This window comes from Protopterus annectens, chromosome 5.part1 (genome assembly GCF_019279795.1).
Source record: "Protopterus annectens isolate FY-2018-M chromosome 5.part1, PAN1.0, whole genome shotgun sequence".
Classification (NCBI taxonomy): Eukaryota; Metazoa; Chordata; order Ceratodontiformes; family Protopteridae; genus Protopterus; species Protopterus annectens.
The window spans coordinates 713,615,058-713,687,146 of record NC_056736.1 but is presented as its reverse complement, the minus strand read 5'-3'; positions in this window follow the sequence as shown (position 1 = coordinate 713,687,146).

The window sequence follows — 72,089 nt, the reverse complement described above, 5'->3', positions numbered from 1 at the left end:
GCAACTCAATTTGCTCATCTCACTCTACAGGTTAAAAAATGGTATACATTCTCTAAAGTTGTTTTAAATCTGGCAGTACTGATTAAATGCTGCAGAGATGTTCATAACTTAATAAGTACCCAAAAGATAATACATTAAAACTGCAAAAAAGACCCAGTCAATCTAGTCTTCACTGTGTAATACCTTAAACACCCTGCAGTAGAGGCCTATGTAATATACAAATTACCCTTTAAGGATGTAACAGTGTTTCAACTACATGACTTAGAAATGCCTATGACTTTTTACTTTATGCCTTTTAAGTCATTATGGGTGCATTCAGGCTAACACGTCCAAACCACACTAGCTGAGCTTCTAAAGTATAGCCAAAAACTCCACTTATTTTTTACTGATGAAGTAGAAAAAGGCCAAAACATGGCATGTTTACAGCTATGAAATTTGTAATATTTGACTGTCAGTTCAATTAACAGTTACAATTTTGCAAGTTAATTATTACAATACTTTTACAAATAAAGTTTTAAACAGTTTTAAAAATAACACCATAAGCAACCTTATGTATAATTTCACTAGTATGAACCTTATCTGAAGAAAACATCCTAAATTTCCTATTGCTGTATTACCATTAGAGGCATAATTTTCTATTACATTGTATACTAACAAACAGATTTTTTTTCTCTTGTTCTTGCAATTTTCCTTCAGGAACCATGTTGTTTTCAGTTGTACATATTATACAATGTTTTCAATAAACAATTGATTTGAAAAGTGTTCACTCACAGTAAACATCGAAGTACACCATTCTTCCTTGTCTCTTGTATAAATTCCCTACAACCTAGTCCAAGTTTTTTTGCCAGCAAAGATTAATACAGATGATATCCCAACATGCCATGTGAATGATCTTTGCATTTCACCTTTCTGCTTTCACATTAATTTTGTTTCAATATACTCCAGTACATTTCTGAAATCACTGTATCTCAAATCTATATTTTGTGAATTTGCTGAAATTACTATTCTGGTCTTTTATGTAACTCACATACAATTTTGTACACTTTCTTTACCTGATTGTGCATCTTTGAACACCTGTTAAAATAATCTAATCAATTTTAGGTTAATATATTACTTAACATCATTCAAGTTCAGCTATCATACTACATTCCTTTTGCCTGTAATTGCCATATGTAACAAATCATCCTGCAGTAACCTATCTTAAACCAATTTGATGCTATCCGCATTTTTATAATAGCCCCTTCTTCTGAGAAAATGTATGTCGCAGTTAAAGGCTGAAAAACAGTCTCAACCACTCATCTAATACTCACATTACTATATGCCTCACAGATTTCCAGAAACCTACCATTACTTCAAAAAGCAAAACTAGAGCAGTGCCCTAATAAAATCACAAAATTTGCCAGAGATACCTACCATTGTCAAGCTTTCAAAATATTAAAATGGGTCAATTTGCCCAACATCCTTCAACAATCCCAACTCTTAATCATGCATAACTTAATACATGACCCAAACAAATGTCCAGCCCTGAAATCTCTAATCTAGACATATAACTCAACCAGAAATATAAGATCTCTAGATAAATCTCTGTTCGCCATAAGTAAATCTCATAAGACAATTGTAGATGCACTCTACTTGAGCTATGTCTCCAAGCTCTAGAACCAAATGCCCCCCTCCCCTCAAGCAAATTAAAGAACTAGAGACTTTTAAAACAACATCAAAGAGAAACATGAATCTGCCAATGCCATCTCCAAAGTTAAGCTGAATTCAAACTTTCAACCTATGATCACAACTTACCTGTACTTACTTCCTACTTCATGTACTTGGAAAGAAACTCATGCAGATTTATGTATTTATATAGGAAATAATTAATTACCAGATATAACAATGGTAATACATGTTTAGCATTTATTCCATGAATGGTCCTACTGTATTTTTACTTATTTCTGCTATGGTAGTACATGCCTATAAATTGCATATTCCATATCCAAAGTCAAGAAAATGATGTCTATTTATATATGTGTATGTATTCATAATATAAGATATATACTCTAATTGTATAGTTATATAATTACATTTATTGTAATAGTATTGTCACGTGGAGCTTTTCTCACCATGCTTCTGCTGAAAAAGGGTTCTCATGCCCAAGCAGTTTATCCCAGTTTACAAATGTAAAATAAAATAAAGTTCCTGTTATCATGACACCACTTACTGCATTAGTGCATTGACAGCATATAGTGCACTGCATCACTCCATCTTCCCATATAACATATTACCATGCCTCAGTCTGGGTATAAGGCCTATCATGTCCAGTGTGCATTTCTTTACCTAGGTGAGCATAGCCCCTGATGTGCCCCCCCACATCTGGACATAACAGTGTCATACCATTATCCTGTGTTCCCACCTTCATATACATTGCCTCTTCTTTGTCCCTGCTGTTACCATCTTCATGGATGTTGAGCACAGTGCAGAGGTACATTATAAGGCACTTTGTTTTCTTTCAGTATGCCTTTCTCAAAATTCAAAGTCACATTCCGATTCCACAACTGCGTGTCTTAAAATTTTCTCATGTAAAATGGCAGTGATGCTTTATAATAATGTCCTCTTAGTGTTGTGACCAGTCAAAGAAGAACACATATTACACTTGTTTCACGAATTGTTTCATAATGTGTCATAGTTTCTATACTGTTAGTTGTCTCTAGGCTGGGGAGACGTGTGTACTATGCTTATACATGGAGCCTGTTGTGCTCATATCACCCATGGTTCTGTGAAATAAAGATTTTGCAGCTCTCCATTGCAACAATATGATGCACATCACATTATGTATGAACAAGCATCCATGCACATGGGACAACTGTTTTGCTCCTTGAGTGAACATGGCTTCCTCAGGTTCTGGAAATAGCAGTACTCCTATTTGGTGTCTAAGGGAGAGCATAATTTTAATGTTATTCCTCCACAAGGACTTTCAGGACCACCTACTGAGTCATATGATGGGATCTTGTAGAAGGCCAGTGCCTGACACATAATTGTTGGCATGAGTGATGACACTGATGCAGGCATCAAAACAGTGACCTGTTGCAGTACCACCCTGGCTAGCTTTGAGAGTGATAGGAAAAAGTCAGGAATAGAGAGTCAAAGTTTTAATGCAAACCTTATTTTTTTCCTATTCTGTTAGCAAGCCTACTAGTGTGCAAAGGTCTTTCTACTTTGTTTTCAGCAGCCAGACAGTGCCATGTCAACATGGAAGGATGCTGCAATAGAGAACAACACCTCTTCTTGCAATAGGCTGCATATTCCATGTGTAATTCTGTACTGTGCAGCTGTGTTTTTGTGTGTAATGTGCATATTAATGAATTCTTTTTTTCTTGTCCTTCTGCAGGTCCAGTTGTGGTTGCATAAGAGAAGTAACAGTGTTAACCCATGCCTATCAGTGATCAACAGGTCTGATTCTCAGCAGGGAAACTGATGCCTCCTTTCTGAAGGAGAACTGGAACCTTCACTGTTGGCCTAAGTGGCCACTTCTCAGGAAGGGAAGGGGTCAGAAGCTCCTCTTCTGATAGAGACAAGAGTGGTCTCCTATGAACTTCCAGTGGCACCTATGGGGATCAGTGCCCTCCAAGGTGCACTGTTGGCTAGATGTTTGTGTCAGAAACAGAGTGCCTTTTGATGTGGGTATTTGAGTTATGACCTGCATGTTTCCAAACATCAGGCTACCACAGAGAGACAGATTCTGCTTCAGCCAAGGAGGTGACATCCGGGTGAGTTGGCCTCTGGACTGGACTGGCATCTGCAATATACCCCTCAAGATCTCCCACATCATACCACACATCAACTTGGATACTTAGCAGGCATTCCATAGCACTGATAATCTGAGAAAAGAACATCACAGTAAAGTGGTCAAACCACATTAACAGGAGATATAGCACTAGGCAGGTAGAGTGGAGGAGTTATGCTAGTAAAGGGTGCATTACTAGAATCTTGGCTATCATAGGAAATGCAGGCAAGCATGCCCAAGGCAAAAGTGCTTCATTGTGGCCACATACACAGTGACAGATAACCAAGGGAGGTCTGAGCATCACAGTGTCAACCTAGTTCCTCATATAAATGGGGAGGAAAAAGAGACAGACAGGAGATTTAGGAAAGGTGAGCAGCAAATAGAGGAAAACATACAAGGGTAACCATAAGGAATAACTGACTGGGTGATGGGCATATTTTTTGTGGAAAAGGCTCACATTTTTCATATAAGAAGAGAAGAGAAGAGTAGCTGGAAAAAGTAGTGAGAAATAGTTGCAGGAGTTGTAGATCAGTGTGTGTGATATAGCTTTAAGAAGCTTTCCAGTGAGTTAGAACATGCATAAAATTACTAAGCACGTGCAAGTTAGAGTGCCATTTTCAGTGAGCAGCCAGAGTGAGCATGCAAGTATGTAGTCAGTCAGTTTGTTAGATAGTTTAAGTTTAATGTTCCTGCTATCCATCCTGATGTATTTGTATAGAATAAACTATTTAAATGAACACCCAAGCCTCAACGTCTTCTAAATGCAGATAAGAAGAGCGACATGGTGTCAGAATGGGATCCAGAGTTACAGCCATTAGGCAACCAGTAAAAGTTGGAGGATTTTACAGGAGTGGATCATCCCCACTGCTCAAATGACTCGCAAAACAGGTCAGAAACAAAATTCCAGGTACTAAAACTCACTTAAATGATTTCTGTTGCTACAAATATAAAATGAAGCAATCAGAACACTCAGAACAAATTTCTTATTAAATGAAATGTCCAGAACTGCGATATTTTGATAAAAATATTCAAAATAATTATGAAAATGGTTGAAACAATATCCGAATCACATAAAATGTGCAGAAAAGGGAAAACGATCAATGGTCACTATATTGATATCTGCACTGCTTAACAGAATGCATGAAGGTCAAAGCATTACACAATGCCCTGACAAAATCATGTCAGGCATCAACGTTATACAAAGGGCCATCATACTGGCACAGAAGGTGCTCTAGGCCCCATTGAGGAAAAGCAAGAAAATTCTTTATGCACCATGCAGGAGCTCTGCTGTCCCTAAAGCAGCCAAAGTTACTCAGAGAGATCTGTTTGAGGAGAAAAATGGTTGCACCACATGAACAAATGCATATTTGGATATCAAATGACATTTGTTAGAATGCAGCAATGAGGGATGACAGAAAGGTTCTGTAGCATATGCCCTACAGTGGTACTGACTTTACCAATGCTCTGCACAGGCAGTGCTATACAATGATTATATCTTGCTGTATTAAGGGAGTAATTCAGAGATACATGCAATCACTTCTCTTATTAGCATAATCACTGCCCCATGACGGTGAATCAGTGCAATAGAAAGTGATACTACCATTTTGCAATAGCAATGTATGTTGTTTGGAAGGGGACAGGAATGCACTGCATACTACAGAGTGTCAATATGCTGATGCAGGATGGGATGTCATGATAATATGCCATTAGCTGCAGTTTGTCTAGAAAAGGAAGGAAGTGTCACAGCACAGCAAGGGACAAGTAAGTGGGTAACTTTTGGGTTTGAAGACAACATATCTAAGTATGGGTCATTCACACCCAGTCATGTACACACACTGACTTACATATAGCACGCATGTGTACATGACTTGTCATGTGCCCATGACAGAGCCAAATGGGAAAAAAAATCCACACCAAGGAGACTGATGTATTTGCTGCATGTCCTGTGCACATGTGGCATATGCATCATGGACAAAGTATCATGGACAAAGTATCATGGACAAAGTATCATGGACAAAGTTTATCAGGAATAGGTGTGGTAGAAAATGGTTTAGGACATCAAGTGCTGTAGGTGAACATAACAGGAGTCTATCTTAGGTTTGGATGGGGTACCCAATATGATAATGCATGCCAAAAACAAGGTGTGAAATATTGCCAAGTAGCTGTCCACCACAAGAGATGAATCATCAACAAAGAAGAAACTCACACAGGAGGAGCAGTTGCTGGTGTCTCAGTCTGTGGATGCATAGTGGTCTTAATGGTGGCCTAGATGTAGGAGCTGGCTGGTTATGACTGATCGAGTGCCTGTAGGAGAAGCACTAGGTTAATATTAGTAACTATGCTGACATATTTTATAGTGCACTGTGTGTAAGGTAGGGGATATTCAGCAATATGATTCTGTGTATTTGTCCCCAGGTAACTCTGGTCTACAGTAATAATGTTCTTCACAACAAGGTATGTAGGGCTTCATATGTTATTCACAGATACTGTCATATAACAGTATACCTGCCAGGGAAGGGTTTATCATTTATTACAGTGATACCACAGATATCATGTTTTTATACTTTCACAGAATTTAGTGTTGGAAAGTCCAGAAAAAAATGGAACAGCCCACCTGTGGTTGATAGTAATGTTTCACATAACACTGCCTGATGACACAGTGACATAGCAACACTAACACTGGAGGGCTCACACGTATCCACTCACAAATAAGAAGCCAGTGTATGGAGAGGTTGGAACCCAGCCTCAACAATGTGAGTCCCTATCCAATCTATGCAGACGTCCATCCCAGACAGCATTTGTGAACCTCACTACCTCTGACATGCATCTACATCCCATACAAGAGAGCTGTGGTGAGCTGCAGTGTTGGCACAACTCCAGAATTGTCCCTGATATGACTGCAGCACTATGTATGAATTAGTCAGTGATCCAGGCACAGATAACTGCTAATCTCACCATTCTGGAGATGATGAGTATGTTACATGGTCTGTGAGACGGAATCCGGTGCCTACACATTGGTATGGAGTATAGGCAAAGCAAGCATCAAAATGTACTGTTAAAGCCATTGGTAGGTAACATTGTATCTGTCTGTACATCCATGAAGTAAGTGATAACCATTTTCTGGTCTGCCTCTGAAAGTCATTCTATCTCTGTGACCATGGAAGGGTCTGGGTGTAAGGTGACCAGTCACAGTCCACATACCCAGTTGACTTAAACCATTCCTGAGACAGCATCACTGTAGGATCAAGTCAGAGAGGCCATCACAACTAGCTGTAGCTGGTTTCATTTATATGGTCACTGTTGCTCCTCAGTATCAACCCTTGGGACATCTCACAGTCGTGCTCCCTCACCATCTATATCTCCTGTGGGCACATGGAACATCATGCCTACTAGTGGCCACCCTACTAGTTATGGATGACATTCATCTACTGGTTCATGATATGGGACCCTCTCATCTCTTCCACAAACTGCATCAAGCCCATAGACCCACCATGTTATACTTTGCCATTGTTCATGACTCCACTAATGTAAGATGTGATCTCTCACTTCACAGAACCTGCTAATAGATTGTATGGCTACCACATCCACCTCTCATGGTCCTTGTCCATATGATAGCATTGCTGTCACCTATTCTTTTCTTCCCACGTGTGTAAATGATGATGACTAAGCCCTGTCCACCCCCTAAACAATGTGGTTAAGAATGTCTGAGCACAGCATAGCCAGTTCATGCACTGCATTGCATAACCCGGGTTTGATAATGCATCTGTCATTTTATTCTGTCTTGCCTGTATCATAACTCCCAGGTGAGAAAGTGGGAGATTTTCACGATGGCTGCAACTTGCTGTTTTACCAACTAAACAAAGAGATGAAAACCTTAAGAACTAATATATGGCATTTGAAATTATTCAAGGCATATAAGAGTAAAGGTATTACTCCACGTGGTTTAAGGGTTAAATTTCAGCCATTGGTTGGTAAGCCAGATGACCTATTGATAGAGGATTGGCATAAGGCACAACAAAAAGCCAGTATGACTTTTGTAGATATATTAATGTCCTTTTACCAAAGGACTATTGAACAAAATATCAAGGATGTGACGGAGACATGTGAGAATATATAAAATATGAGGGCATGCCATCTTTTGTTCAGGACCTGGAAAAGTTATCCAGAGATCTTCTCAATTTTGAGAATGGGTTGAAAGAAAAGAAGTTACATAAATTTCATAGAGATGTGGAAGACTATGAGAAAGGCAAGCACTTTGAGTCCCTGAGGGGAGTTAGATTTATTGATAATAACAAGGGTAGATCCAATATCAGAAAGAAAAGACCAAGATCTATATTAAAAAAATCCACACAGGGCCTCAGTACCTCAGGGGAAGAATTATCTATGACTGATACGGAGGGAATTTATATTAGTGGCTCTCTTGACTCGAAAAACTACGCAAACAGGAGGGCTCTTTTGGAGACAAACCCGCAGGGGTGGACATAAGCACAAAGGTGGGCAGCCTTGGAAAATCCATTACAGTCAATGGTGAGGTAGGGTCCCAATTGTATAATGTACATAACATTTCCACTTATGTTTTATCAAAGGATGAAAAAGGCCTACTTAATAAAGGTCTAGGATTTGTTCCTAGTTTTTTGGTAGATGAACATATTTTTGTTTCAGATCTTTTTGCCTTTTGTAGAGTTTTGAACCTAAAATTGTTTTTTGGTACATCTAATAATTCTAAAAGATTATCTGAATTTTGTTTTCACAAATCTACATTTATGCCACCAATGAATAAATATATGGGTATTTTTCAGGAAGCCGTTTTAAGGGATTTACACTTTACTTTAAGTTCCGCTATGGGCTTTAGACATAATCTTTTAAAAGGGGAACAACAGGCTTTGAAAAAAGTACAGTTTTGTACCTACCATAAATGTAGATGTTCGAGGATTCCATTGCTGCAGTCCTTACTATTGGGTATAGTCCGCATCCAGTCGGCCCGAATACCAGAGTATAAGGCTGACGTCGGTCAGGGCGCATTAGACTGACGTCAGTACGTCAGGGTACTAATGCGCATGACCGGCGTCATATCCTCAGTCTTTTCTTGCCCCAGATGTCAGAAGACCCTAAAAAAACAAGGCCCAAAATACCTGTACCAAAACATGAACAATATATACAAAAATAGAAGCAGGTAAACTCACCTACACAACCACCCCTAAACACAGAGGGAAGGAGGGAGGGTAAATTGGACTGCAGCAATGGAATCCTCGAACATCTACATTTATGGTAGGTACAAAACTGTACTATGTTCTTCGTTTTCCATTGCTGCAGTCCTTACTATTGGGTAGAATCCCAAAGCAGAGGTAAGGGAGGCTGGCAAATCATAAAGAAGCAGGAGCTGACAACATGCCTTGCAAAACAGCTGTGGCAAAACCAGCCCTAGACTTAGAGTAGATAGGAAGGTGATAATGCTTAGAGAAAGTATGCACTGAACTCCAAGTAGCTGCTTCCAAAATATCCTTAGTTGCCACCCCGTAGAAATGCTGTTGAAGTGGCAGTAGCCCTAGTGGAATGAGGCCTAATCCCAGCTGGAACCTCCTTGCCATGATGGGAATAACAAAATGCAATGCAAAAGCCAATCCACCTAGAAATAGTTTGTTTTGACACAGGCTTGCCCTGCGAACTCAAAGCAAAAGAAACAAACAACTGCTGAGACTGCCTAAAATCCTTAGTCCTGCTTAAGTAATAACGCAATTGCCTGTGTACATCTAAAGTATGCAAAATCTTTTCCCCTTTATTTTGGGGGTCTGCATAAAAAGTAGGCAAATGAATAGTTTGGTTTAAAGCCACACTAGAAACCACCTTAGGCATAAAGGAAGGATTAGTACGTAATGATACCCTATCCTTATGGAAAACCAAAAGGGCCTCGACTGCCATAGGGCCCTGCACCTCAGACACCTTTCTTGCAGAAGTAATAGCCAACAAAAAAGCAGTCTTCCATGACAAATATTTCAATTCAGCAGTAGCCGCAGGCTCAAAAGGTTGTAGAGTAAGTTTTTCCAACACAAAATTGAGATCCCAAGCAGGAGTAGGAGCTCTACGTGGGGTCTTATATTTTTGCCCCTCTAAGAAACTGCTTGAACAAAGGATGCGAAAACAATGGTGGGTCACAATCATAGTGAGCTGAGATTGCTGCAGCATGAATCTTAATGGAAGAGAAGGACAGACCCTTGTCCAGTAACTCAGTAAGATATTGAAGAGCCATACTCAAATTAGGCTCAGAAATCTCCAAATTCTTTGCTTTACTCCAAAATAAAAATCTCTTCCATTTTGCTGCGTACACTTTCCTTGTACTAGGTCTTCTAGCTTCCCTAATCACATTTAAAACTTGTTGAGGAAGTTGAGACCTGCTGTGTTTCAACACAGAATATGCCAGGCTGTCAGATGAAGAGAGTGAAGCTTGACATTGAGCAGATGACCGTCCTGCTGGGAAAACAGATGTGGAATCAAAGGTTAAGGCCATGGAGGCTTCTTTACCAGACTCCGTAGTAGAGGGTACCAGTGTTGCCAAGGCCAATCTGGAGCTATCAAAATCATCCTTGGCCTGTCCTGTCTGACCTTTAACAGTACCTGTGGAAGAAGAGGCAGAGGTGGAAAGGCATACACATGAAGGTTTGTCCAACTGAAAGACAGAGCATCCACTTTCCAAGCTGTGTGATGAAACCCCTTTGTGCAAAACTGTGGCAGCTGGTGGTTTAGTGGAGAAGCGAACAGATCTATGTCTGGAGTTCCCCATGACACTGTCAATGTCTGAAATACATGAAGATCCAGTTTCCACTTGTGGGGATCCATGATTTGTCTGCTTAACACATCTGCTAAGGAGTTCTGTGCTCCTGGCAGAAACCTTGCCTGAAGAGTTAGGTGCAAGCGTAGCGCAGTCTCCCATAAAATCATCGCTTGCCTGCATAGAGGATAAGAATGTGTTCCCCCTTGTTTGTTGAAGTACCACATGACAGTTGTGTTGTCTGTTAGAATCAACACCTGCCCTGGAAGAAGTAACTCCTTGAAAGCCAGCAATGCGAACTGGACTGCTAACATCTCCTTCATGTTGATATGTAGATGCTGTAGTCCGGCAGGCCACTTGTCTTGTATCCACTTTCCATTTAGATGAGCTCCCCAAGCAATGTCTGAGGCATCTGTCGGTAAAATCTGACTCGCCTCTGGCCGGGTCACAGAGAGTCCCTTGTTTAGGTGACATTCCTGAGCCCACCACAAAAATTCTCTTTGAAGGCAAGGTATTATTTGAATGACAGTGTCTAAGTCCTGGCAGTGCTGTGTCCATACATCTTTGAGATACCATTGTAACTTCCTCATATGCAGTTTGGCATTGGGAAGCACCAGAATACAAGATGCCATGAACCCTAATGCTTGAAGGACTGTCTCTGCAGTCAGCACGGACTGATGAGATAGTTGATGGAAGTAAAGTGATAGACTCTTTTATTTGTCCGGGGTTAAAAAGGCCATCTGGGCTGCTGTATTCAGTCTCACACCCAGAAAGCACATGTCTTGAGAGGGTACTAGACTGGACTTTATTTCGTTCACAGAATACCCTAGGCATCTTAGCACTGCTATAAGATATTCCAGATGCTGTAGAAGGTCTTCCTTTTCTTGAGCCAGAATCAGGCAGTCGTCTAAATAAGGATAGATTTGAAGTCCTTGTAGCCTGAAGTAAGCTATCACTGGAGCCAGAACCTTTGTGAATACTCTGGGCGCAGTAGATAAGCCAAAGGGCAATGCAGAGAACTGATAAAGAGAATTTCCAGCTCGAAACCGCAGATACTTCCTGTAACTTAGCCTGATAGGCACATGAAGGTAAGCTTCCTTGAGAACTAAAGTTACCATCCAGTGATCTTTGCCCAGCAGGTAAAAGCTGTTGTAACGTCAACATCTTGAACTTGGGAATGTCCAGATAAGTGTTGAGGAGAGATAAATCCAAAAGCAGTCTCCACGTGTTCCCCTTTTTTGGTACTAGGAACATGCGAGAATAAAATCCTAGGCCCCTTTCTGATACAGGGACTGGCTGAATGATGTCCAACACCCATCTGTCTTGAATAATTAAATCCCAATGTTCTTTGAAAAGAGACAGTCGTCCTTCCAAAGGAGCTGCCAGACGAGAATCTACTGGCAGCTGAAAAGGCAGGTCATTGGGTCTGTTTACGAAAGGACTGACCCCTGCCCTCACCAGAAGTCTGAGCAGGTGAACTCCCTGTTCTAGGCCTAAAAGAACCTTGAGCCCTGCCCCTACCACGTCTAGACCTACACCTAGACTGGGAATCATAAGCAGGATATGTCCACCCCTTAGCAGGCCAATTTCTACTAAACTTCGGTGGCTGTACCTGCAAAAAATCTTTAACAGTTTGCATAGACTTAGCTTTGTCCTCCATTTTCTTTAAAACTGCTTCCACAGGTGAACCAAACAACACATCAGACTGTAAAGGAGCATCCAAAATCCGTGTCTTAACATGCTCAGCCAAATTTTGATCCCTCAACCAGGCATGCCTGCGAAGAACAGAACTAGTGGCAGCCACCCTCGAGGAGGCCTGCACAGCATCAAAACCACATTGCAAAGAATGCTTGCCCACTTGTTCAGACACATAAACTAAATCCAGCAAGTCTTTACAATCAATACCTTCCGCCAAAGCATCCACCTTAGATTTCAATTGTGAAAGGAGATAATTTTGATATTTCAGCATGTGAAACTGACAATTCAACGCCCTCATGGCTAGAGTGGAAGAAGTATACACTTTCTTACCCCACCTATCTAACGCCCTTGCCTCTTTGTCAGTGGGAACAGGATTTTTAACCACAGAGGCCTTAACACCTTTAGGCCCCTGAGAAACAGTTTCTGGGTCCGCCCTAGGACTCTTAAACAAATACTTATGAGCTTCGGGCACCCTATAGTACCTATCAGGTTTAACAGGAGCAGGAGGCAAAGAATCAGGGTTCAGGGAAGCCTCTGCAAAACATCTTCCACCACATTCAACACAGGAGGTATAGCTAAGGGCCTATGCTGGGGTAAAAACAAGAATTCCCTAAGTCTCTTCCTGGAATCAGAGTAATCCTGGCCTTCCCATTTAAAGTGCTCCCTCATGGAATGCAGAGTCTCTGAAAAAGAAAAATCCTCAGGAGGAGAAGCCGAAGGAGTGGCATCATCCACATCAGAATCAGAATAATGAGGATACTCCAGCAAATCTTCCGCAGAAGACTCAGAAGCCCCTGAACCCTGTTCAAAACTGTCAAACTCTGGTTCCACTCTAGGCCTCTTATCAGGAGGGCCCATAGAACCTCTAATCATAGTAATCAAATCTTCTGCCATTTTAAGCATATGTTTCTTAGGTACAGAACCCGAAAGGCTAGGAGAAGCCCCTACTGAAGCTGAAGTTGGCCTACCTCTAAAAGAAGTTTTGGCAACAGAAGGAGAGGCTCTAACTACTTTGGGAAGAGAGGGAAGAATAGTTACCTGAGAAGCCCCTCAGCCTGGCCTGCCTCCTGAGAGGGTACATCCTGTAAAAGTAAAGTTTCTGCCTGAGACTCCATAGAAACTCCTGGCAAAACCTCTGGCTCCACTGAGCCATCTAAAGAACCGACGTCCGGGACTGCCGGTTCATCAACCCTAGGCTTTGCTGTTTTGTCCTTGCGCTTCTTGGACGAAGCGGGCCGGAGCATCCGACGGCATTTTATAATTGCAACGCTTCCCAAACACTAATCTGGCACAGTCTAACCTCCTCTTAATAGTGCGTTTGTTAAACCTAGCACAAGAGCGGCAACCAACAACGTCGTGCTCAGGCCCTAAACAAGGTATACACAATGTATGGTAATCCCTATGAGGTATTTGTTTCCCACAAGAAATACAGTTATTCACTTTTCTGACATCCGGTTAAATACTGAGGCAAGAAAAACAAAATGTTCCAACGGGTACTTAGCCAACTCTGATTCGGTCTGAAACTCCGGTTTCGGAAATATTTCAGAACGCCAACCTGCACTCGCAAAACTGCTTCTGCATCGGACCACGCGGCAAAAAAGACTGAGGATATGACGCCGGTCATGCGCATTAGTACCCTGACGTACTGACGTCAGTCTAATGCGCCCTGACCGACGTCAGCCTTATACTCTGGTATTCGGGCCGACTGGATGCGGACTATACCCAATAGTAAGGACTGCAGCAATGGAAAACGAAGAACATCCTATATTCTAATTCTGACATAATTATTCTTCTGGCAGATAAAGGTAGGGCTGTGGTCATAATGGATGCCAGTTATTACTGGAATGAGGGAAATGAAAAATTGTCCAACCCCCAGAATTATATTAGAATGTCCACAGATCCCACACCTAAATTCAAGGCTGAGATTGATTCATTTTTGAATCAGGCAGTGAAAGAAGGAATTATTGATGTCAAGACAAAAGAACAACTCATGGTTCAGGATCCAACCCGACAGTACCTTTATCTCTTGCCCAAAATTCATAAAAATTTGAGTAGACCCCCAGGAAGACCAATTGTTTCAGGACAGGGGTCTTTAACTGAACTTATTTCTGCCTTTTTGACACACTATTTAAAACCATTATTGTCAGGTATCAGGGCAAGGATAAAGGATACTACAGAGTTTTTACAAATCATTTAGGACTCTCAATTGGAACCCAACTGGTTCATGTGTACACTTGATGTTAAATCCTTATATACCAGTATCCCCCATTGGGCAGGATTACTTGCCTTAGAGTATTGGCTAAATAAAGCCAATTTATATGCAGCAGGATTTAACACACTTCTCACATGTTTGGCAGAACATGCATTGACAAAAAACATTTTCTGTTTCAGGGGGGAATGTTACTGGCAACAGCAAGGAACAGCTATGGGGGCCTCGTTTGCCCTAATTTATGCTGACCTCTTTATGGGGTATGTGGAAGATCAGATTATTTATGATGTCATGCATAACCTTTACCTTTCAGAGATGGATATATGAAGACGGTTTTTAGATGATTGTTGGTTGGTTTGGTGTGGGGGTATGGACTATTTGTTAGAATTTCTGGAATACCTTAATGGTAATTGGTGGGGGATTGAATTTACTGTTAATTATCACAGTAATGAGATCAATTTCCTAGATGTTAATATTTTGAGACAGGGGGATGGTACACTTAAAACGTCAGTATATAGGAAATACACACAATATAATAATTTATTATATGCAACCAGTTTACACCCCACACACACCATCAACAACATTTCTAAATCGCAGTTCATGAGAATTAGGAGAATATGTTCTGCAGACATGGAATTTCAGAATACTAGGCATGACCTTGAGGGTAGATTTATTAACAGGGGATATAAGAGATCAGTAGTACAAAGGGTCAGTGATTGGGCGGCCAATAGTGAGAGATCCAGTTTATTGGAGTATAAAGTTAAAACTCAAAAGGCTGGATCTGGGACCATGAGGTTAGTTACAACATTTGGTAGTAATACACATTTATTACAGGATGTAGTCAATAAACATTGGAATATTCTTCGGGCTAATATAGATCTGGATCAATGCCTGCCCAACAGATGTCAATTCTCTTTTAGAAGGGGAAGAACACTTACGTCTTACTTTGCTCATTATAAGAAAACCTTTTTAGATTATGTGAACCAACATCAGCTTACACTATTGGGAGATAGGCTTGTTGGCTCACATCCTTGTGGACATTGCAGTTTGTATAAACATATGTTCAAAACTTCATCTTTTAGTAGTAAAAATACTGGCCAGATTTTAGACATTTCATTTTTTTGGAATTGCAACTTTGACTCGGTAGTCTATTTGGCTACTTGCCAATGTTCTGCCTTTTATGTAGGGCAGACCTCCAGGCAATTAAGGAGTCACATTTCAGAACATCTGAGTGATTTACATCTTAAAAAAATGACCAATGCATTGTATAGACATTGTCAGTTACACAAAACTGCCACTTTTGGATTTGTTATTATTGACCAAGTAAAGGGAAATAGATAAACAAAACAAGGTTGGCATACTATATTAACCCAAAAGGAAAGAAAATGGATTATTAAGTTGGGTGCGCTATTTCATCCAGGACTTAATGATAAGTTATGAGGTTCTTTTTGTTAAGGACTCTTATTGGCAACTTTATATGTAATAATAGGATATTAATGGAAGTTTGGCTAAAACATCTGATATTACAACTATAATGTTTATTTTGTTTAATGCTTTATATGTATTTGGAGGCTTAAATAGATAAATGGGGGAAGTGATGTCATAATTGGGGATATACAATATGTATAAAAACTGTTCCTGAATTATGAATGTTTTATCACTGAAGAAGGTTTGATACTGAAAGCAATCTGAAAGAAGGAAAGGAATGAACATGGTCTGCCTCTGAGTGCTGGCTTTTTCTTTTTTGTTTACTTGCCTGTATCATAAGCCATATTTGCTGACTAGACATCATCTCTTTACCGGTACCATAATACAATGCATCTTCTTCTGCTTTGCATCCCACTGCTATCTTGTTACTCTTCTTATCTGCTGCCCTGCTCCTTGCCCATTGCTCCAACAGTTATGGTGGGCCTGATTTTTTTTGCCCCACCTGCTGGTTGTCCATATGATTACATTATGCAGCATGGTTTAAACTACAGATATCTTGCTCAGGGAAATACTGCACAGGAGCATAGGAATATAGCATTAATACTATGCAAGAAATCATAAGGGCCATAGTATACCCAGCCATACACATTTTTAAGTAGAAAAATTTACAAGTTCTTTCCACCATTGTCAAGCACATAATGATAATTATGATAATAATTGAACAGGGCTTTACATGATAAGCCTGGTGTAAATCTGTATTTACCTATCCATTCATCAAGACTGGCTTTAATGGTAATCAAAGTAATAGTTTGACTTGAAATTATACTATTATTAGTACATAACATGTTATAATCAGTTATTGAAATAAATGCTTGCAATACTGAGTGTTTCTTCTAGCATGTGAGAGGACATGTTCCTGTAACTGTCGAATTCATAGTCATCCCCTGCTTCAGTCTACTCCCAGCTTTGCTGGGTGTGGTTGGCAAAGATTTATTAGGCCTGAAATCAGTGTTAGTGGATCATCAAGAATGACTTATACATTTGATGCTAGAGGATCACAAAACTGTTTTTTTTTCACATGAAATACCTAATATTAATTTTCTAGTAATGACACTGAAGTGCAACATGCCATAGTGCTGCAATCCTAAGGTGCACTGCAATTCTTTCAGATGAGGTGTTAAACTGAGGTCTCTGCATGTGAGAGTAGTAGCTAAGGTGGATGTAAAACATCCCATACCCCCCCAAAATAAACAGTATGAGAATTTCCCTATAGTCCTAGACATGTTTTGTTAATTTGAATACCATCTCAGGGTTCCTGCAGCAGGAATAACTTCATCACAAAAATGTGTTAACTGATCTAATCACAACCTGGTTATGATCAAAACTTTATTAATTTTTGAACAAAAACTGTAAACTTTGTTGTAGGGTAGCTAGGCTGTTTTCCTTTGCAAAAACAAGATCAAGTTTAAACAAAATATTACTTTCAAAACTCTTCTGGCTGCGAAGTTCATGGATCCATTCACAGTTACCAAGCAACACATACCACGTAATTAACGCTTCCAGCATTTTTTATCAGTAAGTAACCCTTTGGGTTAATCCAATGTAATTCTAGATGAGACCCCTCTTCCAGGTTCCTACAATGGTTCAGACAAACAAAACTCAACCAGTTTACAATCTGGTACAAGTGATGCCTTTTGTAAGTACACAGCAGAAAATGATGTAAGAAGGCAATGCCAAATGCAGATGTCCTGTGCTAATTTTTTTTTTCTCACAATAGGTATGACTTTTTATTAGCTATGCATGCTTTGATATTGGAGTTTTATTTTTTTTTTACTCAGATGATTTTTATTTTAAATTTGCAATAAACAATAAACGAAAACTTATCATGGTTTACAATCAAGTTAGATAATTATTAACTATATACAAATTTACATTTAGCCTGACATTTTAAAACTTGCGTGATAACAAATTACAAAGATATAGTTTAATTAAAGTTAAATAGTACTTGCTTCATGAGGAGGTTAGATCCATTTGCAAAGTATCAATCAAAGTTAGAACTTTTTTCCAAGGGTTTTTAGTTAATGGTCTAGGAAACAGTCTTAATTCTTTGTTTTTTCTTTCTATTAAGGCAGTCCTCTTCAATAGACATATGAAACCTTCCTTGCTAGGAGCTGTGATAGAATTCCATCTCTTTGTTATGCATTTCCTAACTATAGCTAGTATAGTCCAAAGTAAATGAAGGTCAATCTTATTTGAAGAATAAGCATTATCAGTTATATTCAGTAATAACAAAGCATTGGTCATGATAAAATTATCTGTATAAATCGCCTGCAAGAAATTGTTAATACTTTCCCAAAAGGGTTTAATTTTTATACAATCGTAGAAAATGTGAGACCAATCAGCTTTATTATACTGTTGACATCTCCAGCATAACCCATCATTAGAAGGATTGATTTTTGAAACTTTATCAGGGGTTAACAAGGATCTATGAAGGAATTTCCAGGTAAATATTCTCCAATAATGAGAACAAGAAGTTAATTTTACTGAGAGAAGTAAATTAGATTTATTTTCTGAGGTTAACTGAATCATATAGCTTTTAGTAATATATTGCCAATATGCTGGTTTAGGTTGTGTTTTGTAATTTTGTATTAGATTATATAAATATGAAGTACCATTTTCCAATTTCTTATTATTATATAAAATTTCATACAGTCTTGGATATAAAATTTGGTGTATTTGAAAAAGAAGAATTATTTATTATCCTACATAGATCCTTGGAGTACGTCAACTGTGTTAAATTTTGATGTCACCACATGCATGTGTTAAAGGATAGTGATGTTTTCCCCTCATACTTCTAATTAGTGTATTATGTGCCAGTGATAATTCACTTTAAGATTGTACCACTTTGACTTACAAAGCATTCAAATATGTTCTTTTTTTAATATTGTTTACATTTCTCTTCTACGCTCTGAAGATCCTAATTTCCATCAATACAGCATAGACAGAGCACATGTAGCTACCCATTGGGGACAGTACAGTACTAAACTGATTGCAACATATGTTTTTATTTCATTTGCCTACACTCTGCTTATAACTTGAATTGTTGCTTGTCTTACTTTCATTATAACTATTTATTAATGAGATTGTTGTGCTGGATGGATTTTTATAGCTGTCCTTTCAACTAGTTTTACTAGGAAGAGATGGTAATATGTAACTTTAGATTATTTCTCTCAGAGGTGCTATGTAATTACAGATCAAATAATGCCTGCTGTGAGATAGATGTCTCAGTAGTACTGTTTTTCATTTCTACTTTGGTAGTCAACAAAATAGAAAGTTCTCCCCTTGGACTTAAACAATGTCATTATTTTGTTAGTTTCAAATGTTAATATATGGAAATAATTATTTTGCTGTTTCAAAAGACATGTTGGATTAATTATTTAAATTACTAGTTGAATAGTTTATGATTCAATGTTATTTTGATTTTTATAATTATAATGCATGCTATAAGTGCATTAAGAACATCCATATTTATTGCTCTCTGATCATGTACAATGATTTTTTTTTTTCATTTTATTTATGTTGAATAGTTACGTGGCTGGGAACATAAGGTCCCCTTTCAGCCAAAACTTACTTATGCAATCAAGACAAATAAGAACAGTGAGCACATTACAACATTACAATAAAATGAATACCGCATCTTTGAAGACAGGGGGTTATGCCATTAAAGCTGGTGGCAGTAAAACCAAGGTGAACAACTAAAAAGAAGGTGCAAACCAAAGAAAGCATATCAGCAAATGAGGAGAAAGATAATTTAAACAAACAGAAGATAAATATGTAAATGAAAAGAGAGAAAAATGTGAATGCAGTGAGATGGAAGATAAACTAGCTAGACAGTCAAGTGAACCAGCAGTAGTAACAGGAGAAGAAAGAGCAAAATAAGTAACAAACTTGGTACACAGAATGGAGAAACAAAATAATTAATTCATAGAAACAGGAAGAGAAGAATTAATGGTGAGGTTCAGGTTATCCTATAAGGTTGTTTGCAGTTGGGAAGTAGAGAAAGGAATGTTCTGAGAGAGGACTGAAAGTATTTGAATGTGTGGAGTGAACTTGTATTCTGTGTTAGAGCATTTCAGACATTTTGGTTAAAGAGGAAGGAGAGGATAAAAGAGATGAAAAAGAATGAGGATGAGGAGGAGGAGGCGATTATCGCCCCAAGTGAGGGATATTGGACCAGTTGGGGACTAATTATGTGTCATGCCTATATAGTTCAGTAGTTTTATGGTGGGGTGTGATCATTTCTGTTTCTTATATCAAAATACATCTCATTTGTGCAAGCTTTTTTATTGTTAGAATGACTTCATCTTTGTGCTATCATTGGTAGACTATTGGTCATACTACATTTTTATCATTTATTTATAAAAATATTTAAATGCTTCTTGTTTAAGTACTGTGGTGAGTAAAATATATAAAACATAACTCTCAAAAACAACATGCATAACAGACATATAAAAGCAATGATGTTAGAAAAGCTGGCAGACTTAACCACTACATACTGAGGAGGCTTAAAGTAAACTCATCTAAACAAACTATACTTAACAGATCTCTTAAAGGACATCTCTGAATCACAATTCCTGCTCAAAGAAGGTAATTGATTCCAGAGGACCAGTGTAAAATTCCCAAAAAAGATAACCATTCTAAGCATTCAAACTGGGTAGTCTGAGCTAAAAGCTACACCCTTGATGATCTAATGGAAGTCCCAGGGACATAGGAATCCAGCGGCTCTTTAAAATAATGGATCCTGCAGGGGTGGTTATTGTACAGATCTTGCAGTAGAGGAATAGTTTGCCAAGAATGGGAACTGACATTAAGCACCTCTGGACAGAATTTTGCACACACCCAACTCATGCCAGATCACCATTTGAAAGCTCAAGGTACATGAAATTACAATAATCAATTTAAGATGATTCTAGAGCATGGATCACAGACATAAGCCTGACTACAGATTGCATACGGCCTTTCAGTATCAACATGTCATCAAGAGAAGTGACAAGATCAAGGTCATGGATTTATGAAACCATTTCCAGTCTGTTCCAGTCTGCTCCCAGTCTGTTCCCCCATAAATAAAAACAGTTGAAAGAAGATGCAGATCAGATGGACATTCAGTGGCATATATCAGTATCCCTTCAGTTTTAGCAAGTCTGTGTTTTATGTAATTCTCTAATACACTCCTGATAATGGAATCCAAATATTGTCCTAAAGGAGAAAACTCAGACACTGATTCCTGAGTGAAGGATAGCTGCGGGTGAATATCACTCACAATAGACTGGTAGAAAATATTTTGCTCTCTCCCTAAGGGAAAGCATATACACAGTGAACAACAATGGGACAAAGACAGGTCCCTCTAAATATATTAGATGTATACACTAATATAAAAGACTGATTTTTAAGTATTAACTTGCAAAACCACTTTACAAGCTCTTCATAGCCCACATATGTTGTAGTTGTTTAGTCACTTCAGCTGAGTTTGACTCTTCATAACCTGTAGAACCTTAGCACACCTGGCCTGTCTATTTGATAACCATTACTTCAAGTTCTTGCAGATTTACATTTCTTCCTTCTCTAGTGCTAATCTCCATATTATCTGTTAACCTTAGTCTCTGCTGGACCTTCATTTGCTGTCTCAGCAACAGTGTCTTCTCCAGTGGATACTAGCTTTGTATTTTGTTAATTTGCTTAATTACTGACCGGTTTGATCTTTTTTCAGACCACAGAGTTTTTAAAAGTTTTCTCTAATAACACAGTTTAAAAACACAAATTTTCCATTGTACAGCCTTACGTAAAGACCAGGTCTCACAACCATATGTAATCACTAGAAAATATAGTTTTTTACTATATAAACATTTGCCAATAATGTGACAGCTTTACTCTTTTAAGATTTTATCCAGATTTGTTACTGCTTTCCTCCCAGGAAGCAAGCATATTTTAATTCCATGGGTACTGTCTCACTCTACAGAGATCTTTGAACCCAGGAAAATTAAAATTAAAACAAAAATAATATATATATATATATATATATATATATATATATATATATATATATATATATATATATATATATATATATATGTGTGTGTATATATAAATAAAATCTGCAACTGCCTCTATTTCTAAGTATATTTCCAAACAAAATTAATAGCATTAGATGACATAATATTTTTATACTGTTCCGCTATCCAGATTGTGTGGCATTCTGTTTTTTTATGAATTTGTTAACCACACAGCACACTGGAGATGTGTCCATTTTCTGAAACAACCTGGGAGCACCATCTAAGTGACTTGCTCAGAGTCAGAAAGTTGGCAAATGAAGGTGGAAGGAATTAAACTTTGTACTCTAGATTACAGGAAGCAACTTGTTTACTGCTTAGGGCCTTACTCCTCTGTACTAACCACAAGATTATTTCACTGATTTCACTATTATCAACTATCTCTCCAACTATTCCTCACTTTCTACCATAACACTGGTAGTATCAGAATACCTGAGGTTGTTAATATTTCTCCCAGCAATTTTGATTCTGCTATCTGATTCATCTAATTTAACTTTTCTCATAATGTATTCAGAGCATAAATTAAACAGCAGAGCATAAACAAGTAAGTAGGATGACAACCTGCAGCCTTATTAAACTCTTCTCCAAGAAACTAGTCATTATTCCATATGCTGTTCTGTTGTTTTGCATACAGATTTCCAAGTGACCAATGTGGTCACCTGGTGTCCACATTTTTGTAAGACCTTGCCATAGCTCATTATGGTCCACAGAGTCAAAGGTTAAAAAATATTTTTTTCCTGGAAATCCCTTTCTGTCTCTAGTATTCAGCAGATATTGGGAATTTAATCCCAGGTACATTTACCCCTTCTAAAAAGTTTATAATTCTGGTATTTATCCATCCATATGTTGCTGAACTCTAGTGCAGGGTCTTAAGCATTATCTTGTTAACGTGAAACAAGTATAAATTGCTTGACAAGTTGAGCACTGTTTTTAATTTGGGACCGGCAGATAAACTGACTTTTTTCAATCTAATGGCCATTGTTTTGTTTTCCAAATGTGTTTGAAAATAGTGAACAACACTGTAAGAACATCATTTTGTAAGAGTTTAACAATTCAGTGGGAATCCCAGCACTTCCTGTAGTTTTGGTATTACCATTAATGATCCTTGTTAGGCAGCTATTCTGCATATTCCTGCCACCTCTTCTTAATACCTTCTGCTAGGATCCTCCTATCCTTCTCTTTTATCCTGCCCATTTTACCATGAAGCTTTACTTAATATTGCCAATCCTCTTGAACAGATATCTCATTTTTCTTATTCTGTTTGCACTGTTCATTTAAAAATGCCTCTTATCTTTCCTCATTGGAACTCTGCTATCAGTTTGACATATGCTCCCTGTCTTCAATGCCATTTGTTCTCCTTCTTTCCCTGATCACTTCTAAAACACCCACAGATATCCATTATACCTGCTTAATCCTTCTGTGTGGAATATTTTAATTCTACCTCCTGAAGAATATCATAAACATCTGTCCATAGGTACTTTATCCACCAGGACTAATCTATTAAACAGGTTCTTTATTTCCACTACATATTTGTTAGGGAATATTTTCCTTGCTCTCCCCACTTGACCCCCCCCCCCCATTACCTTTATTTTTTTCCCACATTTCTTTGTTCGCTCAGTCCTCCATCCCCAATAAGCTGTGACCTTTCTCTGGGTAGGTCTCTTGACTCTTCAGTAAGTCATCCTTGTGGTAAGTCAATGATTACCCCCAAGAGAGTGTGGAATCATATGGGTACTTGACAGACTAAATTATGTATCCATTATACTTGTGATGGCTGGTCATGTTGCCTAGCCGTAGGAGTGGCTAGTGCAATAATGTGAAGTTGTTGTCACCATCCCTATTTATCCTAAAATGACATATGAGTCTTTTAGTCACCATTAGAGGTTGTGATTGGAGAGATGGCTGTCTGTCACTTTATCCTATCTCCTCTAACCAGCCCTATCAGCAGTTAATGCCCTGTTATCTTTAATACTCCACCTGGGTCATAATCTCTAGCACTATTCTTACTTGTCCTTTGCTTTTCCTTAGTAATATACTGTGTGCCTTTAGATATGGGGATCTTATTTTACAGTGTTATTTGAACATGTCTATGGTTGCTGTTGTCCACAGGACTTCTGGAGATGCAACAGTGTACTAGATTGCCATTAATTTGTCCTGTGTGCTATATATAATCTGAGCTCTCTGCCATGATCTACCCATCTTGGGTGACCCTACATGATATATCTCAGAGATTCACTTGACCCTTGACTATGACAAAGAAACAGTTCAGAAAATGTCATAACTAACATAGCTGAGATACTCATTAACTTGTTTCCTGACGAATCCTGGCCAAATGTAAAAAAAAAACACTGGCACAAAAAGACCCACAATCACAGAAATTTTAACTGTTAGGCTAATTCACTTAAAAAGTTAATAGAACAATAGCTCTTGCTTCAATGCACATTTTCTGAACAATACAAGTATGAAACTCTACTATCTGACACTAATGACTGGCTGTACTCCTTACTGGTTTACCAGAAAATCAGAAAGTCAAAAAAATTATTAGAGACAGAGCAAAAATAAGAATCAAAATCTTGGATGTTCTGCAAATCAGGGACAGTTGAGAGGTGTGATAACTGACACAACATGGCTGACCTCAAGTATATCAAGCACTGCTCCACCGATGCTTATACTGGTCACACTGTGCAATTTCCTCACACTATGAGAGAAAAATCTGTCTGAGTCTTAAGAGAAAATCCACTGCACTGCCTGTTCACAACCCAAAAGAGCATAGCTAGATCATTAGCAGTAGTAGAAATTTTATTGAAAAAATATATGCATTCTTATGGGATATTTCTGTCAAGTATTCAGCATAAAAGACATACAGACTAAATTTGCCTTTAGGAAGGTGCAAACGACAATCTAACCCTTATGTAATCCTCTCATGCTCTAAAATTATGGCTAAATAGTGGCTCATGGTAAACAGTGGATCATAGATTTAAATGAGCTGGAGCTAGGATTTCTAGTGGATCAGGGGGCAGCATTGTTATACACAGTCCCCACTAGAGAATCTGAACAACCTCCACTATCAACATTAAGGTGCTGGTTAAGTTTGGGCAAAAAGAAATCAACGCTGATGTTTCTGAGATCACTAACTGATCAGCTCCATTTTGGGTGAAATTACCAGTTGAAATCCAGTTCAAAATGCCCTAGTTAGTAAACTCTCAGGAAAGGTGTTACATCACCAGATGCCTGATTTCCAGCCTGATTTAAAGACTAAGTCATATAAGTACATGAATTTTTTGGATAGCAGTGGAAACCACCAAAGTGAATTCAAGATTATCAGATCAATTCAGAAGTTCAAAGGCAAGTTCACAAATCACATCATCAGCTCAGACATTAAAGTCCATCTCAAACAAGCAGTCTGGGGAAATCATTAATTAGGCCAGTGAGGAGGTAATTGAGCTCCTGTAGAAAAGCTCACTAGTAATTGGGTGGATGGTAAATGAGGACACATTTACAACAAACCCCTTCCCCAATGACACACTTAAAAGTCTTAGTCACACCAACATCCAATTGGTACAGAACTAAACTGGTTAAAAACAATTGCAACTCTATCAATGATGCTATTGGGTCTGCATTTGGAATTATATGGAGACCCAGAAGAATGGCCTTAGTAAGATGTGGCCTCCTACTGTTATCCAGAAAGACCTCTGTCATAAATGCTAAATCAACCATATGAAATAAGTTTGAAATAATGCCAAGCTTATTCTTAACTGAGTTGGTATTAACCAAGACAGCCTGAATCAAGTACTGCTGGGACATGTCATGCCTAATGGGCAGATCTGAACAATTGATGCATAAGGTCCTGGCAATAAACAGGATGGTGAACAGTTTAGATTGCTGTACACTGTTTCCTGTATCTAAATCAGTACTGCATCTTCATATGTACATATGGAGTTATGTAGTCACCTTTCAGCTGATGATACTCATATATCCCCTGCATAAGAGCACCTGTTCTCATTTTGTTCTGAAATGCTCCATTTAACCAAAGGGTAAAGTTTGCCACTGTGTTGCCCTGTTTTTGTGATATAGCAATCATCAACTACATTCAATCATGTTCCGGCAGTGTAGATGATGCAGCGGTTAGCGTTGTTACTTCACAGCACAAGTTCTATGGTTCGGTTCTCGGCTGGGGTGCCCTCTGTACAGAGTCTGCATGTCTTCCCTGCATTCATGTGGATTTCCTCCAGGTGTTCCAGTTTAGAGCATTTCTCCCTGGGCCTCTGCTGAAAATGGGCTCTGTCCCAGTTGGACTTTTCAAGTAGACAAATGTTAAATAAATAATGTTGATTGTAATTTAGTGTTTCTTCTGTGTTTGTTTGTTTGTCATTCAATTAAAGAAATACCTTCCCAGATCCTTTCTAGCAAAGTTCCAGCCGACAGAGACAGGAATATCTATCTATCCATCTCTCTCTCTCTATATATATATATATATATATATATATATATATATATATATATATATATATATATATATATATATATTTATTTATGTGTATATACATAAATATGTGTGCGCGCATGTGTGTGTGTGTGTGTGTGTGTGTGTGTGTGTGTGTGTGTGTGTGTGTGTGTGTGTGTGTGTGTGTGTGTGTGTGTCTGTGTAAATACACCCATCCAGACATATACACACAGACATTAAGTAAATTATGGGGTGGGACAAACAAATCTTATTCAGACAGTAACTGAAAAGATAAGAAGGGCAAGTATAATTTTGTCTGAGCTATGTTATCTAATCATCTTTATTCCAAACAGCGTACTCGGTGTGTTTAATATCCTCTCTATGAAATGCAATGTGTGAATTCTTTAACTATTAACCATGCTCTTTTCTCATCTTGTTACATCTGTCCAAATATTTGCACTGTTTATGTATAAGTTTACACTAAATGAACTAAAGTTGTAATTTTTTTTTAACTTCATTAATATGTTGTTCTCCAGTATTAGATTTTGTAATAACTTTATTTAACTATAGCCATATTATGTCAATGTGGATGTTTTCTCCCCAGGCCTCAACTGAAAATAGAATAATATTCCAGTCAAACTTTTCTGGTAAACAAATTTCAAATAAATAAATAAACAAATAAAGTGGGGCTGAAACATGTAGCCATGAGACAGAGATTTGAAACACTGAGCCATCATGCTATATGCAAATAATCACTTCCAAATGTGAATTTAAAAAAGAGTTTGAGTTAGACTGCGGCTGACTCATTTTTTTAACTGCTTAAGCTAGCCCATTTACACCCACACCAGCATCATCATACCACCTTCATCTATGAAGCTATTCTGCTGATTATTATTCTTAACTTTCTGACCTTTGTCCATATGACTCTTGCTTGTATTATTGGCTAGCGCCTGAGTGGGTGCTTTCAGGGCTTCATAGAAATACTCTGAATGCAGCAGTAAGTTATTGTATTTATAGTGTTATTCAGTCTGCACATTAATGTTCTCTATCATGTTCCTCTTTGTACTACCTTTGAGATGTTTTCCTTATAAGCACAACTATGATGGCACCCATCATTCCTTCCACCTTAGATGCCTGAATTATATTGTCCTTCACTTATAATTTTGTATCATGTACTTCCTGTCTTCCTCTGTCTGCACTGTTTTTTATCATGTTGTTTGGTTTTGTCACCTTAGTTGGTTCTATTTTTCTGCAACACTTTCTCAAAGGCTAGTGAGATGATGTGAGCGAAGAGTATCTGTACAGTCCCAGTCTGTTGCACGGTCATTAAGAGACCTACTACCCCTTGTTTGTAAAGGATGCTCTAGGTGGGGTATTCACTGAATAGTGCATGTATATTTGAGTGTATGTGTTTGTATGTATGTAGGTGTGTGTGTGTGTGTGTGTGTGTGTGTGTGTGTGTGTGTGTGTGTGTGTGTGTGTGTGTGTGTGTGTGTGTGTGTGTATATATACTTATATATATATATATAGATAAAGCTCTTTAAACTACCCCTCCCCCTCGCTATTCCCTTACCTGACTGCTCTCTCACATACTTCTCCTCCTTATATCTCCAAACTCCCCACACAGTCTCTACCCCCTCTTTTAATATCTATCCTACCCTACTCATCCATGTCTCTTCCACATTATCTCACCTCATTTACATGTCTTTTCCTTCTAACTACTCTCTATAATGTAACTTCCTATTCCTCTACCACACTACCCTCCTCTTTCCCACTCCCCTCATCCTCCACCATCTCCTTTCCCCACCCTTCAACACTCCATTTTTATTTAATATTCCCCTCCCTACTTCAACCAAATCCATTTCATTATTTCAGACTAAAACTCCATACAGTTTATTTAAAATCTCCTGCTATCAAAATTAAATTACATCTCCCTCTTACTTTATGTCTCAATTCAAAGTTTCACCTCCTCTCTCCCTTCTCTTGGCTTGCTCTTGCAGGAGATATCCACCCCGACCCTGGGCCAACACCTGCTAACAATCTCTCTCCCACTACCTCCACTAATAGATACAGCCATAAATACCTTAAATTCATTACCATTAATACCCAGAGTATTAATAACAAAATAACACATTTCTATGCTTGGCTAAATCTCACTGCACCTGACATAGTAGCAGTAACTGAAACCTGGCTAAAACCACAAACTACTAACTCTGAGATTTTACCACCTGGCTTCCAAGCACTTAGGTCCGATCGCCAAAACAAAAAATGAGGTGGTGTAGCCTTAGTCTACAACTACCTGCTAAATCTCAGCCCATACCAAAATCCCATTCCTAAATTTAATAATGCTGAACTAATCATAGGAATCCTCAAAATAAACAACTTTAAAAGTATCTGTATTATAACCATCTATATACCCCTTGGAGACAACTCCTCCACCCTTGAGAATATTCTCTGTTGGGATACAAACAATATCAAGCATGAGACTTACATTCTAGGCAATGTCAATATTGACTGGAATACAATTAATAATAATACTCCCACTCTGTCTATCAATCTTTATAATTTTACTCAACTAATAAACAACATTACTAGACCTAACAAAAATAACCCTCCAGGGTCCATCCTGGACTAGATTCTAGTCAGCCACCCTAACAATATCTCCAACTCTGGTATCTTACCAGACTCAATAAGTGATCATCTCCCAGCCTTTATTAACCGAACTACCCAACAGCTCCCTCACCAACATCAATATGCCCACAATCGTAACCTAACTAATTTTAACCCTTCTGTATTTTCTGAAACCCTTAAACTAACAAACTGGGATTCACTAAAAACTCTTCCCCTAGATGAAGCCCTAGAAGTCTTCAATACTACCTTCCTTAAAATCCTAAACTCCCAAGCCCCACCTCGAACAAAACGAATAAAGTACAACTCTGTCCCTTGGCTAACTAAGGACACTAAAACTCTAATGCTACAAAGGGACAAAACTTGGAAACTATACAATAAAAATAAAAACCCAGCTTCATTCCTTCAATTTAAGCAACTCCGCAATCTTACTAAAAAACGTATCATAAAAGATAAAAAAATCATACTACAACAAACTACAGTCTACCCTCGCAAACAATCCCAAAAAATTCTGGAATTCCATCAATTCCCTCTTACACCCAGGTACTAAATCCAATCCCTGTCCAGACAACAATAAGACTGACACAGAAATTTCAACCCTCTTCAACTCCTTTTTTACCAGCTCCATAGCTGAACTGACTAAATCCTTCTCCACTTCCACCCCCATCCCAAACCCAAAGCCTTCTTCACCATCCTCCCCTCACTCCTGCTCCCATAAACCCCCTCCCACTTTTATTCTGCAACCCGTGTCTACCACCGGTATCAAAAAACTTCTTTCCAAACTCAAACCATGCTCCAATGCCCCCGATAATATCCCATCACTCTTTCTCAAGCTCGCAGCAGATGGCATCGCCATACCTATCAGCATTCTCATCAACAGATCCATCCAAGAATCTTATGTTTCCAAACTTTGGCGAGCTGCCCACATTCTGCCCCTTCATAAAGGAGGCAAAAATAATAGCATTTCTAACTTCCGCCCAATAGCCATTCTTTCCCCAATTTCAAAAGTCCTTGAAAAATGTATCCACCGGCAACTCATGCCCCACCTCCTCAATAACCATCTCCACACTCCTACTCAACACGGGTTTCGTCCTGGCCACAGTACTATAACTGCTCTCCTCTCTTTCCTAGACATTGTCAACCATGCCCGTGACTCTGGAGATATTGTCTCCAATGTTCTTCTTGACCTTTCCAAGGCATTCGACACAATATCCCACACACTCCTTCTCAACCACCTTTCTAACCTCAATCTCTCCCACAATTCCCTTTCTTGGTTCAAAAGTTATCTCTCATATAGCTCCCAAGCTGTGAAATGGAATACACGTACCTCAAACTTCTTACCTACCTCTCAGGGTTCTATTCTCGGACCTCTGCTCTTTAATGTCTTTATCAATGATCTCCACTCTGCAATTCCTCATTCTCAAATTGTACAATATGCAGACGACTCCACTGTTATCTGCTCAGCCCCTAGCCTTCCCGAGCTCCAAGCCAAAACCCAATTGGTCTTCACAACCACAGAAAATTGGATGCTTCAAAACCATCTTTCCCTTAATGCCAATAAATCCCATATCAATCTCTTCTCCCCCCTCAAAAGCTCTGCCTCTTGATAAGCCATCCTTCAAAATCTCCAGCCTCTCCCAGTCCCCAATAGAAGTTGTTAGTTGTGCAAAATTACTCGGAGTTACCATTGATGAACACCTGAAATTTAATCCTCATATTCAACTAAACATAAAAAAAAACCATCAGAAGCTCGGTATGCTTTACAGAAATGCTAACTTTCTATCTTTAGCTACAAGACAAACACTCGCCACTACCTACCTTCTCCCTTCTCTATTGTATGGTACTCCTCTTCTAACCAACCTCACCGCTTCTATCTCCTCAAAACTTGAAAGATGCTACTACAAAATCGCCAAATTCGCTACTAACTCCACTCATTCTACACACCATTGCATCTGCCTCCGTAGTCTCCAATGGCTAGAACTCCCTAATCATCTCAATTACCTCCAACTTACTACTGCACACAAACTAATCTTTAAACCCACTGCTTGCCCTGCATTATCTAACATCTTGCCCTTCTACACTCCTCTCAGGCCACTAAGATCTGGCCACCAAAATCTTATTTCAGTATACAAACCCAAACAACCTCCTGGCCACCTCCTACTTTTTTATACTACAGCAAAAAAATGGAACTTGCTTCCTCCCCTTCTAAGAGTCACTACAAGCTATGAACAATTCAAATCTCTTCTCCATTCTCACCTCTTCCAAAACTGGAAATGTAATTGTATACTTCCTACCTAGATCTTAATATATCTCAGTTCCAATTTTCCCCCTCTGGTCCCTCTTCTTCAAACTCTCTCCTCAGCTCCCCTCCCTCTACTTCTTTATCTCCTCTCTCTCCCCTGCTTAAACTCTCTCCCCTGCTTAAACTCTCTATTTATTCCTTTTAAATCATCTTCTCCCCACTGCCTACATGCATGCCTAGTCTCACAAATGTATCTTTTACCTTTTTCATAAGATGTACTTTTAGACTCAAACATAAAATGAATCTTAGTCTAACTGTTCTTTTTTATCTTCCTCCTGGCATCTCTTCTCCTTTAAATTCTTTGCATCTCCTTCACTTCTCCTCTGTTTTACTTCTCTTGCATTCAAGATCTTTGTATAATTTCTTTTTATCTCTCTCTTCTATGCTAACAATACAGTTGTATAAAAGTATTAATTTCTTATGTAAACTGCTAAATGTGCTATGTTTTTGGAAATTGTTAAAGGTGTTATGCCATTAGAACACAGAGTGTTATGTGTGTAATGTATTATTATTATTATGGAGCTTTTCTCCCCGGGCCTCCACTGAAAATGGGCTTTCGGGCCCAGTGGACTTCCCCGGTTATCAAACTGGAAATAAATAAAATAATAAATATATATATATATATATATATATATATATATATATAGAGAGAGAGAGAGACATCTGAAGTAATGTGAGTTTCCTCAAAAACTTGAATAACTTATAGATTCATAGGTAGGTACTAGGCTATCAGCCCAAGGGCCTATGTAATCCTAGCCAATAAGGTTCCCTGGCTTACGCCACCCAAGAAAGTTATTTTCCTGTGCCACTGTCGAGCAGAGACACAGAAGTGATCCCCGGGGTGTATTTCCTATTTCCCATCTACTCATCAAGATTTTTCTTGAAGAGTGCTAATGAAGAACTTTGCTTAACATAGACGGGTAGCCTGTTGCAGAGTATGGGAAATCTCTGGGACAGGAATCTATCCCTCCAGCATGTCCTGTTTATTGTGGTGACAAGGTTTAGGTCCCTAGAGCATGTAGCTCGGAGGGATTGGGATTTCTTTAGGTGTAACATGTCCAACAGCTCTGGGTTTGACATAGCTTTATATGTTAGGCAGAGATCACCTCAGAGTAGGCGATATGCTATGGAGTAAAGCTGGAGTTTTTGAGGCAGTCAGTGTAGGGCATTTGTTTGAGGCCAGTAATCCTTTTTGTAAGGTACTTCTGTGACGTTTCCAGCTGCTGCAGATGTCTTGTGAGGTACATTCCAAAAGGGGCATTGTACTCTATAATGGGTCTAATGAGTGTCGAGTAGAGGGGAACAATGACCTCTTTTTTCCTGGATGAGAACCCTTTTATGATGAGGTGTGCCACATAGGACTTCCTGACTACTGTGGTGATGCGACTATCAAAGGAGAGACTACTGTCCACCTGGGTCCCAAGGTCTTTTATCACACATTCGGTGTTAAATAGATTGCTGCCTATGTGGTAGTTCATGGGTACAGAGTTTTTACCAAAGAGGATGACACTGCACTTTTTGGCATTGGGCTTGAGGCCATGGCTCTGACACCAGGCATCTGTCTCAATGAGGCCCTCCTGTAGGATGTCCATATTATTTGGGGACTTGACTATGGCTCCTAGTTTGCAGTCATCTGCGAACTTCATTAGCCAGAGGCCTTCTGTGTTAGCCTGTACTTCAGAGAAGTAGATACCAAACAGGAGAGGTCCCAGGACGGAACCCTGCGGTACTCAACTTGTCACTGCTTTGAAGTCAGATTTGGAGTCTGCAACTTTTACAGTGTGGGTTCTCGCATTGTATATTGTTTGAGGAGTTCATTTCCTTGGCCTGTTGTGTAAAACAGTAGCATTATTATCTGTAGGATTGCTCAATCACTAAAATAAGCAACCAGAAACTATACAGATAACTCTATGCTTTAAAATAAAATGGCAGTCATATTTTGCCATAATGCCTCATTATACATGTACATAGGCTTTATTTCATCACTGAACAACCAGTATATCAGTAAATACTACTAGTGCATGTTGTCCTGCATTGGTCCCTGCTAAACTTTAATTCCATACAAAATAGTTATGCTTTCGTAAACTATATATATTTCAGTTTTCCTTCATCTCACTTAGAAAACATCAATATATTCAGTATTTATTAAATAAGAACCCCAGGGTTGTGGCAGCATAGTGAAACAATGTAGCATTGTTGCTTCCTACTAATTGGTGCCCCAGTTCAGTTAGAGGAACCTTCTATGTGGATGCTCAGTTTTATTTCCAGAGTTGTTCTCTAGGTGAATTAGCAATCATACAAATGGCATGAGTGTGCGAATATCATATGAGTTTGTATCCAGTACTGAGTTAATTCTGTGTATGTCCCTTTGATATTTAGGATAGGTTCTACCTAGGTTATTTGATAATAACTAAATACATGACAGTAACATCAGTTCATTTAATACCACACAACTGTACTTCTGATTTTTCAAGTTATACTGTAAATACATTAATAAGTTCTGATGTTTTATTGTTTAGTCAGAATGGCAAGACACGGTTCCCACTAGAAGGGAATTGTAAAACATTTAAACTGATAAACTAAGTTAGGAAGACTTTTGGAAGGTATCCATATTAAAGGAATTTGCAGCATTGCAATTGAAGCAAGTTGTGACAGGATGCATCCATATTAATGAATTTTTCCTGGCATTTCTAATTTCACTGTTAAGTCACTTTTATATATTGCTGAGTTGAAGCAATAGTTACAGTCTGTTCTGGACACAGACTTTAATCAGATGAGTAATTAAAAGCTTTAAACATGACGCACAAAACTCCCCTAAGATGTCAGTGTTCCAGAGAGAATACATTTAATTGTTCAAGTCATTCTTGGTGACTTTTTTGTAGCTCTTTTCTGCTCCTACTCCGGCAGACTTATCTCATTAATAGGTTTAGGACTAGTGAGTGACCATCAGGATTGCCTAAGAGAGAACAAACTTGTACCCGTTTTTTATTAAGTCTACTAAGCATTGTCTCCTGTTACTGTTTTGACAGAAAGCACATTTATTACTCGCATTCATGCATACAAGTAAATAATGACACACACTGCCCCTTAGCTCCTGGAGTAACAGTAATGATTTAAAGAAATAAGTATATAAATGTCAGTAGTTTGCCTGTCTGTTGGACTGTTGTTACCGCTGATACTATTTTTAAAAAGTAATAATCTAACACTCTTAGGGTGCTTTAATTTCTTCTGCAAAGTTGGCTTTGAATTGCACAAAGAAAAAGTAAGTAAACTGGTATGACAACGCAAATGCTGACAATTACATGAATACATGTGAACAGGATTATGAAAGGGAAGAAGTGGGATTGTCAGAGTGATGAAGAAAGTAGACAGGAGTATAAGGAGATGAGGTGCATGGTAAAGAGAGAGGTGGCAAAGGCTAAGGATAAGGCGTATAGAGATTTGTATGAAAGGTTGGACACTAAGGAGGGAGAAAAGGACCTGTACCAATTGGCTAGACAGAGGGACCAAGCTAGTAAAGATGTGCAGCAGGTAAGGGTGATAAAGGACAATGAGGGAAATGTACTCACTAGTGAGGAGAATGTGATGAATGAAGAGAATGAGACAGAGAAGGCTGGATGATGTGGGGATAGTGCATCAGGAAGTGCAATGGATTAGCAAGGCGGAAGTAAGGATAGCTATGAAGAGGATGAAGAATGGAAAGGCTGTTGGTCCAGATGGCATACCTGTGGAAGCTTGGAGGTGTTTAGGAGAAATGGCAGTGGAATTTTTAACCAGATTGTTTAATGAAATCTTGGAAAGTGAGAGGATGCCTGAGGAGTGGAGAGAAAGTGTTTTGGTACTGATTTTGTAAGAATAAGGGTGATGTGCAGAGCTGTAGTAACTACAGAGGGATAAAACTGATCAGTCACAGCATGAAATTATGGGAAAGGGTAGTGGAAGCTAGGTTAAGAAGGGAGGTGATAATTAGTGATCAGCAGTATGGTTTCATGCCAGGAAAGAGCACTACAGATGCAATGTTTGCTCTGAGAGTGCTGATGGAGAAGTACAGAGAAGGTCAAAAGGAGGTGCATTGTGTCTTTGTGGATTTAGAGAAAGCATATGACAGGGTGCCTAGAGAGGAGTTGTGGTATTGTATGAGGAAGTCGGGAGTGGCAGAGAAGTATGTAAGAGTGGTACAGGATATGTACAAGGGTAGTGTGACAGCAGTGAGATCTGCAGTGGGAGTGACAGATGCATTTAAGGTGGAGGTGGGATTACATCAAGGATCAGCTCTGAACTCTTTCTTATTTGCACTGGTGATGGACAGGTTGACAGAAGAGATCAGACAGGAGTCCCTGTGGATTATGATGTTTGCAGATAACATTGTGATATGTAGTGAGAGTAGGGAACAAGTTGAGAATACCCCTGAGAGGTAGAGATATGCTCTAGAGAGGAGGGGAATGAAGGTCAGCCGGACTAAGATGGAATATATGTATGTGAATCAAACGGAGGATAGAGGAATGGTGAGGATGCAGAGAGTAGAGTTAGCGAAGGTGGATGAGTTTAAATACTTGGGATCAACAATTCATAGTAATGGTAAGTGTAGAAGAGAGGTGAAGTAGAGAGTACAGGCAAGGTGGAGTGGGTGGAGAAGAGTGTCAGGAGTGATTTGTGACAGATGAGTACCAGTAAGAGTGAAAGGGAAGGTCTACAAAAGGGTAGTGAGACCAGCTATGTTATATGGGTTGGAGACAGTGGCACTGACAAAAAGGCAGGAGTCAGAGCTGGATGTGGCAGAGTTAAAGATGTTAAGATTTGCACTGGGTGTGATGAGGGTAGACAGGATTAGGAATAAGTATAATAGAGGGTCAGCCCAGGTTGGACAGTTTGGAGACAAAGCCAGAGAGGCGAGATTGCATTGGTTTGGACATGTGCTGAGAAGGGATGCTGGGTATATTGGGAAAAGGATGCTAAGGATGAAGCTGCCAGGTAAAAGGAAAAGTGGAAGGCCTAAGATAAGGTTTATGGATGTGGGGAGAGAGGACATGCAGGTGGTTGGTGTGACAGAGCAAGATGCAGAGGACAGAACGAAATGGAAACAGATGATCTGCTGTAATGACCTCTAATCAGGAAAAGCTGAAAGAAGAAGAAGAAGAAGAAGAAGAATGGATTCAAAAAGACTACTTGCAGAAGAATGTAAGGTTGGAGAAAACTAGTGGGAGACAGTTTATTAAGAAATGTCTGGAAACACTGAGTGAAGGATGCATTCTTACATCAATTTAGGATTTATAGTTTAAAGACAAACAATGCATATACTGGACCACCAGATTTAGACCGAGATTAGAATTCCTTCTGAAACATCAACAGCCTGAGTTCATAAATAGACATGAACCATCTTAATATAGGTTGTTAGCATTTATCAATTCTGTTAAAAGTTTTTTTTTTGATTGTTGGTATAAAAATTATCTGTAGCAAAGGATGGGGATGCAACTGGCCTACTATGTGAAAGGGACATTATAGCAGAAATGCTGCACTCACAGGGAAGGCAAAATTATAGAAAGTAAGTGGTGTTTATGTGTGTGTTGGGGGTTACCTAATCCAAAACTGTCAAGCTAGAAATGCCTGGTGCTTGACTGTACTTAAAAATAGCATTTTCTTTGTATAGATACCTATACTACATACAATGTATTTACTTATGGCCAGCAAGGAAAAATATCCTGAATGTAGGAAGATCTTTCTGACACCACTGGAAACCTAGTGATTACTAGGTACATATCCCTAAATGACAGATGATGCACATACCAGTGGCCATCAAAGTTATGTTTCCTGAAAGGGTGATGTTCTTTACTCAGAAGTCATTATAAGGAATGCCTAATGGAGTGCAGGTTGTATTTGGGTAACAAACTGTCCATCTGTGTGTCTGGTAGAGGTACTGGGTTAATGAAATGTATGAATAAAGCACAGCAATTAATAGGGGAAGACAACATAATGTTGCACATTTATTTACAGTCATTTCATATAGCACATTCCTTGTTGGTAAATCAGCATTGCTCTTAAGTACCTGTCACTTATAAAATTCTGATCATGACCCAGATATTTTTCAGCATATATTGAAATAGCTTACAGTATGGTACTGAACCTTATTGAAGAAAGTTGTATGGGTCACATGTATTTTTGTTGCCTCTCCCCGTCCGCCATATATCAGGTTTCTGTCATGCCAAAGTGTCCATCCTGAACAAGGTAGAAAGAATATAATGCAGTCTTGGTACAACATCATCTTGATAGCATGCCTACCTTTAGCCTACCCTTATCTCCCACTTTTACTCACTGCATTCTTGACTAATAACATGTTTCATGTGGTTTTATTGCCAGAAGTACACCTCTAGAGTAGGTGAGCCAACTATACATTTCCCTGTTTTATCTCACCTCTGCCAGAACCATTGTACTTTGCCAAGCCACAACCAGGCAGGAAACACCTCACTGCATTTTAAGACTGAAAGCCAGAGGAGTGACCTACTGGTAGACAAAGATTCAATGCTCAAGCTTCAATTGCCCAAGGTTCAACCTGTTGATGAACAGAAATCCTCCATAGGGAATCACTGTTGGTGAGTTGTGCTGGAAGGGATTCCCTTCTTTGAGTCAGTGTGACCATGGAGTTGGAATATATATATATTATGCATTATAAGACTGAAAGCCAGAGGAGTGACCTACTGGTAGACAAAGATTCAATGCTCAAGCTTCAATTGCCCAAGGTTCAACCTGTTGATAAACAGAGATCCTCCATAGGGAATCACTGTTGGTGAGTTGTGCTGGAAGGGATTCCCTTCTTTGAGTCAGTGTGACCATGGAGTTGGAATATATATATATTATGCATTATAAGACTGAAAGCCAGAGGAGTGACCTACTGGTAGACAAAGATTCAATGCTCAAGCTTCAATTGCCCAAGGTTCAACCTGTTGATGAACAGAGATCCTCCATAGGGAATCACTGTTGGTAAGTTGTGCTGGAAGGGATTCCCTTCTTTGAGTCAGTGTGACCATGGAGTTGGAATATATATATATATATATACATATATATATATATATATATATATATATATATATATATATATATATATATATATATGTTTGTGCAGTGCAAGGGGCTTGGCCCCCACATTGGGGGTTGCAGCAGGGCTTCCCCCTGCAAAAACACTTAAAAAAGTGTTTTTCAGCAAATGCAGATGGGGATTCTGATCCCTGGTGCATTGGCTGTCATCTACTCACACCAGGTGTGGGTGAGACTGATGATTTATAGCATGTGCATCAGTGGATCAGGCTACTTTGTCTTCTTTTTTAATAAATCCATTAGCTTATTTTAACCCATTAAATGTAAATGCAGGATTTATTCTTTCATCAATAAAGCAGTTATTTTATTTCATGACATTTACTTATTTAAATATTTAGCCTTGTTAAAATGGTAGACAACACTGAGACTAAATATTAATTTTCATAGTTCATTCAGAAATGTTTACTCTGTTACAGGTTGGTTGTACATGTACTCTATATGCATCATGGTTACCAGCACTGAAGAAGTGTGCTTTTTAGTTTTGTAGTCTTTGAATTATAAATATGTAAATTTAACACAGAATATATAAACAACCTATTTACAAAGTGTATGTTTGCCAAAAATACATTGGTGCACCATTATGAATTTGATAGCATGGCACAAGCAATGAAAACTTTCATTAATATTTTTAGCTATTAAGACTTATTACCACCACAAGGAGCTAAAGCAAGAAATATGATGTTTTGTCAGATTCTGGTAAATTAGCTCCTTATTAGAGTATATAACCATAAATCTCACCTCACTCCATAAGCAAGCATGTTGAAATGTTGTTTTGCTCTGCAAGTGACAGAGGCTGTCTCAAATGTGTAGAGACACAGCTCTCAATTGTCTGAATATGCTGCCAGAAAGGTAAAAATACAGGCACACAGATTCAAAGAAAGATCCCATCTTGACTCCACATGATTCAATAAAAGTGAGAATCATACTGCATTTATATTTATTTTGCTTAGGATTTGGGAGGATGATTTCAATAAAAGAATGCAGCAGCCACAGTGATGTGAAGCTTAAATGATTCATTACTCCTATTTAATGCATTACAATGTTATAAAAAGTATTCATTCATGCAACTCCGTCTGGAACTGCATAAACATATATAAACATTGTATCACTGAGATCTGGCAATTCAGTATCTTAAACATGAAAAGAGCTAAAGAACTGTTGAATCTTTCATGTGATTTAAAGCTACTGTTGATAATGCATGAGTCATTCCTCTTGACCTCTTAATACCAGAAATCTGGACAAAGCCTAAAATAATGGGGGAGGACAAAGGCCCCAAAATAGGGACATAGCCTAAATATTTATCTAATAAATGTTGAAAGCATCTAGAATAACATGGTTTTTGTTGCATATATTTTTGAAGGATATGAAGTCTGAAACTCAAATGTATGTCATTTAGTGACTTCAATCCTCAGTGACATGGCAGAAAACAATGCATTCTGTGAGAAACAGATCAAAAACAAAAATCTGGACATTCAGGAAAAATCTGGACAGTTGAGAGGTACAGCATGAATAAAAATGCATCTACTAATAATACAGAAGATTATGACCATTCTTAACTTGCTTATTATGTGTTCAAGACTTGGATGCTAAGAAATTCACCTTGAGAGTGAAGCTCAAGAAGTGAATCTTGACATCTATTTTGAGAACACAATTTTAAGTTACAAGCAGAAATCCAATCATAATTCTTTGTAGTGTATGGAGATTTGATTGTTCCATGTACTACTAGTTGCAGAAAATTTAAAAACAAAACAAAAGTGTTGTGCTGGCTTTGAAGGGTGGTAAAGCAGTTCAGAATATCTTATGTCTTTATGTATTCCCTGTGTAAGGGAAGCAGCTGGTTCCCAAACAGATTTTTAGTGAGTGTAATGTAGACAGCAGAAACAGAGTTGAAATCAACCCATTACACACTATTCTGCTATTTATGCTCAAATATCAGTTAAATAATCCCCTGGTTTAGTGCTGCTTTATAGGGTCATAGGTAAGTACTAGGCTAGCTGCCCTTGCAGGCCATTTTAAGTTTAGACAGTTTCCCTTTTTGTGCTCAAAATAACCTAACCCATTTGGTTATACATTAGCCAACCCATCCCATGGTCGATAATTATATATTACCCCTAATGAGAATAACTGGGATCATACCATAAATAATTTGAAGGGACACATGCATGGTATAAAGCATTTAAGAGCTGCATCTGCCCATTAGTGGTACCGGGGGCAATCCTGAGGGATATTTTCTGTTTCTCACTCAGATCTAAGTTGTGTGTGAAAATGGACTGGAATGAACTTTGTTTTGAGTGGATGGGGAGTCCGCTCCATAGCAGCAGTATCCTCTGCAAAATTTACCTGTTCCTCCAAACCATTCTATTGATGTTCATAAGAGGTTTAGATCCATAAACTTAATATACTTTAGCACCAGAAGCAATCTTAACAGGATAGGAGGAGCCTAGCAACTGTTAAATACCCTTCTAAGTGTTGTTAAGGTCAGATCTCATGCTATAGTAGTGCTGAACCAGGATGTCATTTGATTGATATTTGAGCATTTATTTGTTTATTTTATTATTTAGTTAACATTTGTTAACCATGAAAGTCTGACTTGGAACAAAACCAATTTTCAGCAGAGGCCCAAGGAGAAACACTCCAGATGCATGCTTTTGTAATGTGGTAGGAAACCAGAACCTACTCACACAAATGCAGACTCCACACAGAAGGTACTCCAGCTGAGAATCAAACCAGAGAACCTCTTGGTGTGAAGGGACAATGCTACCACTGTGCCATCAAAGGCACACCCCAAGCCATGCATTATAAATGTAGCTTTCAGCTGCATCTTTACACATTCTTGTTATATCTACTGTGGACATCGCAAGAATGTGTAAAGATACATAGTTACCATAAAGACTGAGAAGCATGACTCACAAAGAGGTATGTGCCAATACTGACTGATAAATACAGACAAAGCAAAACTGACCTACTTTAGGAAAAAAAAAGAACAGAAAGCAATTGTTAGACTGGGAGCTCCAAGTCTAGCAAGATCACGTCTGCACATTTGGGAACATGTCTAAGTTCATGCATATTGTACACTACAGATACCTTGTACATTGCCAAAGTTCATGCATATTGTACACTACAGATACCCTATACATTGTCAACACACATTTTGTCAGCTTTTCTGCTACCTGGTGCTTGGAAGTAAAAGCTTGGTAGGGGAGATGCAAGATGCTTTAGAAATGTGGACCTTGTCAAAAGTAAACAATAAGTCATAGTGCCACTTGCGTTCCAGAAATTGGTCTTATATTTTTATTTCAGACTTTATTGCTCTATAAACTGCACACAGTTTTATACAGTCTATAAGATGGTTACCTATGTTTCCATTTGGTTTGCCACACCAGCTAGGAAGAGAGTGTCGACGTCATCAGCTGCCTGCAGTGCTGTGACAATTACCATAAATTTTAGTCCCATTTTAACCAAACCATTATTTGTTTTGAATGCTTCATTGTACAGAATCAATGTTGAATATTACAAGTCCATGATTTTATACATCATTTAGAACAGTCAGCATTATCTTTATGTCTGGAAAACCTATATCCTGCTTGAGACTCATTGGCTATAGCTTAGCACCTACATCCTTGAAGTTCTACTCACTCTAATGTGTCCGGTTTCTTGTTTTATTCTTTTAACTTCCTTTGACATGGAACATCTTCTTTACCAGTTACTTTCTAACTTTGATCACAGCAGCCACTCCTAGCCTAAGTTTCTCCAGTTTCTTTTAGTTCTTATTTTGGCTATCATTACTGATCGGTCTTCATAATTCACATTTTTGCCATATTCAACACTGCATTTATTAGTCTGCTAGAATGATCTTATATATGATAAACAAGAGTTTTATACAGAATTACACAATCGAAATAAAAAACAAGATAATTTAGATAAAAAAACAATGTTATAGCTATCTACAGCTTCAACATGAAAATAATCCCAAAAAATTCTGGACATCAATACGTGACCTGTTAGATTTTTGCACAAACATGGAATCCAACCCTTCTCCTAAAATCTCTCTACTAGAAATTGCAACCTTATTCAATAACTACTTCATAAAAACCATTACCTCCTTAACTAAAATGTTTACTCCCGCTGAGTACTTCTACCACCCCCTCAATGCCCTAGTAATTCAGCAAACAACATGTTAGACCAAAGCCAGCATTCTCTATATACCATACACTACCACTTCCTTTAATACTCTCCCAGAATCCCCACCTGAACCTAATTTACCTTCTATAACCTAATTTACCTTCTATATCCATTGCTAGCAACTTTCACTTATGATCTGTCTCCAGACCAGTGATAAAAAATTCTACTTAAACTCAAACCTTGCTCCACTGCAGCTGATAACCTCCCATCTGAATACATAAAGATAGCCAATGATTCCATAGCATGCCCAGTCTCTGTCTTTGTCAATAGATGAATATCTGAATTCTGTGTACCTTCACTATGGAAAAAAAGCCTATATTATCCCTCATTATAAAGGTGGCATCTCTTCTGATGTCTCTAACTTTCACCCTACTGCAATATTATCACCTCTCTCAAAAATTCTTAAAGATGTATTCATAAGCAACTCCTCCACTATCTTCTACAAGACTGGCTCTTAACATCCACCTAGCATGGCTTTACCCCAACACAGAATACAACGACTGCCCATTTATTATTCACTGACGTAATAAACAAATAGAAGGACTAGGGCAAACTTGTTTCCTCCTTATTCCTTGACTCGTCAAAAAGCTTTTGATACAGCTTTTCACCCTAAACTCTTGTATAAACTGTCTGAACTTGGACTATCCCTTTCAATTTTGGTTCAATAGCTATTTAACTGACAAGCTCTAGTCTGTAAAACTGCAGAATACTCTCCATCCAAAACTGCAGTTCTCCACTGGTATAACCCAAGGCAATATTCTTGGTGCATACCTCTTTAAAATCTTTGTCAATAACCTCTATACTTCTGTAGGTCCAGCCTGTCTTATACAATATGTTGATAATTCTACACTTATATGTGCATCTAATAACTTGCCTCATCTCCTCCATATCACTCAAGAAGCTTTTTCCTCAGTTAAGAAATTGTTCCATAATGTCCAGCTACTACTCAACCCTAAAAAAAGCACTAAACAAAACTGAAATTGAAGTAGTCTCCCATACAAAACATCTTGGAGTGATTATAGATGCTAACTTTAAATTTGACCTGCATGTTCAAAATATCATAAGAAAAACTCACCAAAATTTAGGAAAGCTCTACAGACATAAAAAAACTTCCTTAGCACTACCATCAAAGCCACTCTTGCCACTACCTACCTTCTCCAATCTCTTTTATATGGTGCACCCATCCTAACCGACCTTAAGGCTATAGTTAAAAATCAGCTGGAGGCATGGTATAATAAGGCTGCAAAATTTGCCACCAACAAACAGCATCACAGCCACCACTGTATAAAGGCTTTGGCACAAACTGTCTCACGACTTAGATAACATACAGCTTATCTCTTCACAAAACATTATTCACAAAGCAGATGGCTGCCCTGCTTTTACTCCTATTCTCCATTCCTATCACCCTAATAGACTGCTTCAATCTAATGAAAAACATCATCTCAGCATATATAAATCCCATAAATCCTCTGGCCAAAGTCTAAAAAAAATGGCTGTGGTAAACGTATCCCTCTGCAAATTAGATCTACCTCTAACCTCTTCAGTTTCAAACAAATACTAAATTACTACCTAAATAAAACTAGCTCTGCTCCTGCACTATCCCAGGCTGAACTGCTCCCTCCAAACTTCCACAACAGCATACTTTGATTATGTCCAGAAAGAAGGAATTAGTAAAATTTATTTCTTAGACAAAGATCAAATATATTTTTACCTATACTATATTATCTAGTCATCTCTGCTGTAAAGAATATACTTGTGTGTTTAATATCATCTCTATAAACTACAACTTGCGAATGCTTTATCTATCGATAATGTTCTTTTTCAACTTTTTATAACTGTCCGAATATTTGCACTATGTATCCATAGCTTCACACTGTATAAACTGAAGCTGGATTTTTACTTAATTAATATGTTATTTTTCTGTGTTAGGCTTATAATAACTTTATTTAACTGTAACTATATTATGTCAGTGTGGAGCTTCTTTCCCTGTACCTCCATTAAGAATGGGATATTATACAATGACCCCCCATTAATATTCCAAAACGTGCATGCTGATTGGTCAGCGTGCACGTTGTAAATTAGAGTTATAGTAATGGAAAAAGGTCCGTTCGCCTGGACTTTTTCCATTAGTATAACTCTTTTTTTTACAGCAATGGAGAACACAAGATCTCAGTTGCTGTTTAGACACTGTCTCGCTATGTTAAAGGAGTTTAACATAGCGAGACAGCTTTAAAAAAGTAACGGAGATCCTATCTCCATTGCTTTTTTTAAAGGTGTCTAGCTATGTTAAATGGGTTTAACATAGCGAGACAGCTTTAAAAAAAGCAACCGAGATTCTCCGTTGCTTTTTTAAAGCTGTCTCGCTATGTTAAACTCCTTTAACATAGCGAGACACTTTGTAAAAAGCAACAGAGATCTTGCTTTCTCCATTGCTTTTTTCAAAACTGTCTCGCTATATTAAATGGGTTTAACATAGCGAGACCGCTTTAAAAAAGCAACAGAGATTCTCCGTTGCTTTTTTTAAAGCTCTCTCGCTATGTTAAACTCCTTTAACACAGTGAGACAGTTTGTAAAAAGCAATGGAGATCTTGCTTTCTCCATTGCTTTTGCCCACAGCTCTGATGTACTGCGTAAGCATACGCATGCGCAGTACATCAGAACTGCCGCAGAATACCAGACAGCTGCAGAATGGCAGCAAGGAGGCATTATACAATGCCATTATTTAAGAAAAGTAATTATTTTTTTCTTAAATAATATCATTGTATAATAGCAATAACCCACTTCTGGGTGTGGGTAATGCTGGATTGCTTCGCCCTCGTGACCAAACCACACCAACCGTGGGTAAATCCAGCATTACCCACACCCAGGCGTGGGTTATTGCTATACTATCTCAGTCAGATACTCCTGGTAACAAATGTCAAATGAAATAAACTTTGTGTCACTGAAGATGGCATAGAATCAAAGTAAAAATACAGCAGTGCAAATTAAACTGGCAAGTTGCTGATTTAACAAATACTGCTTGTATGAAGTATTTTACTTGCAAAATTAATTGCAATGAAAAGGTAGGGGCCTGAGTCAGTAAAACTGTTTATTTTGTTACTATTAATATATAATATTTTTCATAAGAAACTGTTGTAAAATGTATTGACCATATGGCTTTAGTGTTCTGGACTTGAGAGAAATCTAGACAGCAATTTTGGGGTAGCTGAAGTATTTTGAATATGTTCATGGTAAGGTACAGATATGTGCATGCTTTTCTACCTTTCCCCTTCCAGTAATGCTAGCATGGTGCACTCATTGACAGTATTATTTATGCCTCTATCAAAAATAGTATGTGTGTATGTTTGGAGGGGCACAGTCCTGTTTACCAAGAGAGGGGATAACAGAATATAGCATGTTAACAGAGACAGCACTAGTCTGGGTATTAAGGTAAGAATGAAGATGAAATGAGAGAAGAAAAGTAGAGAAACTGAGCTATATGGAGGGGTACTGTGGTCCATTAAGTTGGACAGGTTCCAGAGCTGGCTGAGCTGTAGATAGAAACCATCAGGATTAAGATGTGTGAGAGGAAAGAGTGACACAGGTGGGTAGAGAATATACAATGAATAATCATCTCCTAGTAGGTATGAATGCAAACATTGGGTAATAGTAAGGTAACAGTGTTACTAGGGTCAGCAATAAAATTATTGAATTATGACATTGACAGGCTACCAGCAGTGGGAAAAAAACAGATATATAAAGATAAGGAAGCAGTCAATCAGTAAACAACAGAGATGAGTGACCTGAGTGTATGCCTGGGGTGTCAGACAGGATGATATGAATTTTAGAAAGATACCCAAGGTGTGTTTATGAGAGACTGAACAGAATACCCTGAGAAGGTCAAGCTGAATAAAATATTCCACAAATGCAGGAAGGTTGGGGCCTGTGTGCAGGAAGAGTACAAGAGTTATTAATGACATTATTGTGTAAGGCAGCTGGAGGGTAGAAAAAATAAACCGCAGTGTGGAAATAATGGTCAAGCAAAGTATAAACTACGGAGATTGCATGTTACAAGAAGAACTAGATGGAGTGGGAAATGATGGACAAAGTATGATGATACAGTGCTGAGGATGGATATAGTCAAGGAGACAAGACTGTGATAATTACAAGCAGTACATTGACCAAAAGGCCATCTATGTATGTGGTCTGAAATGACATGAAAAAGGAATTGGTGAAGGCAATGACATGGGCAGTTTCGCTGACAGAATTATAGAAATGTGAAAAGCTTTTTGGTCTTCCTTTAAGCAAGGGAAATGCCCTGTAAAACTACTGTTAGGAAAGGTGCAGTGAGGAATATCAGTGAAAGATAAAAGGAAAGTGAAATAAGAATCTGGACTAATAATGAGATGGGAAAACACCTGGGATAATCAGAGATTATGCCCAAGTATCTTCTTTCACTGAATTGTAAGAGCTACACTAATTTAGAGAGTTGGTCGAAAGCAATATAATTAGGCTGTCACCCATTAAACTAAACTGTGGGAGGGAAAATGAGAAGAAGAAAATATATCACTAGTTGGGTAGGGGGCACATTCAGGATGGTCAATGAAAAGGTCAAGAAACATCAAAACAATGAGACTGAGGGAGATGTTGTGCAAAACCAAAATGCTTGTTATTGTAAAATGACTCTACTGTATGTTATAAACCTGGGCATGAACACTGCAATTATTGAAAGCACATGCAGTACAGTGTATGATTTAGCATCCACTTCCCATGAATGTGCGGTACACTGTTGGAGAGAGGGAGCCCTCTTCTATCCTCGCTACGACCCAGTGATAAGCGGCATTCCTCACCAATCTTGCACCCGGCTATCCCTGGCCAACAAGAGATCTGTGGTACTATGGTATCATTACATTTAGGTGGGATTCTGACTTAGAGGCATTCAGTCATAATCCCACAGATGGCAGCTTTGCATCATTGCCTCATCAGGCAAGCACATAGATCAAATGTTTGAACCTGTGTTTCCTTTCATACTGAGCAGGATTACTATCACAACAACACATCATCAGTAGGGTAAAACAAACCTGTCTCATGAGAGTCTAACACCAAAATGCCTGTTACTGTAAAACGAAACTTGGGTATGAATATTGCAATTATTGAAAGCACATGCACTACAGTGTATAAACATTGAAATGTGTTGTTAATGAGAGTCAGGATGTATAGGATGGGTAAGTACAGTAAGAAAGTGGGGGAAAGTTAAGACTGCATTAAAATAACGGTATAACTACAACTTACTGGATCTTGCAGCAAAATTTGCAGGATGTATCCCACAAACCATTTCTCCCCTTTAGCCTATTCTAAAAGTTACAAATAAGACAATGAAGAGCAATTAGTAATTAATTACACATTTTTAGCAAGAAGTTTCACTTTTTAATTGATAATAAGCTCTGAGCCGCATCAAGCTTGAATTATAGAGAGAGGGAGGTTGATCATATTTCAGAATCCCAAGGCCAGTCATAGTTTTGAAAAAACTTGTTTGGTATTTCTGTTTAGACTTCTAGTTCCTATCTACACAAAAGTAAATTCTTATCTGCCTCAGGCTTCCCTAGTCTTGTTTTTATATTCTATCCAACAAATCAGTAAAGAAATCTGCTCTTATTAATACAGATAGGCAATTATCTAGTCATAGAGCTATAGGTCTAGCTAAATAAAACTCTTATTGCAAATAAAAATTATCACTGTCTTTGCAAAGGATTCTTTACATCACTGTTATAAACACTATTTACCCATATAGATATTTGCAAATATTGGTGAGAACCACCATTCTATACTACTGGAAGGACTAAGTCATTTCTAGGTCTGTAATTGCTTACAGACCCTTGAATTGTGCTGTCTTGTGACTGGCCAGTGGGCTTGTTTGAAATTTTTTATTTCTGTCTTATTACAAGTTATCTGCATTTTTTGCAGTGCTGCTCATTGCACATCTACATTTAATTATGCACCATACAGATACAGGAACTTAGAACCATAACTTCCTCTGTATAATCAGCTCTAGAATGTCTTAATATACCTAATAATCAGTAGCTGTGTGTAGAGTTCCATGTCTGTGTGAAATGCCTCATTCCTCTTTGTGCATAGATTTGTGTTGTTCACTTTAGACAGATACACTCTAGTTAACCAACTCCTTATCTCTTAGCCACTCCTCCCCTTCCAGCTCACACCAGTAAGCAACTTGAACCATGGCTATGCACTTTCCAACTGTATGTGTAGCCAGCTTGGTTTTAAGTGGCATCCTGAGATAATATAGCAATTGCCTTGTGGTTACTGACAACACCAGCTACTTAAGCAATGCCAACATGTGTCTGAAATGCAGTTATATAATGTTATTGGAGGCAAAGCTCTCACAGAAAGACACTTTAAATAACAAGCAGGCTGTCAGAATTTGCCACATTACACAAGCACTTATTCCCCTGCACCATAAGTATACATATTACACAGTCATTGTACATGTGGATGTAAATTACTTGAGACATACCCCCTGGACTATATGAACATAGATATTATGGAGCTGTCAGAATATGTGTCTGAGGCTGGTATGAACCTAGTCTTGAACAGTATTCTACCATCACTAAGAATGATGCCACAAAATGAACAAAAGATAATCCACTTCAGCAGTTTGCTTAGCTTCTGGTGTCATTCTAAAGGGGTGCAATATATATCAGCCTGGGAAGAGGTGGTAGACAGTCCAAGCTGCTTTGCCAGAGATACCATGCATCTCTTCCCCCAAGGTCTCCATATATTGGCTAAAACCCTGTTTACCCCCATAGTGCACGTTTTAGGCAAAGTCAGTTTTCTAAGGCTTCTAACACAGCTAAACAGAATCAGGTCAGCATTAAGTTATTGCTGATCAGTGCTGAAAGCCTTAACAAAAATAAATATGCACCCTAAAAGCACTATTTATCCAGGAAAATGTAGTTATATGCATTGTCACAGAGATGTGGTTCAAGACCAGTGAAAGCACTCCATCACTGGAGGGCTTTTATGCCCATCACTCATACAGGCCCACCACATTAGAAGTAGGCCCTAATGGTGGAAGTGTCTCCAGATTCTTAACAAAAAATTTACATCCAGACTCGTTAGAAAAGATAATGAATTGAAACTTCTCCACATCCAACATGCTTTAACAAAACCCCTTATTACATCATAACTAACCACAGGACCCTGTCTATGTTTCTCTAATCCCATACCTCCTACATAACCAGAATGGAGTCTATGTGTATTAAATTTAAACATCATTCTCCTAGGAGACTTCAACTATCCCTACATCTACTGGGAGATTTGTACATCCTGAAATGTGTATTTTATTTATTTATTTTTTTCATTTGCCTTTGTTTACCAGAAAGACTGACTGAGTAACACCCATTTTCAGCAGAGGCCTACGAAGAAAAGCTCCATTTACTTATATTGCATTATAGTAAGTTCCAGTCAAACATAGAGTAGTTACATTTCTATTTCCATTTATACACAAAAAGTAGTTTACATTTACACATATACATTCTAAGATTTTATAGAGATGGAAGTTACTAAAGAGGAAGAACATGTGCAACTTCATATACCCAGTGTTTTCTGTACTTCATAAATATAAATCTCCTGGACCAGTTAATCTGCACCCCAACCAGGGGAGATAAAATCCTGGACTTGGTCTACACCAATATGGAACAGCTCTGCTCCCTGCCTATAGTAATCCTCTCCCTGAATAAATTAGACGACAACTTAGTCACATTTGCATTAAGACTAAAGCTAGAATCATCCTCCAATACCTCCCTTCCCCTTCAATAATCTCAGAGCTTATGCAGAATTCTTTATTGACAAGTTCTTTGCACATGTAAAGAGACGTATCGATGAATCTGTTCCTCTCTCAGAAATACATATAATACCAAATTCAGAAATAAACCCTGGTGTTCAAAGCCTTATATAAATAGCCACTATAACAAAAGAAAAAACTATTATAAAGAAAAAATAAATCTAGCTTTCAAGAAACCAAAAATGTTCTTGCTAAACTAAAAGGGAGTTATAATTCTTATCAAATCAACCAAAGCCAGATATGGGTAAAACAGCCACCCCGGTGAAAGATAACCACAAAGCCTTCTTTAACTATGCTAGAAATTACAGAAAAAATGCTCATCACTGTGCAGAGCTAATAGTAAGTGATATCACTATCTCAGACCCAGAGCACAGAGGCAATCTACTATTCAGCTCCAACTTCATTCCCTCTCCCCTCCAATATTCTCAGATCAAATATCTACATCTATCCCCCTTTTTTGAATCTCCAAAGAGTAAGTTCTTATGACACTAGTGAAGGCCAAGAATGCTACATCTAACATAACAGTCTGCCTATTGGCTAACCTGGAACATGAATAGTCCATCCCCTACAGAGGTTATTGAACATTAGTCTCAAAACGGTATTTGTACCAGATGAATAGACAACAGCAACAGTCATTCCTTTGCAGAAAGGTGGGGGCTATAACAGACTCAGGTGATTACAAACCCATAAGCCTAATGAGCCTCATTGCTAAGACTACAGAAAGGATCATTATAGATCTAATAAATGGAGATATAGGTGATCTACTGACTGTCAACACAACCCAGTTCAAATTCGTCGAGGGCAGGCCCTGCCTACTTAACCTGTTTAATGTCTTTGAAAAAAATCACTGAGACAGTGGATAAGGGCAAATTAGTGTACAATGTCTAACTTTACCTTGCAAAGCTGTTTAACCCCATCTCACATTCAGGCATTAATATTTAACACTCCCAAATAAAAATTAACCCTAGTGTAACTCATTGGATAGCAAATTAGTTCACAACTAGAACACGGTAAATAAGGATGGGTGACTGTGTCTCCTCCAAAAAAACTGTTACTTGTGGAGTGTCCCAGAATTTAGTACTTGGGCTACTTCTCTTTAACATTGACTTCTCTGAGGTCAAAGCTAATGTTAAGGGGTTGTGACTGACCAAGTTTACAGATGATGGCAGGATCCTACAAAAGGGTCTGCCCCAAATAAATAGTTGGTGCCAAAGCCATGGGCTGAAATTAAATGCCAAGAAATATACAATTGTATCCTTCAGCAAGCATGACCCTCTTTGTATCTATCAGACTGACAACATACTTTTGAAAGTTCATCATGTAGTTACTTATATGGGAACCTATGTTGACAACTAACTGTCCTTTTATAATCACTTATCAACCATTGCAAGGAAACCCTTTTTCATTGCCCAGCTTATATCCAATGGTATGCCTTCCATATGCAGAGATATAACTCTAGTCAACCATTAAGTATAGTGCTCCTTTCATTAAGTAACTGTCCAAACACTTATCATAGCTGGAATGACCACACTACTTCCTCACTAGAAATACCAACAGCCTAAATCATTAAAAACTATGCTGGCCATCTCAAAGACTTGTACCTCTTTTCAATATCAAACAGGCTACTGAGAGGTGACCTTCACCTCACATATAGTACCTCAACAAACCCTGGTCTGTCAGACATATTACACATTTAGAAGTCCAATGGTTTCAGAAACAACACTCAAGGGACTGTAATCTCTTTTGCAAGACTACTGGAGGGACTGGTACATATAATTGAGAATATCCATTCTATGAAACAATCTTCCCTACCACATAAAATAGAGCACTTTTATTAATGTATTATTATGCAACTTGGATGAATCAATGGACAACTGCATATTTACCCATGGTTTTGCATTAATGGCTCTCATGGATAGGGAAAATGTAATTAATTCAGCATATACTTCTTTGGTCCAGCTTTGGAGATTCATATTGCAAAATATAAAAGCTAATAATTAATACAGGAGTAAAGGGTTAGGCTTCTTAAGATCCTCACAAATTAATAGCCTAGTAAGTACCAATGAAACTATGCAAAAGTGCACCTTGACTAACACTACAGTTGGAAAAAACAGCATTCGGCCAGCTTCACAGCCACATCACACTTTCAACAAACTCCACTCATCCATGATTTGTGTATGTATATCTATATTCATATCTATATCTTCATATGCATATACATATCTCTCTCTCTCTCTATATATATATATATATATATATATATATATATATAGCTGTATCTTTCTCTCTTTCTATATTTTATTTATTTATTTAGTTTACATTTGTTTACTGGGGATGTCTGACTGGGTCAGAAGCCCTTTTTCAGTGGAGCCCTGGGGAGAAAAGCTCCATTACAAAAACACATTGTAAACAATACAAGAAGTCGATAACAATCAAGAATACATACCTTTGGTAAATATAGGTAGTAAATAGTACGTAAACAATAAACATTGCAAGAGTATTATAAAGTAAAAAAAAAAGAAAACTAACAAAGACACTAGCATGAAATAGCTTTTGCCATCATAGAGAAATGACTGATCAGTAGATCAATATTTTGGTTTTGATGATAAATATTTATGAGATTTATGTATTGTATATGAACAAGAATATGGCTCATTGCTGCTATGCTAGTGTTACTGATTCTAAACAGTGATAGGTAAGGCAATTTTGAGGTGAAGTACAAGAAGGAGGGAATATGATGAAACTGTAGGAAGCTAGAGACAGATAAAAAATTGAGCAGTAGTGAGCTTGAGATAGGTAGAGAGAAATTGGAATCTGTGAGAGAAGGGACAGTTCAGATGTTAGAATTTAGTAAGGGAATACATATTTTGGTTGTAAGGACAAGGAAGGACAGAATGATCCTCCTGGATTAGTGCAGGAGCAAAGCCAGTTTTTGGTTAGGTATTCCTTAAGCGGTAGTTTAAATTTGGATGTGTTGCAAGAATTTAGTATTGTCTGAGGCATGGAATTCCAGGACATAGATATTTGGTGGGAGAATAGAGTTACCATTATAATTATCATATTTAGCTACTTTGAGTAGTAGTTTGTTAAGAGGATCTTAGTGGCCTGCCTTTTGAGTAGGGCTGCACTAAGCTCTTGAGTGCTGGAAAGCTGTCTGAATGGTGGGACATGGAATGAATGAAAGTTTGTTAGTTGAGGGATATGAGACTAAGTAGTTCAGTCCAATTTAGTTTATGAGGTGCTGGGCAGTGATGTGATCTGTAAGGGAGGTTAGTAACGAATCTTGCAATTTTGTTGGAGCAGCACCCAGTTTGTTTAAATCTGATTTTCTAAGATCAGTGAATATTGGTGAGGCATACAAAAGGGTAGAGAGTAGATGAGTCCTAGCTATGGAATGTCTAGTGGCCTCAGTTAGGTATATATAGTAAGCCTAGCTTAACGTGGATCTTTTTGATAGAGTGAGATGTTTGTCAAATTTTAGGTTGTTGTCAATTGCAGCTCCAAGGAGTTTGGTATATTGGACAGGTTCAACTTTAGTATTATTAGCTGTAGATGGTGAATATATATTTTACATATGTACATATAATGTTTAATATATATGTATGTTTTAAACATACATATATATATATATATATATATATATATATATATATATATATATATATATATATATATATATATTTTCTTAACCTGTTTCCATTTTGCACATGGGTCTGAGTGTCATTTCTGCAGTGATAATCATCTTGAGCCAAGGATTACACCACTGGGTGGCTAGCCCTACCATAGTAGTTCATTTGCATCACTCACTCATGCACACACTCTCACCTATGGCCAATTTATAGTGCCCAATCCACCTACTGCATGTCTTTGGAATGTGGGAGGAAACTGGATCACCCAGAAGAAACCCACATGACTGCAGGGAGGACATGTAAACTCCTCATATCAGGCACCCTAGCCAAGAATTGAACTGGAGAACCTCTTGCTGTGAGGTGACAATGCTAACCGCTGCTCCCATTTATATATATATATATATATATATACATATATATATATATATGGGTCTACTGGAAGATCGACAATGGAGAAGACTGACAGTTGAGAATCTAGACACTGAGAACACCGACATGTTAAGGTAATGATAGGGATGGACGTTAGGGTCAGGGTGTGGGTAAGGTAAGTGTGTGATAGTGATGGACATTAGGGTAAGGTGCGGGTCAAGTAAGTGTGCGATAGTGACGGAGTTCAGGTTTAGGGATGGGCTAAGTGAGTTAGGGTTAGGATGCGGGTAAAGTAAGTGTGCAATAGTGATGGACTTGAGGGCTAGGGGTGGATTAAGTGAGTTAGGGTTAGGGTGCGGGTAAGGTAAGTGTGTGATAGTGATGGACCTTAGAGTTAGGGTTTGGGTTAAGGTTAGTGCATATATAGTTGTGTATGTAAGGTTTAGTGTAAGTTTGTAAGGATTTTGGTGTGCTTGTGTTATGTGTGTGTTTTTCGGGAAAGGTATTTGTTGTGTTGATTGTCGGGATTTTGGTTTGTCAGGCATGTGAAGTTTCGTGTTTTTGAACTTTTTTTTTTCATTTTTTTCATGTCAGTTATTTCGTTGTCAGTGTTTTGGCGTGTCGGTGTTATCAGGTAGACCCATATATATATATATATATATATATATATATATATATATATACACACACACACACACACACACACACACACACACACACACACACACACACACACACACACACACACACAGATACTTACTGGTGGTGGTGGTACCATAGTATCCACAGTCCACAGACTATGCCAGAGCTTTCATGTTGGGATCAGCCACTGTCAGTGTAGCTATAGATAGATAATGTGATACATTTACATTGAGTGTTTATGAACTGAATTACCCATGCTCGGAGCTCTGTATCTTATACAGATGTGTGATTGTTTTATAGGCTCTAATGTTTTTCCAGTATACTCCACACCCTGTCTGCCTATCACTAAAGGGTAGTCTGATTTTGAGGGCTCGGGGTAATGCTACATGGTTACAGAGGTCCTTTGCAATGCTACTCCACTGTTTTGGAATCAAACCTTCAGTCACTTCACTGAAACACGTTTTTGTAGAACTGGAAGCTGGCCCATGGCAATTATCAAAAATAGCAGGGATTCTGTATTTAAACAATTAAAGTAACATCATACAAAAGTGAACACAGTTCCCTACTTAAAATAAAAATCATCTTCAACATTTCTGCTCCCATTTTTATACTTAAAGCATGCTATGTTAAATGCAAACTTCATTATATCTTATATTTCTTATTCTCTCCATATTATATGGAAGCAAATTTTTTGTCCATTATATCCCACTTATTTTTTTTCAATTCATTTATAAATAATATACAGTCATTTGCATATTCATTTTTAAGTATTCCTTTTATCTCCCAGTCCTGTCCAGATTTTTTTTATTCTTTCACATTAATTTGCAACTTTTTCTTCTTTGTTATACATTTAGCATAACTTTCAAAAAACCTGCTTAAACTTCTTGGCTGACTTTATCCATAATTTATTAATCATTAACACCTACAAAAAGTTTTCTTGATGTATCCACAACTTTTTTTCATAATGTTTATAACGTCTTTAATTTAATTTTCTACTCCTTGCCAAGGGTCAGTTATGTAATATTTATCTATAATGTTTTCATCCCAGCTTTTACTATTTTTGGCATTATGCAGTCATGGCATGTCCTTTTCATCCTTTTATTTTATCTATATATTCAACGGTTTCTACTTCGAATTTTCATCTTTCTTAAGCTTCCTAGATTGTAAAAGTTTGAAAATATTCATATTATACACTTTTTTTGTCAAAGCATACTTTTTATTTATTTTATATAGCAACATCCTGTACCCAAAATAAGTGCAATGAGCTCAACAACTTAATGATTTTATTAAACTCAAACTTCCTCTATCTTTTGTAATACATACTATACCTCTACTTACAGGATCTAATCTAGACCCTAAAAATACATGTAAAGCAATTTCTAATGGATCCTTTTCAAGCCTTCCTGGAAACATATATACTGTCCATAGCCCAGCTTTCTTACTATTAGTGAACGTATTATGCAAACTTTTGTTCTGAAAAGATTAGCCATATGATTTCCATGCAACAATTATGTTTTTATGTACTGTATTAAATCCTTCCATTGTTTTAGTATAATTTGTCTCAGAGTTAATGACTAAAAAAGTATCATGCATATGGTAACAATTTTCTTTATTTCTCCAAATCCTTTACTTTTTTCCACTTAAATCTAATTCAACCATCCTCAGAAGAAGACACAAATCCTTCATCACAATCTTTACATATACCTAGTTTTTAACCATTGTAGCAACATCGTCTGCATAACATATCATTTTAGGTAATTTCAGTGAGTCTCTGTGAATCAAATTTGCCTCACAATTATTTCATTGTAGTGTTTCCTTAGCAACATTTATTACAAAACTGAAAAATATCTTATTCATCAGTATCCTTGAATTACCCAATTTTTAACTTCAATATTTCTGCTTACCCAACTATTCTCTAAAATCTTTGTAACTGCATTTTCATAAATGGGTTCCAAAAATGAATTATTTTATCAGGAATGTCATACTTATTAAAATATCCCATAACTGATTATGACATTGTGAAGAGAAAAAAAAAACAAAATGAAGAGAAAGTGTTAGTGTTTGTATTTTAAATACATTTTCATTTCAGGATGGATTCCTGATTATGTTAGTCTGCTTCCTGCCAATATGGCAAGTATGGAAAGTTCATTTCTGAAATAAAGAACTCGTGCCTATTATGGAAATGTACAGATAGACAGGAGACCTTAGTGAAGCAAAATTAATGCTGTAGCATTAATTTTTAGTTGCAAAGTAGATATATTGAAGTTATTACAATAATGTTGCATTTAATCAAAATAGTAGGTTCAAGCTTTTTATGGTTCAAGGAGAAAGAACCTTAATCTCCTAGTCTCCCACGTAAGTGTGTTCTCTGCAATCAATGACATTATTATTCTATGCTGAACTGTGTTGTGCGTAAGATATTTTGTATCTTAGCAGTTTGGTGCCATGAGATCTCAGATTTTTTGAGCTGTGTGTGTGCTTCTGCACCACAAATTTCCACTGGGACCATTGTGACACGTTTTGTGCAATAAATTGCCACTGGGATCAGTGTGGTAGGTTTTGTGTCTGGAAAGTTTCTTCTGTGTCAATACATAATTTTATTTCTCTCACCTTCAGCAGAGTTTGTAGTCTCTACTGGTAAGCTTTACTAACAAGCTCTAAATTACATACCATTATATGTGGGCAGGTATATTGCATGAGAGTGGGGAAACTGCATGTAAAAATAACTAAACAGTTTGTATGAGCCTGGGTTTTAATCATGAAATAATAAGGACATAGTATATTTGTCAGGCGAACAAAGTATCCTTCTCATGTATGAGAGTGGGTTTTAATCAAAACAAAAAGAATAAAGGAATAGAGAAGATTCCTTATTAGTATGAAAGTGGATTTATAATGATAATTGCATATCTATCCCTTTGGTATTTGAGTGGGCTTTTATCATGGATGCCAGTCCAGGTGGTTTAAAAGAGCATAAGTCTCCAGCTAGGCATATGTTTAATAAGTATGGTAGAGACAAGTGTAATTATTTAATAAATGGTCTGAGCTCACTTAAAATGATAGCACTTTACAATTTCTGGAAAAAGGGACTTCATAAGAAAATTTCAGAAAATCTTTAAAAAGGGAATAAAGTAACAGCCACTTGCTGGGTAGCTTTTAATGACTGCAAAAAGAAACCAAAAAAAAGGAAAATAAATCTGCAGTTAGAAGTTTAAAATACGATTCAGCTAGATTAAAGTCACAGCTACAGGCACCAAATAGAGCAGTAAAGTCATCACAAAAATGTGCAGATAAAAAACCCCGTTCTTGGGATATGTATACTTTAAGGCAATTAGAAAAATTAGCAATTATACAACCAGAATCTTTAGACGACGAATGACTTCTGATTCCTTCTTCCCCTCCTCCACCTTAGAATTGACCTACTTCTTATGAAGCTGATAGTTCTCCCTCTACGAGAGGGCAGGTGGAGGTATGCCTTGCCAAAACTCTTACTAATTCCTTAGACACAGCGAAAGCTCTTCTAGTACTTCTGCTCTTTCCCATGGGTTGATTTAGAATACCAGAACTAGACAATTGTGATAACCACCATCTACCATGAGATCTTCTGATTATATGTTAAGAATAGCCAATAAAGAAAGGGAAACAGTTAAATACCAAACATAAACACGAAGCACAAAGAGTGTAGGAAAACTAAAATGATTTACTAATAACAGCACTCCACCCTAAAAACTAATATCCTAAAGAAAATCAAACAATTTGTTATATAGATCCTGATAGTTATTGATTGAGAAGAATATTGATAGACCCTCTCCTAAACAAAACATAGAAGAAGAAACAGACTCTGATTCTTCCACTGATATTAATGTACCAAATGCACAAATGCACCCCTTAAGAGAGTTACCTAAGCCTCCAGCCACTCAGGATAGAGAGTCTGAAACAACCATAAGAGAAGTATACTTGTGGACTGCAGTAGATTTCCAAACCATTGCTGATTCTCTCCCCTGAGTTCAAACACATTCTACTAAATGTGCCACAATACTAGAAGGACATGTAAAGTTACAAAATCCAACTAATGAAAACTTGAGAGCAGTTCTAGAAACCTCAACACCCCATTGACATTTTCAGAAAAATATGGGAAAAATCCAGTATAGGTGATAATATTCCAAAGCAGACAAATGGTAGATTTATTGCTGCTAGAAATAACTTATTAAATGCTAATTCTACAGTATGTTCCCAATCCCTAACTGACAAGAAGTAAGGCCATTGTACATAAGCAACAGTAATCTGTTAATTCATATTTGCAGTGCATGAAAGATGCATTTAAAACCTTTTCTGGACATCAAAAACATACAGAAGGAATGGCAGCCAGTGGCCTGTCAGCTGTTTTTGTAGAAGGCTTATTATCTCCAATTCAAGAACAAATTAAAATGTTGGTTTAAATTGATCAGGTTTAGGCATTCATGAAATTGTTAACCAAGTACAATATCTAGTAGATAATATAGTCAGAGAAGAAAAAGAGCAGAAGAAAAAGTTAGAAGATGTTCAACTCCAAAAGTTTGACTGATTTGTTGGGGATGGGGAAGGGGAAGAAGGAATCATGGAGGAAGAGGTAGATTTAGATACTTCCAACCACAAGTCCCAAGAAGATATCAATAAAACTCCTACTCCTCTATGTCACCCAAATACCACACAACCACCTTTATATCATTGTTTTAATTGTGGTCAGCCTGGACAGTGGTAAAATGAATGTCCACTTTCTCTACAACAGACAAATTCGCCAAATGTCCTAATGCCACAGGAAGCAGAAAGATATCCTCCCATTTAGAGTACTGTTTGGCAGACATCTTTGTAGCAGCAAACTCATTAGGACAGCCATGAACAGGAACCATAGCTATTTCCCTTGATACTAGTCAGCTAAGAAGGTCCTTTTGTCAGCATTACCATGTATAAATTCTCTCTACATTTTCATCAACATGGTATTAACCAGATCTATGATTACTTCAGCACATGCTGAAAATCTTCCACTTCCCACCAAAACAGTTCATGGAGTGGGAGTGTCTAGAGCTCCTTTAGACGATCCAGAAACAAAACCTGCTCCTATTTAAATTAGTCTGCTGAAAGAGCAACACGCTTTTATTGTAGGGAAATACTGTGACCCTTCAAATCATTTAGAGATTTATTACATAAATTGAGATATAATTGTACCCCAGATGGTGTTTTTTTGACATTCCAAATGATGGACGGATTGTTTTCAACTAATATCTATGCAGATGATAATGCCCTTTTTGCTGTTTTAATATCAAAACAAACTTGAGACATTGCTGATAGTTCTGTGCTACCTATGAAAATTAGGTAGAGTTCATAAAATAATCTGTGCAAAAAATCTTAAAACCTTGCGAGCTCCTGCCTGTAGTAGTTCAATGTCCTCTGTTGGCTGAAGCAGTAAAAACAATCAAACCTGTTATTTCTGCATTACTCTAACACAGTATAATAGTCACGACTTGAATTCCATATAACACACATATCATCCCAGTAAGAAACCAGGAAAAACACTTATAGACTTGAACACAATTTATGAGCAGTTAACACAATATTCCATCAACTGCCACTACTTTCAAAGTGATAGATGTTTCTTCTGCCTTCTTTTCCATTCCTATACATCCAGCCAGCCATTATCTGTTTGCATTTACATAAATAGGGCAACAGTACACTTGGACTTGATTACTACAAGGATTTGTTGAATCACCTACTCTTTTCTCTAGGGAAATGAAGAAACAATTAGACAAGATTGAATTTCCATGCAGTTCTACACTAGTCCAGTACAAAGATGGTTTACTTTAGCTTTTAATTCTCCTCACAACTACAAACAGGATTTTATCTTTCTTTTAACCTAGGTATCATAATTAGGATTCAAAGTCAATAAGTACAAACTGCAGTTAAGGAAGAAGTTAAGGTTGTAGACAAATTTTGCCTTCATGGCTTGCTGCAATACAAGCTACATCATGCTCAACTATGCTAAAACAATTGCAAGATTTCCTGGGGCTGACAGATTATTGTCAACAATGTATTTCTAACTTTGCATAAGTAGTAAAACCCTTACTAGAATTACAGAAGAAAGATTCCCCTGAAAGTTTACCTTGGCAAGGCCACCATGAACAAGCTTTTAGTCAATTAAAAGTCCTACTTTCAAACACTCCTGCACTTGGATTGCCAAATTATTCAAAAAGATTTTTCTTGTTTTCTTGTGAAGCAAAGTAGCATTAGGATTGTAAGTGCAGTGTAGAAATCATGGTTTTAAATATGTTGCTTATTTTAGCACAAATATATTCATCCTGTAGCAGCAACCCTCCCCACTGCCTTTGGTGGTAGCTGTGATAACATTTGATAGAAATCACAGCTGCTGTAAATCTTGGACATGAGACCTTCTTAGCAGTTTTACATTCTGTAGAGGCATTGTTACTAAAAACTAAGATACAATATTTATCTGCAGCACAATTGTCTAAATATGAAGTCTTTCTTCATTTCCACATTTCTCTGATTTATACAAATTTTCATACAATTTCTGAAATATAATTTCTACGGGATCTCTGATTATTTTTCTTGGTATAAGCTCCCCTAAGTTTGGGGACAACCCTTTCTATGTTTTTTTTTTTTTTTTTTTTTGCCTAAGTCATTGTGCTATAAGTTTTTGTGCTCTGGAATTATTATCAAAACACAATCACTTAACCACAATCTCTCTAAACTCATGCATATTATCCAGATACTCTCTTATTTTCTGTTTAGCACTTTTTCTTGTTCTGTGAGATTCCCCTTATTCTGCAAAACTTTAATCTTTGTCAGCCACTCTAAATAATTCTTGCTACTTCTTAACCATATCTCTTTTTCATTTATTTCGACCCTATTTGTAAACTGCAGTTTTTAAATTCCATCTTCATTTTATGTTATTCACTAGCTGTAACTTCTGAAGAAATTTCTATCTTCCATAATAACTCTCAGATAGTTTACACTACCCATTCCTTAAATTCCTCTCTTTTTAACCGATAGGTGGGGAAGCACCAGTGTCTCATTTTTCCTTTTTACCCTGAATTTTTATCTTAGTTATTGACCGATGATCTGAAATAGTTACTGAATGTGCGTCAAAGCTTTCAATTAAATACACATGTTCCTAGAAATGTTCAGAGTTCTTACTACTGAATTCACATCTTCCATAGCAGATGTCTCAATAAGCAAAAACATACAGTTTCCACATCGCCTGGAGAAAACTTTAATAAAAATAATTAATTAAGCACTTTTATCTTGAAATCACAAAATACTTCATTAGAATGTTCAACAAACTAAACATATTTAAATTCAACCCCAAATCACATGCAAAAAAGGTGTCAAAAATAATTAACCAATCAATGTAATCAACCCAATGTTAACAGAAATAATATATATATATATATATATATATATATATATATATATATATATATATATATATATACATATATATGCCATTTAAAACTATAATCAAATTGAATTACTTTAACAAAGTTATTTTCAAGTGTAAGACATGATGCAGAAATACATGCATTCAAATGAGGCATTTGATCTGCATCCAAAGCCAGCTGATAATAAAGTTCATGATTCAATAAATAATTATCCCAATCAAATCCTCTTGCCTTCTTATCAACTTTTTCAACAACAAAAACAGTTTTAATTATCACAAGACGCTCTAGGTTTCACAAAAGATTAGCATTACACTTTTTAATAAAATACAACTGCTGATACATTCTTTCACTAAGCTTATTCTTAGTTTTACCCACACATAAAGCCATGCATGACAAACAAGTGGCAACATACACTACACCATTAGAATTACAGTCATGATGACCCTGGGAGTAAATAGTGCAATTATCATCCCCCTCCAAAACAAATTTACCCTTATTGATATAATGACATTGTTTATATTTCTCACATATTGTCATGACAGGGTCCCTAAACCTAACCTTATGGGCTGCTCAGTGGTACAAAATGTTCTTAATATTAAAACTCTTTTGTACACAAAACTGTGGTGCTGTCCATATATTTCACGGAAATCCCCAAAATTCTTTAACCCCCCCTCCCCAAAGTTTAATTATAATATCCAAAGTGTCACTAATATTAATAGAAAATAATAAACTTATAGCACGACTAAACCCTCACTGTTTATTACAAACATTTTGAATAGGTTGTTTTAATATAGGAGCAAAATCATCTCTCTTATAAACCACCTCTTTGATCACTTCTTTAACAGCATCAACAGGGTAAGAACATTCAAAAATAAATTTCTCAGTTTATTACATTCATCTTGAAACATCACATCATTTGATACTAAACAGGATAATCTAACAAACTGACCCTTAAGAATAGTGGGAGATGTAAACAATGTCATAATATCAGTGCAAAATGATAGCATATATCAACATTTGTTAACTATTAAAAAGTGTGATGCTAATAATGCTTTAGTGAAACACAGGGCATCTTGTGATAGTTTAAAAATAATATATTTTTTGTTATTGAAAAAGTTGATAAGGAAAGAGGAGGTGATTGGAATAATTATTTATTGAATAGTGAACTTCACTGACAGCTGGTTTAGGCTGCCGATCAAACCCCTGGTATGAATGAATATATTTCTGTATCAAAAGTCTAACAAAGTTCTTTTCAAGTGTAAAAGTAATTAAATAAAATTTTTGTTTTAAATGGCATTTCTTATATATATATATATATATATATATATATATATATATATATGGGTCTACTTTCATTCATTGAATTTATTCTTCATCGAACCACAAACAACCAACATCACTCATCCAAAACCTCATTTTACAAAAGTGCACTATGCCAAATTACATAACCCCAAAACAACAATCATTTAAAATATAAAAAAAAAATCTCTCTCACACACACATACACACACACGCGCACACACACACACACACACACAGACGCACACACAGACGCACACACAGACGCACACAGACGCACACCCATGGACCCCCCACACCCCCTGCAAATTATATATACTAACTCCGAAATCTCACTACACACCCCCTGCAAATGATATATATCAACTACAGTGACAGCAAGGGTAGATTTCCCTATCCTTACTGTAGTGCAATTTCCATTTGAAAGCTACGAGCAGTTTAAAAATAACATATCATATACTGAAGATTGCTGACACTACCGTCACATCCGTCATGCCTCAGAACTGGTACGATTTATAAGATGTTAAATAAAGGCTGTATAATTGTACTTCTCACACTACCAGCAACACAGTAAATGGACTTTGGCATAGTGTATTTTCATAACAATGAGGTTTCAGCTGAGTAGTGTTGGTCATTTGCAGTTTGATGAACTGTAAATTTGATAAATGAAAGTAGATCCACATATATATAGATATAAAATATATTACTTCTGTGAATATTGGGTTCATTACACTGACTGGATAATTATTTCTGAAACTTTTTTAACATGTGGTTTGGGGGTATTTTTAAGTATATAAAAAGAAAAAAGTCGCTACTCTGTAGTCAAGTCTCCCGTCGATAAACAAAGTATAAACTGAAATAGTGCACAGGAGAACTATACGGCAGAGCAATATGCTCCACATAAATGGAGTATAATAAACAGTCTGTAGTAGCGTTCGATTTCCACTATGCTGAGTGCACAAATACACCATATAAAGGTGCAATATAATCCAAATGGATGAAACGCTACTACAGACTGTTTATTATACTCCATTTATGCGGAGCATATTGCTCAGCCGTATAGTTCTCCTGTGCACTATTTCAGTTTGTATTTTTAAGAATGTTTAGTTAAGTTTATTGTAAATTCTGATGAAGTCTTTTCTGAATTTAACATGGAAGCATTTAATTTATTGTTTTTATTAAAGCTTTCTTCAGGTGATATGGAAACTGCGTGCTTTTGCTTATTAGTTTTTGTGATCACTCAGTTTCAGCACTGTGACACCTGGTTTTGTATATGAAATGTTTTCATAAATTTCTACAGAAATCTACCCTCATTTGTTATAGTTTCCTATCTAGGTCCTCCGATACATCCTCACTGTTGCAAGTCAAGTTCCAGTCCCAACTTATGAGTAATATTCCTTGCTGAAAGCTGATTATTTCTCATAATTTTCTTCAGCTCATTAATAGCAGTTTTAGGTAGTGTGTGTGTGTGTGTGTGTGTGTGTGTGTGTGTGTGTGTGTGTGTGTGTGTGTGTGTGTATATATCTATATCTATATATTTATATCTATATTTATATCTATATATATCTATATATATATATATATATATATATATATATATATATATATATATATATATATATATATATATACATATATATATATATATATATATCTATGGTCCCCCTTCACAAGATCGAATGAATGGAAGCTCAAAACCCATAAGCTCGAGCCCAGAATCTCGAACTTCAATTCACTCAAAATTGTGAATGGGAAGTTTAGGGCTTAAAAAAAAAAAGAGTTCACTTATCTTTTTGCAAGGGGCAAGGTTCCCCTGCATCCTCGCAGCTAAATCTTAATGCTCTGTGACAGCACTATAGCGGAGGACAGGGAAATTTTCCGGTTTGCACTAACGCATATAGCGCAAACTGGAAGATTTCCCTGTCCTCCACTGTAGTGCAATCTCGGTGTAGGAATATTTTAGTAGAGGTGGTGTGGAGGGTGCAGGGGGGGGGGGTGAAGCCCCCCTGCAAAGACATTAAAAAAGTGTCTGTTTTTTTTTTTGTTCCCCTTCCCATTTTCCAGTTTTTGTAAATTTGAGATTCTGGTTTCGAGCTTATGAATTTCAAGTTTACAGAAATTCGGTCATGTGAAGGGGAACCATATATATATATATATATATATATATAGGCAGGTGATCAAGTTTTCAGAAACTCAAACTATATTATCAAGACCATATGATTGAGTTTTTGAAAATTCAAAACTTTTGAATGGAGATCACAATACAGTGAGGATAAGGAAATTTACCCTTTTTCTCACTGCAGTACTATCTCGGAGTTAGTATAAATAAATATATATATATATATATATATATATATATATATATATATATATATATATATATGTATATATATATATATATATATATATATGTATATACATATACATACACACATATGCATACATACACACACACACACATAATACACACACATACACACATAATATATATACACACACACGCCAACATAATCCTCCTCTTTTCCCAGTAGACCTTTGCTACCACAAATCTGCCAGTAATATCTTTTTCTCTTCTATCAATGTTTGAGCTCTTCCAGCAATTAGTGTAAATACTCCCCCTTTCCTTTGCCACTGATATTCTACTGAATATACATCCTGAAATCCATTCTTTATCAAATCCACTTTTTCATGTCTTTCTAAATATATGGCCTGTAGCATTGCTATTTGCACTCTGTATTTCTTAATATAATTCAGTACTCTTACCTTTTGTCTATACCTGGCAAAGCATTCATGTTCCAAAATAATATGGATGGTATAGCCATTATGATATGAAGTTAGTATACCCAACTATTATATACGTCTGCTTTTTTAAATGTCTATTTCTAGTTTTTTTGTGTTATGTGCACTCTCTAATATTTGGAGGGCTTATCCTTTATGCAGTCTTTTCCTGTCATCTCTACTTCAACCTAAGTCAGTTTTACAAGACTGTTTGTCTTAATGAAAACCCTCAAACAAAAATCTAAACACACCCCAGAACACCCCCATACCTTATTAATTTAAAACACAACCATGTACATAAATAAATAAATAATGATGTTTAACCCTCCTGATCAAAACAATTGTCCAAACTGACAACTGCAACCACAGGTATTACCTAGTGTAAAGTTAAGTCTTTATTTCCCTCCCATATGTGAAAAACAACCAGTATGCTTTCAGAAAACATTGACATTTAGCCTTAAGAAAAACTTGCACTGGCTGTCTTTAAATAAAACTAAATTATACATTGTATTAGTAAATACTTTCAGGTACTTGGTTACCAGGAAAGCTACTCCCTTATTTATTTCCTTCAATTTCAAACTTTATTTTTCACTAAGTTGCTTGCCCTTGTATCTTAGCTTTATGTTTCTTTTCAGCAAACAATGCCCAGACCTCTCAAAATGTATTGCCTGAACCTATAGTCAGGTTGTTTCCATGAAAATATAAGAACAGAATATACAGCAGCCCCCAGCCGCAGGCTAAGAGCATTAATCCAGACATTCACCTATGCAAAAGTAAAATAAAATATTTCAGTTCGACATGAATTATAATTAGTGCACTTGTACACTCCATCCACATCCCAACAGCACAAGATTATGGCATATTAACTTGTTCAGCCTTTCTTCTTTTTTTATAATGTAATGCCCACATTTCTTAAAACTAAAAATTAAGAAAAAACAAGACAAAAAAGTTATGTACTTGCCATAACAACAGATCTGTGTTCTCTTATTTTCATCTGATTCAAACTATGGGTTGTTGGATCCTACCAGGTCTGACCTTGGCACCTTTTTGAAGCTTTGGATCTAGGGGTCTGAATCCAAGCCCACCCATAATTCTCTCCACTCTACATTAGTACTTCAGAATGAGTTTGCCAGATATATCATGTAAATGTCTATACAGAATGATAATAATGGAGAATACAAATATTAAGGTAACAAAGAAAGACAATAGTATAGTGAGCTGTTAATGAATGGGGTCTCATGCAAGGTCTACCTGGACTCCAGGAGCTGTCAATGAGAATACTAGAAGGAGAGGGGGTGCTGAACCTGATGAAAATAAGATAACGCACATCAATCTTTGTGGAAAGTACATAACATTTGTATCTAATGTTGTCTGTTTTTATCTTATTCAACCTTTGGGACAGATTTTCAAGCTGCCCGTCACCTGTAATTTTAGAAAAGGAAGGACATTCCCGAGGATGGTGGAACCAAAGGATGACCCTGATCTAGATTGTACATCCAGTTTATAATGAGACACAAGAGTGTGTGAACCATGTACGATATTGCTGAAACACAAATATCTTCAACTGGAATTCTATTCATAAAAGATGTAGAGGTAGCTACTTCCCTTGTAGAATGAGCTTTGGGTTTTGTATATAAAGATAAACCTCTTTTAGTGTAAGCAAAAGAAATACACTCTGAATCTTGACAGGATATCTTTAGAGATGCCCTTACCCAGTTTTGCCCTGGACAAAGCTACAAATAGTGTGCCCAACTTTCTGAAGTCCTTTGTGAGTTGACGATGAACATCAGGCATCTGTCAGATATATTTTCCTTTGAGTATCTTGGGAAGCATATTGGTAGATCAATAGACTGATTTGGATTTGCTTTGGATGTCACCTTAGAGAGAAGGGGCACTTTAGTTCTTAATGCACTCTGTCTTTATGGAAAACTAAATAGGGAAGCTTACAAGAAAGAGCTCGTAGCTCAGAAATTTGTCTCACTGAAATTACTGCAACTAGGAAAATTGCATTCCAAGAGAAAAAATTTAGGTCAGCAGGAGATGCTGGTTCGGGGGGGGGGGGGGGGGGTGAGTCAAGGTTTGGAGCAAAATTGTGATATCCCAAGGAGGGGAAGGGATCTCTAATTGGGGGTCTCATCAAAACGTTCCCTTGAGAAAAGTTTTGGAAATTTTAGAGGTGTTATGGAGGTGTTATTTTGTTGAAAATGAAAACTGGAAATACAACTATTTGTACTTTGATAGCAGAAAAACTCGATTCACTGTGAAAAAGTTCTGACAAAAATTCCAAAACAAATAAAAACACAAAAGTAACCACAGTGTAAAAAATAAAACTAAAAAAAGTCTAAAACATACACTGTGAAGCAGAAGGAAACACTTTCAGTCAGTCAAACTCTTCAGTCCAAGCTGTTTTTATTCTTCCAACATACAAAGACAAAGATTGAATGCTTTCATCCCCTAAACTGGGGACTGCATCAGAATTTAACAGCACTCCATAGTACAGCCTTTAAATACTTTTAAAAATGAGTGATGCAATCGCCCTTCACAATCCTTTAAAGATACAAATACCTTAATGTTCAAATGAAATGCATTACAAACACCTTTTAACACAAGAACATTTTAACAAACATCATTTATAAAAAAGAATACTTAAACCAAAAAACACAATGGTGTAGATAAATGGTCCAACCAGAAAGTGCAAGGTAATATGCAGAAAAATAAGGAAGAACCAAACCATGGCGTACATAAAAACACTTTCAACTTTAATGATGAGCGCTTTCACAGTTCAACAGACTAGTCTGATGAGGCAGTCTGTTGAACTGTGAAAGCGCTCACCATTAAAGTTGAAAGTGTTTTTATGTACTCCATGGTTTGGTTCTTCCTTATTTTTCTGCATACTTATAAAAAAAGAACTTTTCAAATTCCAAGACATTCATCAAATGTAAGCTTAAAAATTGTTTAAATGGCTGAGGGATGTTCACAATATAACATAACATCATAATCTGATATGTCCAGAATCAATTATTTCATTAATTCAGACTTGTACTTCCCTGGCTCAATGGGAGGGTCCATTCAGCTTAATATTGCACATGATAGATCTTCGGAAGATATCTCACAATAGCAGAGATTCTGTAAGAACTGGATGATTTGTTTACCACCATTAGTTCTGTACTTATAAATTGATAATTTATGCTCGAAAGAAATATGGGCATGCTTTAACTTGGTTAGTGGGCTGGGCTTGCTGCTGATGACAGGGTAGCCGGTCACAAATACAGCACGCCCACTAGATGACGTATCAGGGTATGGAGCCGAGACTTGCTTTGATGAATCCGAGAATGTAAACCATCATAGACAGACTTTCTTAATATTCAAAGGCCTTGGTTTGAATTGTTTCTCCTTGCAAAGAAGCCTTATTAAGGTAAATGTTTTCTACTTAACTTATTTATGTAAGAACAAGGGTGACTGCATGAGTAAATGACCAACAAAATGAAACTGTATACTTCTGACAGTAAGCGACTGTTGTTGACTGCCAGTCCATTCCGTTATCATGGTACACCTTATAGTGACATGCTCTTAGATTTGGTGCATTGATTCAAACTGTTTTTGATATATTTTGGATACACCTAAGCAGAAAATCAACGCATTTTAATGTTTTATGTGTTAGATGGTTGTGTTACTTTGTATTGTAAGTATGTGATTGAGTTGCCTGTTGTACCCATACTTGTATTGTGGTTAAAACATTTAACTAGGTTTCTTTATATACAATTTTTTTATATATGACTTTCCTACTTTGCTTTTTTAGCCAGAAGTGAGGATTCGTGTTTCCACCCATTAATTGCTGCTGGTTATGGGCGGACAAGTGTTAATTATGCTTTTAATTATTGCAAAATTGTGATGGGCGTTTTTGAAACATGTGTTCTTTAATTATGTGTTTTAAATGAAATGGTATGAGAGAACTGATTTTATCTGAAGAAGTTCAACCAGGAAGTTGAACAAAATTGCACATTGGATTAAAAAGCAATAATACTTTGACGATTTACTGGAGCATTCCTGACTGTTTTTCTTTTTAGTAGTTCAGTTTGTTTTAGTATGCTGTTTTATGATTCACTGTTATAACCAGAGTCTGTAGCATGTGGAGCAATAGGTCTCAAAATTGTAGCAGTCGATTCCTGGAAATAGCAGTGAGAAGCCAATTGTCTAAGGATGTGAAAACTTGGATCACCAACAGATGGAGATGTGCTGCTACTACCACCATCATCTTTATAACTACCCTAGGGGCTGCGGTTAGACCAAAGAGTAGAGCTCTGAACAGATAGTGATTGGTTCCCAGCTGGAAATGGAGAAATCTCTTGGATTGCTGCACTCTCTTTATGTGATAAAAGCCCAGTCTTGCTCTCAAATTCACAAATTGATTGAGTTGACTCAGGTCCAAAATTGGTATGATGTACCCCTGTCTTCTTAGGTACTAGAAAGATCCTTAAATTGACACTGGATTCTAACTAGTCTTGGTGGACTTGATAGATTACACTTTTATCAAGCATCTTGATAACTTCTTCAGCTACAGATTCCTACTGACTGGGTGGAATGCCAGGAATCTTTCTCTTTTTCTTTAGAAGGGTAATAAAAGGGAATGGAGTAGCCTCTGTTTATTATCCTTAGCACCCAGGAATCTGTTGTGATGTTTTGCCAGACTTGTGGGTGTAGAGATAAGTGTTCTTCAACTGCCTCCAGAGTGCATCAGTAAGTCATCCTCTCAGGAGTGCTGGTAGAGGTTTTGGTGAAGGGACAGTGAAAAACATGATTATACAGTCTGCCTCTGCCTCTAGAGTGATGTCCATTGTTATTATCTACTCTTCTGCTTCGTGGATGTCTATCTACAGGACTGTCATGGTGATAACTCTGACTTCCTGAACCACATTTTCTTGCCATGCCTCTGATTTCTAGAAAAAGTTCTTTGGGAGGTAGAGAAATGAATTACCATGGCAGAGAGGATTTTACAATTTTGCTCACTCCTAGTCAGCGTATCTTTTACTTTAGTCCAAAAAGTGTAAAACCATCAAAGGGGGAATTGCAAAGGACATCTTGAAGACTTCTATAAAATCACAAAGGTGCACCTCAGCATGCCAGCACATTGTAATGCCAGTGCCCACTCCCCTAGCCATGCCATCAGCTGTATTACAGAGCAGATGCATGGTCACATTCATCATAGATTGAAGGGTAGGCCATTGGGAATCCACATTTTTGAAAATCCAATGGTAAGCTACCCAAGAGAGACTTAGTGAGTTCTTTGGTTGAGTCTTTCTTGAAATGTGTTATATGTGCTAAATAATTCAAAAGTCTTTAGGCAAATGTCAATGAAGTGCATGTCTGTTTCCCAGACCTGTCCAAAGCCCTTGATTCCCTGTTAGGGTATGGAAAGAAGAACTTCCTTTAGATAGTTCATTTTCTTATTGCCACAGATACAGCCATAGCATCTA